The 60,948-nt window shown below is 39.4% G+C and overlaps 9 protein-coding genes and 1 pseudogene across 13 annotated transcripts in view; 6 read left to right on the forward strand and 4 right to left on the reverse strand.

The window, feature by feature from the left end:
* The window catches only part of pikfyve (phosphoinositide kinase, FYVE-type zinc finger containing), a 35,738-nt gene extending 20,791 nt beyond the window's left edge, over positions 1 to 14,947 (reverse strand). The window contains exons 1-7 of one of the 4 annotated variants that reach the window (XM_023336787.1): positions 14,806 to 14,947; positions 14,032 to 14,205; positions 13,189 to 13,388; positions 4,011 to 4,178; positions 2,042 to 2,151; positions 1,166 to 1,337; positions 809 to 1,016 (exon numbers count right to left, since the gene is read on the reverse strand). In XM_023336787.1, the coding sequence (XP_023192555.1) occupies positions 809 to 1,016; positions 1,166 to 1,337; positions 2,042 to 2,151; positions 4,011 to 4,178; positions 13,189 to 13,372 (842 nt within the window). In that variant the 5' untranslated portion in view covers positions 13,373 to 13,388; positions 14,032 to 14,205; positions 14,806 to 14,947. Of the gene's footprint in view, positions 1 to 808; positions 1,017 to 1,165; positions 1,338 to 2,041; positions 2,152 to 4,010; positions 4,179 to 13,188; positions 13,389 to 14,031; positions 14,206 to 14,252; positions 14,491 to 14,805 lie in introns of those variants that run through there. The other 3 variants (XM_023336786.1, XM_023336784.1, XM_023336785.1) reach the window with 3 other exon arrangements.
* An 8,722-nt stretch (positions 14,948 to 23,669) lies between these two features.
* LOC102220609 (gamma-crystallin M2-like) lies at positions 23,670 to 32,851 on the forward strand. 2 transcript variants are annotated; one of them, XM_023337628.1, is made up of 11 exons: positions 23,670 to 25,472; positions 25,583 to 25,652; positions 25,734 to 25,815; positions 25,899 to 25,966; positions 27,927 to 28,017; positions 28,875 to 28,952; positions 29,110 to 29,197; positions 30,377 to 30,483; positions 30,558 to 31,780; positions 31,957 to 32,199; positions 32,435 to 32,851. In XM_023337628.1, the coding sequence occupies exons 9-11, from the start codon at positions 31,769 to 31,771 to the stop codon at positions 32,708 to 32,710; spliced, it is 531 nt and encodes a 176-aa protein (XP_023193396.1). In that variant the 5' UTR covers positions 23,670 to 25,472; positions 25,583 to 25,652; positions 25,734 to 25,815; positions 25,899 to 25,966; positions 27,927 to 28,017; positions 28,875 to 28,952; positions 29,110 to 29,197; positions 30,377 to 30,483; positions 30,558 to 31,768; the 3' UTR covers positions 32,711 to 32,851. The 2 variants fall into 2 exon arrangements, with proteins under 2 accessions (XP_023193396.1, XP_005805336.1); XM_005805279.2 differs by lacking the exons at positions 23,670 to 25,472; positions 25,583 to 25,652; positions 25,734 to 25,815; ... (2 more) ...; positions 28,875 to 28,952; positions 29,110 to 29,197 and adding an exon at positions 29,659 to 29,773.
* A 2,244-nt stretch (positions 32,852 to 35,095) lies between these two features.
* On the forward strand, positions 35,096 to 36,878 carry LOC102220872 (gamma-crystallin B-like). The gene is made up of 3 exons (XM_023337351.1): positions 35,096 to 35,179; positions 35,257 to 35,499; positions 36,449 to 36,878. Exons 1-3 carry the CDS (start codon positions 35,105 to 35,107, stop codon positions 36,719 to 36,721), a joined length of 591 nt encoding a protein of 196 aa, XP_023193119.1. The 5' UTR covers positions 35,096 to 35,104; the 3' UTR covers positions 36,722 to 36,878.
* Positions 36,879 to 38,321: 1,443 nt separating this feature from the next.
* LOC102229087 (gamma-crystallin M2-like) lies at positions 38,322 to 41,160 on the forward strand. Its single transcript, XM_005805308.2, has 3 exons — positions 38,322 to 38,345; positions 38,443 to 38,685; positions 40,708 to 41,160. The coding sequence occupies exons 1-3, from the start codon at positions 38,337 to 38,339 to the stop codon at positions 40,978 to 40,980; spliced, it is 525 nt and encodes a 174-aa protein (XP_005805365.1). The 5' UTR covers positions 38,322 to 38,336; the 3' UTR covers positions 40,981 to 41,160.
* Positions 41,161 to 42,033: 873 nt separating this feature from the next.
* On the forward strand, positions 42,034 to 43,073 carry LOC102229347 (annotated as a pseudogene).
* Positions 43,074 to 44,336: 1,263 nt separating this feature from the next.
* On the forward strand, positions 44,337 to 45,222 carry LOC102221127 (gamma-crystallin M2-like). Its single transcript, XM_005805282.2, has 3 exons — positions 44,337 to 44,357; positions 44,500 to 44,742; positions 44,882 to 45,222. The coding sequence occupies exons 1-3, from the start codon at positions 44,349 to 44,351 to the stop codon at positions 45,152 to 45,154; spliced, it is 525 nt and encodes a 174-aa protein (XP_005805339.1). The 5' UTR covers positions 44,337 to 44,348; the 3' UTR covers positions 45,155 to 45,222.
* A 1,351-nt stretch (positions 45,223 to 46,573) lies between these two features.
* Positions 46,574 to 47,484, forward strand: LOC102221582 (gamma-crystallin M1). The gene is made up of 3 exons (XM_005805283.2): positions 46,574 to 46,625; positions 46,734 to 46,985; positions 47,071 to 47,484. The coding sequence occupies exons 1-3, from the start codon at positions 46,617 to 46,619 to the stop codon at positions 47,344 to 47,346; spliced, it is 537 nt and encodes a 178-aa protein (XP_005805340.1). The 5' UTR covers positions 46,574 to 46,616; the 3' UTR covers positions 47,347 to 47,484.
* Positions 47,485 to 49,994: 2,510 nt separating this feature from the next.
* Positions 49,995 to 50,828, reverse strand: LOC102221844 (gamma-crystallin M3-like). The gene is made up of 3 exons (XM_005805284.2): positions 50,770 to 50,828; positions 50,420 to 50,659; positions 49,995 to 50,324 (listed from the first exon to the last, which is right to left on the reverse strand). Exons 1-3 carry the CDS (start codon positions 50,782 to 50,784, stop codon positions 50,049 to 50,051), a joined length of 531 nt encoding a protein of 176 aa, XP_005805341.1. The 5' UTR covers positions 50,785 to 50,828; the 3' UTR covers positions 49,995 to 50,048.
* Positions 50,829 to 56,216: 5,388 nt separating this feature from the next.
* LOC102223530 (gamma-crystallin M3-like) lies at positions 56,217 to 57,537 on the reverse strand. The gene is made up of 3 exons (XM_023337329.1): positions 57,470 to 57,537; positions 57,134 to 57,376; positions 56,217 to 57,043 (listed from the first exon to the last, which is right to left on the reverse strand). Exons 1-3 carry the CDS (start codon positions 57,497 to 57,499, stop codon positions 56,768 to 56,770), a joined length of 549 nt encoding a protein of 182 aa, XP_023193097.1. The 5' UTR covers positions 57,500 to 57,537; the 3' UTR covers positions 56,217 to 56,767.
* A 2,374-nt stretch (positions 57,538 to 59,911) lies between these two features.
* Positions 59,912 to 60,732, reverse strand: LOC111609341 (gamma-crystallin M2-like). The gene is made up of 3 exons (XM_023337327.1): positions 60,643 to 60,732; positions 60,320 to 60,562; positions 59,912 to 60,236 (listed from the first exon to the last, which is right to left on the reverse strand). Exons 1-3 carry the CDS (start codon positions 60,688 to 60,690, stop codon positions 59,958 to 59,960), a joined length of 570 nt encoding a protein of 189 aa, XP_023193095.1. The 5' UTR covers positions 60,691 to 60,732; the 3' UTR covers positions 59,912 to 59,957.
* Positions 60,733 to 60,948: the final 216 nt, after the last annotated feature.

Consider the following 60,948-nt stretch of genomic DNA (forward strand, 5'->3'; position numbering starts at 1 on the left):
ATTTAACATTAACTTTAAAAACCTGGACGTTTCTCAGAAAACTCGACTGTCTTACACCAGACCAATAAACACAGGAATGTTATGGTTTTGCCTACACAATCATGGGAAAGACTGCTGACTTGACAACATCCTCAAGGAGGCAAGTCACAAAAAGACATTTTTAAACAAAGCTTGTTGTGCACTGTGTCCAAGAACTGTATAATGCATTTTTATTGAAAGTTGATTTGAAGGAAAAAGTGTTTTACAAAAGGTTTTACAATCACCAAGAACAACTACAGGACTGGTGCTGGTCCAGGGTGTTGGCACACCTGTCTACTGGGACAACCACATTGTGCTTGATTGGTCAGCAAGCTTATCTGACCTAAACAAAACAGAAAACCTAGCAAGTACTGTTAAGAGGAAAATGAGAGACACCAGAACCAACCATGAAGGTTATTCAAGCCTCTGAGCTGAGAGCATTTACATGTACAAACTTCTCAGTAGGTTAACATGTCTGTATTATTCTCTCCATTGATCTGATTCCACTAGATGTAAGCTACACCCATCAAAATCACAAGCAAAAACCCAAATTACTACATGCACTATAAATCTGTATCATATTAGTTTCACTTTATGCATTTAACTATGGGAATAAATTTACTTTTCAGTAATATTCTATCTTACTACGACGAATCCTTTAAACAACACTAAATGAGGTGTGAAGCTCAAAGTTTAGACTGAGTGAGGAACTCATGAAGAGCTTTTTCAATGTCCAGCTGAAACTCCTTGGAAATGTGTCAGATTTTTCGTGTTTTCAGAGTGGGTTCACCTTTGCCAGGTCAGGTCTTCCTCGAGGAAGATGTTCCGGCTGGCTTTGCGCCCTCCCACGGGTGTCCGAGGCTCGCTGGGCTCCAACACGCACACAGAGCAGGGAGAGTCCGACAAGGCGCTCAGGTCCTCGCCGATGGAGCAGGAGTCTGCAGAGTGAGTGTAGCTTAGCGCTAGCTTCCGACAGTACGTGCAAGCCCGCAGGTCTCCTGGAGAGGGGGAAAAAAGTTCAAACGAAATAACCAAAGACGTGAGAAAAAGTACTAACAACAATATTACGTATTCTATTGATCTATAAAAGATTATATTGATCAAATCATGTCAGGTGATATGGATTAAAGACTAAGATCTTGCTCACCTGTGTAACCCATGAACTTTCCAGGGATCTCCTGGTTACAGCAGCGGCTGCAGAAGATCTGGCCACACAGCCTGCAGTGGTGTCTGCGGCGGAAGGTGGTGAACTTCTCGTTGCAGTCGTAGCATTCCTTACACTGGCTGTCGGGCATCCAGTACTGTTTCAGATCACTGTCCTGAAGGTGAACAATGACCAGGAAAAGGCTGCTTTATTATCCTTTCAACATGAGGTGTGGCTTAGTATTCTGTCACATTAAAGACGATTTCTGCTTTTCCTCATCTGCTTAATCACAGTTAAGGGCAGGGTCAATCTAACCCTAACCTATCTGTCATGTTACTGTGAAATATCGTCTTTGCTGCACAGATATTGACCTTAGTAATATACATTACTAAGATAAGACCAGATACATTGGAAGACTGATCGCTATAGGAGATCCTTCCTGCCCACCACATCGACATCCACAATGACTCTTTGAAGATACTTTGATTACATGAGTTATGACCACATTAAATTTCTCTTGGGATAAATAAAATGTTTTTGAATTGAACTGCAATGTTTTTGACCATGTTTGTGGAAAGATTCATTCACCAACTCTGAATGTTGAGGGAACATATTTTGCCATAGATAGTAGCATAACAACCACAACTTTCATCCATAAATAAAGTTTTTCTTATTTATGGAAGAATAAGAAGTTTTATTAGAAACATGGCGCAAAAGGAAGTTTTATATATATATATATATATATATATATATATATATATATATATATATATATATATATATATATATCCTTCAAGACATCTCAAAGCAAAAGGGAGGTGAGGAAAGAAGGAAACCCTGTTTGTTTCTGAGTGTCAGCGGTTCTGTTGGGTTCGGTACCTGGCTCTTTCCCTCCATGATCTCCTTCAGCCTCTTCAGTGCGGTGCGAAGTTGTACAGCAGTGCGAGGGTCATGACTGCTGAGAGATGTATCAGGCTTCCTGCTGTCATCTGGAATCAGGCAAGAAATTACTCAGAAATCGACACAAATAAAATGAAATGCTTTCATGTAAATAGGATTTTTGCTGGTGCATTGTCAACATTTTTAATATATTTAATCTGAAATCACAATGCAGAAAATAATGAGCAAAAAAATAAATGACAATGCACTTTAACACCTGGTGATGAGCTTTCCTAAAAGTCGCAAAAGGAAACAAAATAAGAAAAGCCAGAGTTTACATAGACTGGATAAGCACATAGAGTCAAAATGTTAGCTTTAAAAATCATAACAGTACAATTAGTTCCCAGGTTAAAAAAAAAACCTTCAAGGCAAACCAAACACTAGTAGAAAGCTTTGTAGTAAGTGTAAATGTCAGACACACTCCATGCACTCAAACACACACACACAGCCTAAAAGCATCTTAGTAAATCCACAAAGTGCAGAAAAGCCTCACCTGCCCAATCCACTGCAATTAAAAAAAAAACAAAAAACAAAACAAAAAACAAAGACATGAGACATTACAGCCTGGACCGCCATCTTTCAATACTTTTCAAAATAACCATCCTTCAGACTGCTTTAGTTGCTCTCATTAAGCGCGATGCTGTCATTGGTCATCTCTGAACTGTTGTTGATATTTTCCTACTGCTGAGCTTCTGGCTCGGTTCCACAAACAGGCAACCGGCCAGCAGGGTCAGTCTCTAGGTGGGCCAAGCTTCCAGGTCCATGACAGAAGAGGCAGGTAGGACTCACATTCACAGAAATATAACAGTCAACTTGTGTTTGACACAATGGAGCAGGAGCTGGAAATTGTTGAAAGAGCCTTTACAAAAGCAGTAGGAAGACTGCAAAAGCAATTTAGAGATTAAAAAGGAACTGGAAAGGAACGGAGAAATTAGAAACATGGCGCAAAAGGAAAAAAATCTTTAAAATGGAAAGAGCAATGGCAATACAAGCACTATGCAACGTGTGTTTGTCATGTCATCTGCTCATCTACAAAGACATCACCTCAGTGTGTCAGTTCTGACAGGGTAGAGAAGATATTTATGTAGGAAAAGGATGGATTCTATGTCCTGCAAACACACACACCTCCAAATTGCACCCAGGTTTTTCCTGAGCTGTTAATTAGTCATCAATTGAAATCAGCTGGACTGAAGCAAGGAAATACCTAAAACATGCAAGGCAGTGTGTCCTGAGGACCAGGGTTGGGAAACACTGGTTTAGAGGTCAGATATATTTGGACTTTTTATTTTCTCTGCCCCTATTTTGAAACTCTGGTTAACATAGTCTCTATGTTTCTGTCGTCTAAGTTTAGGACCAGAGCAGAATGTTCTTAGACTGTATTTTAGCATCAAGACGACATACTCTTTAGTTAAGATTAGAACCATTGTGTTCTGAGAAAGACTAAAGCAAACTGAAACATTTTAGCCACCGTCTTCCTGCTTGCTGTCTAAACATCCCAGCTACATTAACCACAGACTTAAATGAATGTGCGTTAAATGTCAAACTGACTCTTCCTTCCAGTTTTTACCTGACAACACTCATCTTTTTTTCAACTAATGATTTAAAAATTAGAAATGATTTATTAATTAAAAATTAGAAACCTGCTCAAAACTGTGACTCTGAAGGTGCATATTAAGACCTCATACAAAAACCAGGAACCTGAACAACTAACATGTACATTCTCTATGAAAGAGTATATAGAAAATGGCAAACTTTCACATTTTCTGACATGTCAGAAACCAAAGATATGTGGGGTTAAGAAAAAGAACTCACAAAATCTTTTCAAAAAATTTTCTGCTGCAGGAAAAAAAGAAACAACAAAACAAACAATTAAAAATAACCTAATCTCTGATTTGTGTGTGTGTTTTACTTGAGGCAGTAGAAGCGCGTCTGAGGATATCAGGATGCTGCTTCCGGTGTGTCCTCGAGTTGTGGACAGAGTGGGAAGGACTGGAGGACAAGCTCCGTCTCTCTGCCTGCCGCCGAGGAGGCGGGTCGTCCGGCTTCTCGGAAACTGTGACCGCAGGACGGCCTTCTTCTGCACACAGACAACACATACACACACAACTTCACATGAAAACTAGAAGACAGGCAGAGAAAAAGTGTTTTACCCTCCTGTACCATCACAAGTTTGTGGACCAGGTGAGAGGAAGAATTTCCATCCGTTTGCATCCTGCAGGGTCCCTACGCTTTTTAAAAACATTTCAGACTTTTCTAAACCTACTCCTGGAGTTCCAAGTCATTCTTTCAAATTTAAAAACAAACAATTTCTTTTAAAAGAGAGATATTTCAGGTTTAAAATATCAATCTGCAAAACTGATGGATGGAGAGTTGCAAATTTGTGAAAATGTATTTATATTTTTTTATATTGATTCGTAATTGTGAAATGATTGCACATTTTTTGGGGGAAAAAAACAGAGTTTCACTGACTAAACTTCTACCTCCAGTTGACTGTATTTCTTACACTTGATGCACTGCTGCCAATTTAAAAAACAATCATAAAATCCAGGAGAGACTGGATAATGGATGAAGCAAATAAACTTTGTTTTACCTGAGACTCCTCCCCTTTCTCTCCCTCAGTGACTCCGACAGTCATCCATTTCAAAACATCAATATGAATTGAAATATTAACAGCACTAAAACACAAATCTAAATATTAAAACTAATAAGTCAGTTTTTCTTATTTTTCCTTTTTAATTTTATTATTCTGCACAAAAACTAATTTTTTTGTGCAGAAAAAAATTTGCACAAAACATTTGTTCTGTTCTAACAGTTCTAAACAGTTAGAACAGTTTGGTTCTAACTGTTAGAACTAAAAGACCAGTGGCAGGTCAGGGCCAACATAGTTTGATTCATAAATAAATAAAACTGACAAAAACTAAATCTTGCGTCTACATGTTGCTGACTTGATGAAATGTAGTTCAGATGTTTTTTGGAGGGGGAGTCACTCTGAGCTTCCATTCCAAGTCAAGTCAAATGTATTTGTATATCACGTTTTCAGCAACAAGGCAGTTCAAAGTGCTTTACATCATAAAGACATCATACAGTCACCAAATGTGAAACAATAAACATTACATTTTGTCAACCGCCATCAACAAAGGCAGCTCTAAGCAGGTGGGTTTTCAGCTTTGATTTAAAGAAACTCAGTCTTTCAGCTGTTTTGCAGTTTTCTGAAAGTTTGGTCCAGATTTGGAGTGAATAGAAACTGAGCATGATGCAGACTTCAGACTACAAACATAAGTCATGTGGTGTTCAGATCTCCTGGATTCAGATGCAAAGACACATCACGACTCACATGACATCCAGTGAGTTCGTTACAACACGTGATGTAGAGTGAGGGAACATAGAAATTTTACAGAACATTTAAATCACTCACGTTTAACAAATACAACCATCGTGTGGCTTAAAGGACGATGTTCTCACTTCCTTCAGTGACACTTAAAGGTCAAAGTGCATTTTCGAAGCCAAATTTAAACAAAAATTAGGCTTTCAATCTATAATGTAAATGTAAACAATTAATTTAATTCAACTGTGTCAAAAAGTAGAAGCTTGCCCACCATATGTTTTGCACATGGGCCTCAGCAGCAGCACTGAATAACAGGAAACCTGGCAGTGACTCACTGAGAATGACATGACCAAAGGGTTAGCCAGTAACACAAACCCTTTTAACTTGTTTCCATGGTGAACAGTTGTTCACCATGGAAACGAGTTCTTGTAGCAAGAAGGTTCCAACTAACCAGCAACTCTGGTTTCCTCCAACAACCTAAATATATACATGTTAGGTTAACTGGCCTGCAATGGCACCGTAGGGGTGTGTGTGTGTGTGTTCTGTTCTGTGATTCCCTCTCTTCATCCATGACTGAATTAAGACTGAGCCAGAAAAGAAAACCTGCGTATGGAAACCACATACTCTGTTATTTACATACGCAGAGTATGTAAATCACTTTACATACTGTGTGTATGTACTTACTGTGTGTACATAAAGTGACATACACAGAGTAACAGCTATTGCTGTGCACTGCCAGTCACCTGCCTCAAATAATGATACTTGTCAACAGGAAAAGAATTTGGCTGTTCAAAATATATCCATCACAAAAAACACCATCATAATGTTGGAACACACTGTATCTGATGAGCGGCTAATTACAGGTTAGCTACCTGAGCATTCACTCTCAAACAAGTTGTTATTATAAAATGTTTGATGTGCCATACATTTGTGATAACTGCTCCTACATTTTTCTGTTTGTGAATTCTACTTAAGTCTACTTTTTTTTAAACATTCTTTATTTGAGAAAATTATGAATCCAACATATATGCATATATATATTTATACATGCACTTACATAACTGTGCTGCCTTTTGTAAGTTAAGCTGGACCAGCAAGGTTGAAAACCGCAATAGATCGCCCCCTGGTGGATATTTTGTTTTGTTTTGATGACGCTAAAAAAGAATATAAATCCAAGATGGTGGAACGCGTCACCGAACAGCTCACGATTTAAGTTGATTATCATCCTAATACGTCGTGTTTCAGACAAGATTTGTTCGTAAGTGTTGGTTAATTGTAAAAGCAATAATTGTCTCTTTGTTTTATGTAACTGGCGTAAATAATTGTACGCTGGAATCAGTTAGGAAAAGTTTTTATTTTTAGCTAGCAGCTAGAATAGCTAATTTGCTATGTTCGTTGGCTAATACTCAGTTTGTATGTTTCAGTTTATGATGGCCAAAGTGATGGCAGTGGTCAGAGGCCACTCTTCAATAAACAAGTCGAAAAGAAACAAGTTTGGTTATTGGAGCGTCGTTGTCTGGCTGTCTAGCTGCTGAAAACTGGAAACCTCAGGGCGAGGACAGCACAATAACAAAAAAAAAGTCTACACATTTTAAGTATTAAAATAAATGCTGTTGACAATGTTATTATAATTGAAAAAAAACATGTTATTTTAGCAGCAGTAAGAATAAGTGTTTTCTCAACAACTCTTCTCAACAAAAGCATTTAGAATAAAACTAATCATGCAACATTAGGTAGCTTTTTATATAAACATTTATGGAATTTATATTGAGGATAAATTCAAACAGTTGGATAGACTGAATACGAGCTGAAATATTAAAGCTTAGAGAGAAGGTTGGCGGCATTATTTAATGTGTTCTCTTATATAAAGCTGCCTCTTTTCTAAATGTAGGTTAATTACAATCAACATAATAATGGAAAATTTTCGCAACATTATCGCAATCACATATTTTTCCTGATTTCAGGCATCATGTTATAGCTTTTTGTATAATTCAAAGAAAATGCAGTATGTTTCCCATATTGACCCCAGGTCCAGGGGTCAGCCTTAAGACCCTCTACCACAGCTCTTAATAACTTTGGCTAAAAATGATAAAGAACTACTAAACAAGTTTAAAATGGCCTAACTACTAAACAAGTTTAAAATGGCCTAACTAATAAACAAGTTTTAAATGACCTACAAACTAAACAAGTATAAAATGACCTAACTACTGAACAAGTATAAAATGACCTAACTACTGAACAAGTATAAAATGGCCTAACTACTAAACAAGTTTTAAATGACCTACAAACTAAACAAGTATAAAATGACCTAAAAACTAAACAAGTATGAAATGACCTAACTACTGAACAAGTATAAAATGACCTAACTACTGAACAAGTATAAAATGACCTAACTACTGAACAAGTATAAAATGACCTAACTACTGAACAAGTATAAAATGACCTAACTACCGAACAAGTATAAAATGACCTAACTACCGAACAAGTATAAAATGACCTAACTACCGAACAAGTATAAAATGACCTAACTACTGAACAAGTTTAAAATGACCTAAAAACTAAAAATGAACAAGTAATGTTTGTTGGGCAAATATTACTGATAGTGGAAATTACTAATAAGAAGTTTTGAATTTGTACAGTCAGACCTCCTCCCCACTCTTACGATACTTTACTCCCCCTCTGGCTTTACTTGTGGCTGTAATTCCTTTACAGCCACAAGTAAAGCCTATGTTGGTTTTCCCGTAGGTTCTGTACCGCTTCCTTGAACGCCATTTTAATTGAACTAAATGTCTTCCACCGAGGCTGAACCTGGTTTTCCATCGTTGTCAAGATATTTCTCTCCATAATTGGCGCCCCTGCCTCCAGGAGAAGGAGGATGTTTTCTGCCTTTTTGCACTCCTTCAGAAGGTTCTTGAAGATCGCCTCGCCCTGGCGTCTAATCTTGTCCGGGCTCATATTGAAGACTCTTGGTCTGGTTTCAGACCAGAGTTTTTCAGAGAGTCGATCACAGATGTCATTATATACTTCTTCAGGGTAGTATCTCTGTCCTGACTTGTAAATAAGTCTCTGGATAACATCTCTGACCAGACTTCTCATGGCCTTTTTTCTCATCTTTATCTCTTCAGACTCGACATCCTTTGGCTCGCTGATTGACTCCAATTCTGGTTTCTCCTGTTGCAGCTCAGCAGAAATCATGCCGTCACAGATTTCGGATGAAGGTTTTAAATTTGGAACTGGATGGGAAACCTGCTCCTCTCCAGAACAAACCTGAGACTCTGTTATCCCCTCATTTCCTTCATAATCCAGCACTGAGGACACTGATGTCCGACTGTCCCACAGATCTTCCTTCCCAGGTGTGAAGGCAGATGAGGAACCATCAGAGCTATCGTCAGAGCTGGACTCCGGTTCTGATTCACTCTCCAGTAGATTTTCAGTCAACAAGATCTCTGGCTGACAGAAGGCTACCACGGGTGATATTTCATCCAACTTTGGTTTCCATTCTAGTACCTGTAAATCTTTAGTTGACTGAGACTCTGGGAAAGATGTTTCTGGTTGTTCTTGGACGATGAGTGGAGCCACCTTTGATGAATATTTACCGGTGACATTTCTAAAAAATCTCTTTATCTTCCCCATCAGGCCATTAATCTTGGATTTCGGCTCACAAGATTCCCCATCGGCTGGTTTCGTAAAATCCTGACCAGATGCGCGCAATTTATCCGAAAGGTCCTTCAAAATCAAACTGGTTTCATCAACCATTTGTCCGATTATTGCCATACAAGGTGCTTGTTCAACACGATCTCTTGTACTTGAGTCCAAGCTGTTATTAACTTTAGCCAGCAGATACTGTACAATGAGCCTGTTTAAATTTCGTGTGTTCTCAGTACTGATGTCTTCGTTGATCTCCAGGACTTTGGCAAAGGCTTCGGGAACTTTGTTCCCCACGGCCACCTTCAAATCTTTCATAGTGCACTTTTCCTTATGGACACTATGCAGAACCATGCATGAAAACAGCTCCAAGATGTCTTCCAAAGTCTTCTGCAGAGCACAGGTGGTGCTGGGTTCTGGGTTCCCGTTTGCGAGTTTCAACCACTCCTTCGGGGTGATGCTTTTTAAAAACGGGTCGATTGTAGCCATCAGGGCTTCCATGGTGACAGTCTGGGTCTCTATGGATGGTGAAGTCTGTCCACTTAGCATGACTATATCTCAGGTTTGAAGATAAGATTGATGCGAGGAATGAGTGCGAAGTGAGGGTTAGGGAAAAAGAACGAGCAAATAAAGACCCTGACTTATGACGTCCGTCCACACGTCATAGGCATCAAACCCGCCCGCACAGTACCCTTATGTCGTCACGTAAGAAGTCACGTTGCGTCAGCAGCCACTTTACTGCGCATGCCAAACCATCTATTTAACTATTTAAATTATTTACAGTTCGGATAATTAAATAATTTACAAGCGGCAGCCACCGCAGATCGCCTCTCTTCGCCCGGCGCAACTCCCGCAGCTTTGCGGCGTCTGCAGCCGTTGGGTTTTATTTTTAGCACATCGTGTGTGAAGCTCACGCTGCCTCAACCCGCTGCTTTTTATTGCATTATTTCTGTTTCTGAAGGCTTAGACTGTCAAATGCCGTGATGAAGGAAGCTTCATCACGGCATTTCCTCTGGTTGTGACCAGAATAGGGAGAAATGATTTTATTTGTGCTTTGCGCGCTAAATTTGAATTGTGCGGTATTTAGTTTTTTCATGAAAACGGAACTCGGTTTATCTCATTGAGAGTTGATGATGTTACCGTCAACAAAATGGCTTTAATATCGCTAGTTAATAGCTAATATCCGACGTTTGGAGCATTTTCTCTCTCATTTATAGACTCGCCTGCATTTAATGCTTACGGCTCATTAAGACAGTAGCGAGATGACGCGAGTTAGAATAACTTACTTTGTTACGCTGTGATAAACACTGACTGACAACATGCTAGCTAATGCTAACTTGTTCGTTCAGCAGTGTAAATACAAACATCTGTGTGAGTGTGTGATGATCCAGTCCTGCTTCTCTCAATGATCAGTTTTAGGGAAAAACAATCAACATTCAAATGTTACAGAGTTAATAATGTGTGTGTTGGTTCTCTGTTCCTATGTTATGGACGGGGACAGATTATTTCTGGAAGCTGAAATGTTTGGTTCCCCCCCAAGTAACTTTGGCAAATAATGAGCAAATGTTTTCAAACTTACAGGATTTGTTGTTCATCAGTAAAGGAATAAACAAAGTTAAAGGATCCAGGAATGAGAAGCAGACGGGGTTCTATGGGTGGCGGGGCGTTCTAGATTCTGATTGGACAGCGCCTTCAGGGAGTGGGCGGGACTTATCTGTCTGGTTTAACGCCTGGATGGTGTGATGAAGCTGCAGCTGGAGGAGGAGAAGAAGAAGTTCTTGTTCTGCAGTTCGGTCGGGGATGAGATGATGACCTCAGTGTAGCTGGAGGACTGGTTCCGGTTTGGTGGAAATGTCTCTCTGGGCGGTGAAATGGACACTTTGTCTCCTCGGCTTGGTGACCAGGAGCGCCGTTTCACCTTTGATATTTATATACCGTGGTTCCCAACCCCTGGGCTGCGGACCGGTACCGGTTCGTGGACCAATTGGTACAGCTAGAAATAATTAAATATTTCCGTTGTATGTATTATGAGTCTGGAGGATCTTTTATGTTGAAAATCCTTTAACCGGATTCTCTCGGTTACATCTTGCCCGACAAGCAGCAAAATGAGTAAGGAGTAAACAAATGTCTTTGGAAAGTTTCTTTGGGAAGAAAAAAGGCCCAGAGAAGAGACAGTAGAACGGATTTATTCTGGTAGGTTATTCCCACATTCCAAGCTCTGCATGATATGGTGACTGGCTTGTTAATGAGGTAATGAAGCCTTCAAACTACTTCGCCACGTAGAGACCAAACACCCTGTGCATAAGCAACACTTCTGGTGTCATCATCTCTCTTCAGTCCCAGATGGATCGTCTGGTTGTAGAGAAACAAGCTCAGGGCTCCATTAGTCGTTATCGTGAGTTAAAATTTCCACGAAAGTAAAATGTTCGTTTTTGTGGCGCATCTGTATCTTATTTTGAAGGGATATGTAAATGTTACCATAGCGACCAGAGTCAGAGAAAGTTAGGGCAGTGGTTGAGACAAGAGGTGTGGAGCTTGCGAGTGTTAGGTTTGGTTCACGGCACGATTTAAGGATTGTCGGCCGATTTTCCAAACTTCTGTGACCACAGAGCCGATAAAAATCCAACAGGTTCGGTCGGTTCGTGAGTCCAGACACACGGCAGCAGCAACACAGCACAGAACCGATTCCACTCACAAACATCCTGATTCCAGAAGAAAATCCAGTAAAACCCCCAACATACCAAACGTGAATTTGGAATAATCAAACATGGATGACGGTGTAGAAGCAGCAGTGATAGTTTGTGGCTCATTTAAGCGATAAAAGATGGAACAAAAAGAAAAGGCGTTTGATAAAAGACGGTGGGAGCAGCCGCTCTATTTGCTGCACTATGATTTGGAGGTGAGTTATGTTTTTTCATAGTTAACATTTTTAACTGACTAAACATAACCAGATATAATAAACGTATATAAAAATGGCCTTTACATGTAGTAATAAACATTTCCACATATCACCTCCGATGTCCACCGGCCATGTCACCGCGCTTTCTGATTGGCTACCTGTCACATTCAACAGGCCGCGTTCTCGCTCCCAGTCAGGGAAAAAACCCACAGGCTGCGAAAATCAAGCCAAGACAATGTTGAATATGCCCGAACTAAAATCGGGCATATTCAACACACCACACACTGCAAGACGTTGTAAGATTGTCGTAAAGGGAAAATTGGGGCAAAAAAAAAAAAGATTTAAAAAAAGGCTTTAGCTGGAACTCGAACATGCAGAAGCATTATCTGACGGTTCCAGGCCGCAGCAAAATTGCCAAGTCTTGACCGGTCCGCTGTAATAAAAAGGTTGGGGACCACTGAGTTCACTGATGTGTGTGTGTGTAAGAAATACAGATTTTGCCATTTTCAGTTTTTTAATAAATTTTCCACAACTAAATTACATTAATCTTACCAGTAGGATTTAGTAGATCCAATATTCATGTCATTAGGTTGGAAACTATTTGGAGTTTTTTAGATGTTGAGATGCTTCATCAACTTGTTGCAAATGTTTTATGTTTTTCTCTCTTTTAAAACCCCAAAATAGAAATAAAATAGTGATGCTGTCCTAAGGACAACAAATTTGCGATAGTAGATATTTATAAGTCTTTTTTTTTTTAAAAAAAAAAAAAGGTCATGTAACAGAGCTGGCTCTAAACAAGTTGCATTGCACTGGACTGAAGGGAAAAATGGTAAAGGTTGCAGACCCCTGTTCACAAGGCCATGATCCACGAGTCTTCACCTTACTGTGCATGCAGATCAGTTCACACCCTCCTGCTGATGATGCTGAACAGCTGCACTGGTAGCAACAGCATTCTGTAGAGCAGAGACATTCCAGGGCCTTGTGGACAAAAAGGTCCAGTTTGCCCTTTTCCATCCAAGAGTTCAGATGTATCATTATTGAAGTGTTTGGTGAAAACAGTGAAAACTCCCTAGAAGGCGTGTTTCTACAGTTCATTGCACAGATTGAGCACTTTGCTTTTTAACTCCAAATCGACTGTATACATTTTCTAAAGTTAACAGAGCTGCAAAGTGAATCCAAAAACACTTTCTGAGCTTCTGCTTTGGGACCAAACTCTACCTTTATTGCTGAAACGAAACAGGTTGACGAATGAGCTGTAGGCGGAGCGGAGCGGAGGCTCATCCTGCTCCGGAGTCAGCGGTTTGAAGTGGGTCAGGTGTGAGGGGCTGGTGGGAGAGGAGGCCGGCGGCTCGATGTTCCACTCCGTCGAGGAAGACGATGAGGATTTGTCATCTGCAGCCATGACGCTGCTACCCCGGCTGCAGAGGAAACACACGGGTACACAGCTGTGAAGTACGGTAGTTCAAACTTTTGCTCTGCACTGCTAGGAAAGAAATGTGACTTTAACATATACCAAGACATCGAAAATACCGAAATCAGATTCCCGACTTTTCCAGAAGCAGAGGAAGCCAGAGCTATAGTCAGAATATTGAAGTGTGTTAATTTGCAACAACAGTAATAAGAAACCTTTAAAAACAAGAAGCATAAAAGCATTTGGTACTGCTCTTACCTGCACAATCTGAGCAAAGGTTCAGCTGTTTATTTATTTATTGTCATTTTTTTATATTTGAATAGGGCATTAACACCAGCAGGAGCTACAGACAGTAGCGCTGTCTCACTATTAAGAAGTAGTGAGACAGAATTAGATCTCCTGGCATTGGCAGGACCAATGAGTTTCAGCTTCACATGAATCACTGACCAAGTTCATCCTCTACAGGACACCCCTGCTGGGAAACTCCGTTTTGCTTCCAGATCACAGAAATATCTGGTATTAACCAGAACAGAAAATGTTTCAGTTCAGCAGGAAATCACTTTGCCCAGACTGAGCTCTGTTTTGATATTGAGCTCTGTTTTCTACTTCCTTAAAACAATTTCCTCAAAGAGAAACGAGTGAATAGTTACAGCTTTACAGTTTTCCATCCAGCTCGCCCTCACATCCATCCTTTAATTCCCCCCTTCCCTCTTTTTGTTCCATAGACGATCTGAACTCGTGACAGGAACTGGTGGCCCTCTTCATTAGGGGTCGGCTGACACCGCCAACTGGGACGCTGATGCCCCTGCTCTCTGTGTGTTCGACTGAAACAAAAAGGAAAAGCGTGTCCTGGAGATTCTGCGGTGCTTACCTTCTGAAAAAGGCAATAGAGCTGGAGTTGGAAATGCATGCCATCTTGGATTATAGCGAAGAGAAAGCCGATGTAAATGGCATCACACTCCGCTCACCTTATCATGTGATAAAAACAGACGGAAGCTTTATAGCAAAGTCCCAGACCCGGAAAACAGAAAGCACCGCCCTGACCCGGCGCCGTCGGTCTAAGAGTCACCGGGGGAGCTGATAGAGAACCCGCTCATACTCTTTGGTTTTTAACAGACACTAAAGCGACACTGGGCACATTCAGCTAGATTTGTTATGAGTAAATTAAAGTGTCAGTACATTTGTTACATAACGGGTTGCTTTTATTAACAACTTAAAGATAATGTTATGACTTAGAGGCTTATCATTCGCAGGAGAAGCAAAACAAAGCTTAACAATCAATCTAAGCTGAGGGATAGCTAATGTTAGCAGCAGCTGATGCCTATCAGGCTGTATGTGGTTAGCTTAGAGTGCTAACCAGCCGGGACGCTGCATCTGCGTTGGTCGGTGAAGAGTAAAAGCGAAATGTAAAACAAGCAGGTTACCTATTAACTTTATGAAGCTGACATAACTGAGAGCAGAGGAGGACTCCAATTCCTGAAGAGGCTGCAGCTGTCAAACATTTGGTAGAAGACGCCGACTCCCTTAAAACAACAAGCAGCAAGCACAGCCCTGACTAATCAAGCACCGAGCGTCATCAGACGATAGCCCGAAAACAGACAGCTTCAGCTGCATTCAGAGACATCAATCGAACCCTAAAACTGTGCACTACTCAGTTCACTCAAAAAAGTATTCAGTGATTTATCAGAAACATTACTATATATATAAAAAAAAAAATTCCCTTCTCACCCACCGCGGGTGGTTCTTATCCTCTGAGCTCGGGTCCTCTACCAGAGGCCTGGGAGCTTGAGGGTTCTGCGCAGTATCTTGGCTGTGCCAAGGACTGCACATTTCTGGACTGAGATGTCTGATGTTGTTCCTGGGATCTGTTGTAGCCATTGGTCCAGTTTGGGGGTGACTGCCCCGAGGGCCCCGATGACCACAGGCACCACTGTGGTCTTCACCTTCCAGGCCCTCTCCAGTTCCTCCCTGAGGCCCTGGTATTTCTCTAGTTTCTCGTGCTCCTTTTTCCTGATGTTGCAGTCGCTTGGTATTGCTACATCTATCACAACGGCTTTCCTCTGTTGTTTATCCACTACGACAATGTCTGGTTGGTTCGCCATTACCATTTTGTCTGTCTGGATCTGGAAGTCCCACAGGATCTTAGCTCTGGCGTTCTCCGCCACCTTTGGGGGTGTTTCCCACTTTGATCCCGGGGTTTCCAGTCCATATTCTGCACAGATGTTTCTGTACACTATGCCTGCAACTTGGTTATGTCGTTCCATGTACGCTTTCCCTGCCAGTATCTTGCACCCTGCTGTTATGTGCTGGACTGTCTCAGGGGCCTCCTTGCACAACCTACACCTTGGGTCTTGTCTGGTGTGGTATATCTGGGCCTCTATTGCTCTAGGCCCATATATATATATATATATATATATATATATATATATATATATATATATATATATATATATATATATATATATACTGCTCAAAAAAATAAAGGGAACACTTAAACAGGTGTTTAACACTTAAAGTGTTCCCTTTATTTTTTTGAGCAGTATATATTGTTTCGCAGGTTGTTCACGTTAGTGCAAGTAGTTGCCACTAAAGTTATAAAAGTCTGAATGTAAAAGTATAGTTTGGGGAGGTGGGGGGAAAGTAAGTTATGGAAAGTAAAGTGGGATAATGAAATAAATGGAAGACATTTACAAAGGTTTCAGATGATGTAATAAGAATCAGAGGAATAAACAGAAGGGAGGAGATAATTAAAATGAATAAAAACAGATCATAGTTTTTTGAATGGCGCTATTTTTAAAATGAAGAAGCATCTTGATTTATATAATTGGTGTAATACTACAAAACGATGGAACATATTTTTATTACTTGGATATATGTGAATCAAATAAGTTTATTGAATATGGAAGTTTGAATAGGGAATAATGTAGTTGCTCAGTTAAATAGTAATGAAGGAAAAAGAAAATTATTTCATTTTTTTAATGGTCTCATTAGGAGAGGTTGGGGAAAATAAATATTAAAATCTAAATATTTTTAGATTTTAAAATTATCTTCTTGTCTGCAAGAAGAAGATGACGAAGAAGTTCACGTTAGTGCGCATGCTCACCAGCTCGGCGGATTTTTTGTTTGTTTTTGAAAAAAGTTTTCAGTCTTGAATTACAGGCGTGTAAAGCTGATACATTCTTGAATACAGTAACTTGTGTCGTTCCCTTCTATGGTTTTTCTTTTTTTTTTTTAGAAGATAAGCCCTCCAACTCGAGGACTTTAATAGACGGTAAGGCTGGACAACGTTAGGACAGAAACTACCTGCTAGCTAATTCGTGAGTAGCCATGGTGGAGTGTTCATTTAGGGACCTTTCCTGGTTAAAACGTTGGCATTTGTGCTTCTGGGTTTATCTTTGACAGTTGTTTTAACGCGATACTTCAAAATGTGCATAAAAAAGCATTTAGTGCTGAATATTAAATGCTAAATGGAGACATAAGAGAAGAAAAATTAGTCTGGTGGTTTTAACATGTCTTGTATCTTTTTGTTTCATTACGGATAAAAAAGCTAAAGCTTCTGCCTTCCATCAGGTTTCTGGCTTCATAGATTTCGAGTTGGACCTTTGATTTTTCTTTTTCTAATCCATCAGTCTGATGGTGCCTCCCAGGAAAACGATGACACCGTCGAAGCAGACATCAGCTGTGGCTTCACAGATCAAAAACAAAATTATCAGTGGGTTTATTTATTTAATTTCTTTTTGCGATCAATAAATTGAAATTGAATTGAATTGGGTTATTCTCCATCTCATTTGTGTTGCGGCCGTCACAGACTCTGAGCAGTGTTAACATCGTATTTCTTCCACACCAGACACCTCCTCCTTCTTCAAGGTCTCCCTGAAGACCAACAACAAGGCCCTGGCTCTAGCTCTGCAGGCCCAAAAGGAGAAGAGCAGGCAGCTTGAGATGGAGGTGGTGCTCCTGCAAAAACAAGTCAAGGATCTCTGCTTCCAGCTGGCCACCAAGAAACACAACCAAAGGAAACTGGTGAGTGTGATGTATCAGCTGACGTGGAGTTTAGTTTGACCATTAGCTGGTTCACTACTTGTTGTTGTTCTGCTCCTACAGATGCTCATCGTGAAAAATCTCCATAATAACACTCTGCAGCAGCTGGACATGATGGCAGAACTTGTCTCTGATAAGGTAAAACATACAGTATAGAGTCACCTATCAGATTCTATTTTTACCATAAGATTATGTTTTTCTTGCTTAAATGTGACTTTCATCAGATGACATATGATTTTGACTGAATCATGATGTATATGACATGCAAGGGTTTTTTTTCTTTTTTTGCTTTTTACACTGAAGTTGTGACTATTATGATTTATTCCAACTCTCAGACTCAGCCCTTCTTTTCTTTTACTAGCATTTATTCCACAATTGTCTGTTAACCTCAATGTAAATGCAGGAAAATAATTGAGATTAATGAAGACAAAGTCTGATGAGGCACTGACTAAAGACATCTCAAAGCCCATAGATAAATCTTAGGAACTTGAAGTTGCTTCTAAATGCTCAGAATGGATTGGCCTGGCTTCCAAAGCTTCACCCGACCATGCTTTTTCCTCTTTGTTATTTTCTAAAGTCATGGTAAAAAGTTTAAGTAAAAAAAGTTAAACGTTTTTAAGTTTTTTGTAGTGAGAATGAACTCATTTTATAGTCTAGAACTACTTAGGAAAAACCTCCAGTATGGAAAAGCACAAAAAATCCCTGTCATTTTTCACTATTGGCTGATTATGTAACATGTAGATATAGTTGAAAACACAAGTTTACATACACTGAATAAAATTACACATACACATTTTCTTCTTCCTGTCTGAAGGGAAGTCAGACAGGAATTTAACTTCCGTGTTTGAACTTTTTTTTTTTTAAAGATCTTTTGTAATTTTAAGTAATGGCCAGATGTATGTAAGTTTACATACATCTGGCCATTATCAGTGATAATTATCTTTTAAGCTGTATGATTTGGGTCAAATGTTTGGTCTCAATATATTCAGTACCATATAAGGTAAAATATCAATGAGGAGTCTATTTATTTCCCCTGCAGTGGGACTCAAACCTCGACTTCTAATCAACAAAACCTCAATAAAGACAAATATGTTGATGCATCTGAACTGCTGGAGCTGAAAAATGTGTTTTCCCTCAGGATTCTCCAAGGCTGTCAGAGGGCTGCCACTACCCAACAGATAAAAACAAAGAGAACGATGCAGCAGCGCGGTCAGAAGTTCCTGCTTTTGCTTTTGTTGTGTCCTTGTAGGCGTTGTAGTTTCAGTGGACGTAAATGATATCTGACGGTTGTATTTCTGTATTTCTATTTTATACACACAGTAGGCCTGAAATGTTAAAGAATCCTTTCTGCCACAACAAAAACTTGGAAGCAACACTAGGTCTGCCTGAAGGAAACCCTCATCTGGATGTTTTAAGTGTCCTAACCAGATGCAGCAACCCCTCTGATATTTTTCATGGTGGGTAATTTGGCATCATTCAGTGCAGTGTTTCAAATATGTGCTGCCTCTATTAATGAATGTCTTTTCCCAGAAAACGCTGAGGAAAAGCGTTTGAGTCAACGTGTTCAACCCACTCAGACAGGATCGTGTTGTCCTCCACGCAGCAGCCTGAGGAGTGAAGTGGAGCGCCTGTCCAGAGCCTTGTCCCAGTCCAGCTCTGAAATAAACTCTGTCCTCTGTCCTCAGAACAATCAAACGCATGAAAACTCCACGACATCCCTTTCCAGTGACATAAACGCTCCAAGTGTGTCTGCCTCAGAAACTGAGCCTCAGTTAGCAAAAGCTGACAATACAGTGCTTCTCAATTCGTCGATGGAGATTACGTTGAGTAACGCAGTTGAAATTGTCACCGTGGAAACCAAAGCCAAGAAGAAAGGTCCTTCCTGTGAGACGAAAGGCACAAAGAGTCAACAGGTGGGTCGCAGTCCAGATGTCCAGAATGGTTTCAACCACAGACCAAATAAGGAACCTGTGGCAATTTCTACTCAAAAAAATAAACCAGAAGATAAAGACTCAGGAGTTCTTGAGGTACAGTTACCCAAAAAACGCGCCAACAATATGAAAACATCTCGCATCCCCAAGCTTGTCAGTCATCAGAAGACATCCAAGAGTGATACCGACTGCTGTGACACTGTCTCACAGGATTTGGATGATTATTTATCCAACTCTAAAGTTAGCTTGTTGAAGGCTGGAGGCAGTGAACCTGAAGAAGGTTCTAAAATCACCTACAGACGGTCCAGAACTAAAGTAAGGAGGCGCTCTATGGTCATTCAAAAGACCCCGTCAGTCTGTCTGTCTCATGATGACGAGAGCCAACAGTCCATACCGGAGAAGGTCCACGATGAAGAGGAAGCAGAAAACACAGAGCCACCCCCACCACAGGAATACGTATTCCATCCAGTGGAAGTGGCAGGTCTTGGGTCAGAGGAGAATCACCCTCCTGTATCCAGGAGGAAAACGCAGACCAGACCGAGATGCAGAGGAACTTTTGTCATCTCTGTTTCTAGGAACAGTAACTCCCTGGGTCTGGACAGTGACATGATGTTTCCTGGAGAACCACACTGTTCAGCTGAGGAGCTGTTGAAGGATCTGGCTCAGAGTTCTGGACATTTCCATGCAGTTCAGCAAACAGCAACCCGCAGCGCTTCAAAGCGCCCTCTGGTGGAAACATCAGAGCATAACATGGAAGTCCTGCCAGCAGATGAATGTGATCGTTCAGAGAACCCCACACGTAAAAAATCCAGACTAGACAAAGCAGGAGGCTCCAGGAACAGGATGACGTCATCACTGGAGAAATGTGCTGATGGTTACGACTCCAGGCAAAAGAGAAAAACAAGCAAAAGCAGCAAAAAGGTTTTATCTGAAGATGAATCTGGTCTGCATCCTGTCTGCAGTGATCAGCTTCTTCTCTGCAGCCCTTACAGTCTGGAGGTCAGGAAGGGAGGTGAAGAGGATTCTCAGATGCTCCTCAGCCATGATCATTATGACATTGGTGAAAATCCGCCTGATCTTAAAGTCTCCAAAGGCAGGAATGCTGCAAAACCACAAAGGAAGACAAAGCTGCATACAGCAGCCGAAACCAGGAACCTAAGGGAAACGTTTGTCATCCACAGACCGACATCTCAGGACAAAAGCAAGAGTATTTCTGTCAATAACACAAAGACATCCTTTGCTAATGATGAGACGGCTCATCTGGATGTCGGCTTTCTGCTAATGGATGTGCAGCCACCATGGCTGCTTGGAGAGCTCAATACTGTGGACCCAGAGTCCAATTCTATACGCAGCTCTCCAAACAGGAGCCCATCATGCAGGCTGGCGGTGACTGAGGGGTCAGCTAGAGCCTCACCAGGTTGGTGTCCCCCTCTACTGTCAATGGACGTTCTGTCCGTATCAGAGTTTACCTATGAACTCTGGGTAGACTCACCCCAAACAGGGGAAGACTATAAACACAAAATTTAACCTAGTCTGACTTTGGTTTAGCTTTCAGCTAATGTTTTGCTGTGCATTGCAGCAGGAAGAGCTCTAACATCGGTTACCAACACCTTTCCAGACCCATATGATGAAAACAAAGGAAGAAGCAGGAGAAGGAACTGTGGGGTCAGCTATAAGGAGCCACCACTGAACAGGTGAGAACGTCGGGACGCACTGAAAGGAACTCAGAGAGCAATGCAGGCTATGTGACCAGTGCTACAATGACGCTGGTTACTCAAAGGTCCGTCTATGTTTCTGACTTTTGCTTCAGGGGACCACAGGTCTGGTTAAACCTTCTACATATTCTGTATTGCCCCTTCAACCCAGATCTAGAGACTTCTTTGGCCAGGTCTCGCTGCAAATTCCAGTTGGCTTTATGTCAGGACTTTGACTGGACCGTTCTCACAACTGAGCACTAAACCATGGTAGTTAGGAGTGCACTGATAAATCAGCCGGCTGATAAATTGACCCTGATTTAATCAATTTTAACTTGATGAATTTTGAACGTTTTTGTAATTTGTTTTCTAAAATTAGGTTTTATTTGTATCAATAAGTTAGCTCCTGATCCATTAAGTTCATTTACACAAAGGCAAAACAGTTACAGAGTCACTGCAGGACAGTTAGGACAGAACTGTAGAACGCCCCATGCAGAATCTTCTTTGATCACACCATGTTTTCATATAAAAGTGCAAGAATATTTTTATAAATTTGGAGGTTGTTTATGAGTATGTAGGCAGGAAAATGTGTGTATTTTTTTTCTACTTTGATTTATAAACTATATGTATTTTATTGTATAGTTCTCATTATATGAATGTGGAGTTTGGGAGACTGTTTACATGAATATGTGATTAGCCAGAAAACTACAATCGATGCACCGCTGATGATGCATATGCAACACTTTTATAACTTACAAACGTAAAAATTCTCGCCGCTCGCCCAGCATAATGTGCACTAAAGCTAACACATCAAGTGGAAGCTGTCTTCTTTGCATCTCAACCTTTATCTAACTTACAGAACTTTTCAGCAAGGTAAAGCAGTTTTTAAAGTCAATAATTCCTTAATATTGATGATGAAGCAATAATAATAAATGATGATAATAAATTTTATTTGTAGTCACCTTTCTTGACATTCAAGGTCACCTTACATAATTTGACATTAAAACACACAAAACTGAAATGCATAGTAAAATTAACTACAAAATAAGATTTAAAAAGCCACCATGACACCCAGACTCCAGACCTGAGATAAGAGGGAAAAGTGGAGGAGTTATCAAGGAAGCTGTGAAGCTTCCGAGGCCACCTGGGGGCCCCCAAGAGCAATTTCTTTTATTGCCCATATGAACAATGATTTCTACATACTCAAATATATATTATTGTAAAAAAAAAAATCACAACTTCACACTGAAATTTGGTGTTTTTGTTAATATAGTCACATAAAGTAATCTTTACTTTAAAAAAATCAGACCCACAAAGGGGACCCGCTTCTGGCCCTGGGGCCCTAAGCAGCCGTTTAGTTTGTTTAAGCATTGGGCTGGCCCTGATTGACAGCTGGGTTAGCAGACGGAGCCAGGCAGGCCAACACACTGTGCTCAGCGTGGTGACCGGTGTTCCTCGGTGGACGACACACAGTAGACCAGGTAGATTTAATGGAGTTGGTTCGTCACAGCAGAAGATCCGACGAGAGCCACGATGAGTGCATTTCTGAGAGGGCAGGTTGAAAATATCATGGTGTAGCAGCACAGCTGATGGTGGTGACCCAGGCAGATGGAGCAGATCTTAAAAAGCTCTGTACTGGAGCAGTGCTGTCGTTGGATGATGGACTAAACACAGGACAATGGAGGATAGCATAAGCTTCAGAGAGCAGGTCAAATAGTTGCCGGAGACATGTCAGCAGGTAGACTGATGAACTTCATCCAAACAAAACAAAGAGGGGTGTTGGGTAGTTTACTGAATAAGTCTGAATTAATAAGCCATCAGATAACAAAAGCAAAGTCTTCAAACAATAAAATGACTAAAAGACCTTAGGAGCTGAGAGCAGTGGCTGCAAAAACCCACCAGCATTCCCTGCCACTGGGAACACTGGTGGGTTTATTCCATTGGCAGATTATTTCACTTCTAGGAAAAATATCTTACAAGTAAAATATCTTCTAGTGCAACTACTACTTCATCAATTTTAAGGAATTATTTAATTAAGCGAGCTAATACATCTAACTAAAAAAATGACTTGTGATAGGATGGTGTGAGATATATAATCTATGAAAAAAATCAAGCTTGAAATAAGACATGTTAGCTTTGTCTTATTTCAAGTGTACCAAGATATTTGCACTAGAAACTTATTCAAAATTATTTGGTAAGACTTGGTGTTTTTACAGAGTACTGTCTCCTCTGTTTTAGAGGAACAGTTTTTTTGTCTGTGCCAAACATGTTGTGACTCCAGTTTCAGATTTCTCTATTGGTTGCTTATGTTCTCTGTTCTCTAAGACGTAGAGTAGAGTGAGTGGCATTTATCCGGGTTACTAGTGAGCCCTCTATGTAGGTTTCAACAACCGACGTCGCAATTACTAGAACTAGTGCTATCATTGGTCAGATCATCCAGACTTGTCTTTGTCTTTAAAAAAAGAAAGAGAGAGAAAATGGAAAGCAGTGCTGAATTTCTGTGTTTTTTTCCCTCCCCCAACAGGAAACTTAGGCGTGGAGATGATTTTACAGACACCACATTCCTGAGTTCTCCGGTGTTTAAAGACCGGAAGAAGAAGAACAAGAACAAGAAGACGAAGCAGTAGCAGAAACCAGTGGGGTGGGCTGTGGACAAACAACAACAAATACTTTTTCCTTGTGATAAATCCAATGTTCTAGTTTCCTGCAGCTTTTCAAAATGTTCTCAGAACGTTTGTTGTTTTAACTCGGCATGTGTTCAAATTTGTAGTGTTAAGACTTTTTAGATTTTTTACGTTGTTGTCATTGGGGATGTAACAGCTGTTTGCTCCTGATGGGAGGCCAGCTGTAAATAATTGAGTGGAAGCTGATAACCTGATACTCCCTGTGATGTTCAGCTGCACAGGATAAAGTCTCAGTGTAGCCAACCATTTTTAGGATTTGCTGTGTGAGCATGTCAAGTGAAGATCTCCAAGCTCCACTTTCTGCTCCATCAGCTTGTGTTGTGAGTATAAATTTTAACATTTTAGATCTGTTGAAGTTTGTATGATTTTTTTAAATTATTATTAAACGTGTTTATCAGAAAACTTAAACTTGAGTTAGTTGCTGTTTTTGGTAATTCTGTCTGTCTGAGATCAAGTCTCCTACCTGTTAAACTCAGAACTCCATTTGCCTTCAGGAAGTATTCATACCCTTTCACTTTTCTTGCTCATATTTAATGAGCAGTGGCTAGAAATGTTGCAGTTTATTTTTGTTGTAAATATTTCAGTTATAAAGTGTCTTTTTAGCTTTGTAGAATTTCCTCTGACAGCAATTACAACATTTTATCTTTGAGCCTCAGCACCAGTTAGATCCTGGCAGTCTCTGATTCGGTCTATATGTTTACTATTATTGCAGGTAAAATAAGCACTAAATTGCAAAAGATGTTTGTGTCTTTGTCCCTATTCCTCTTCCATTTTGAACACATCACTATTTCTTTCAGGAAATATTATAGTTGTACCATTTACCTGGAATTCTCACCAGATGTTGGTAACAACCCAGTAAGTCCACACATTCAATTAAATAAAACTAACTATAAATGTTGTGTAGTAAAACAAAATGACACATGGAACACAAAGACAGGAAGCCATTCAGTCTACATTGGCCACGCTTCAGAATAATAAATTAACAGCCGCTTTGTTCTGCTCGGCACTTCTCTCTGCACAGTGAAGGATGGTTGTTTAATCTCCAGGCAACTTCTGACAAACTTTACAGTATGTAATTGGTGCATTACATATGTCACTGTTGAATGTTAGCAACTGAGTGAAATTTGAAACTTCAACGGAGTCCAGACCTCCAGGAAGCAATTGTTTCTCAGTAGCTGAGAACCTGGGCCCTCTGGACGAAGCAAAGTGTAGTACAAGGGGCTTGGTTTCAGTCAAGATAGCAAAAATGTTCTACAGTATATTTAAAATTTAGAACTGAAAATCTCCTTTTGCTTTCTTGTAACGATGGGTGCTTTCAGCGAAGTACAGTTTATGCTTATAAAACCCATTGGGCTTGAATCACCATGTAATTACAATGAATCTTTTCTAAGCTGTTTATGGTTCTAACTCTTACAAAGCAAACACTGAAATTTTTGAGCCCATGTGAATGAGTGCAGGGGAGGGCTTTGGTCGATCCTTCTCTATACCCACTTATTCCTTCCAAGGGTTTATGGGGGTGAAGCCATTCTTCAGTGGTCTATGAATTCATTTAGCTCCCATCATAGGACCAACACATTGGACAAACAAGACAACCAAAGATTCACATGCCCTCACACTTCAGGGCAATTTATACAGTCAGCCTATCCCCATCCTGTGTTTCTGGGCTGGGGGAGGATTCAGACAAAACCTACACACACCAACAGGGAGAACAAGCAAACTCAACAAAGAAAGGTCCAATCTGGTATGTAAACCCAGGACATTCTTCCTTTAAAATGCTCCATCATCTTAATATCAGGGAATTATAATCACTCACTTTGCTTAAAAATAGTTTTCATTTCACTGTGTCTGCAGGACTGATGCATAAACATTTCACTCTGAAAATGGAGACAAAGCGACTGAAGAGAGACGTTCAATTACTCATGTAAGTTGATCGCAAAACTCCATATTGTTTCAGGAACATTAAAAATGGCAACAGGTGAATGTTTTTCTGCCATCCAAACAGAAGTAATTATGTTGGTCAGAAGATCCTGGAGAACTCATTTGATCCGAGTGGGAGGGGACGCACAATGGTGCTTGATGACTTGGTAATAATTCTCAGTGCTACTCCACTGAAGGACATTCTCCATGATGAACCACACTGGTATCTACAGTATATGTATTGTTACAGGTTCAGTATGATCTTGATGCCTTGTGGTTGAGCAGAGACAGTCGACATGTGCTTGATGCAGACATAATGTACGTACCAGAACAAAAACGTCTAATACAACACTTACACAATATTTTCATCGTCAGTGTCTGAGGGAACATAACCATGAACTTTAGTTTGTTTAGAAGTGTCATCATAGATTATATTTTCATAAATATACCCACTGCAAGGGTTAAGGGGTAGGATTAGGTTTTTTACACTGTGATATCAGGAGATAAGTCGACAAGATCTGTCCTCTTCCCACTTCACGGTTTCATAATGTTTATCATTTTGAGTGATATAGAACCAAGATTAATTGCTGATCAAGGAACAGCCACCCCTCTAATTTCTCGCAGTTATGGCAAAACTCTGAAATTAGCCATCTATGCTCTGGTGTTAGCGGTAGCTTACACAAGAGGCAATGAAACAATAGTTTGGATAATGCTAGTCATTGAGACAGTAATGACTCAAGTGTAGTAAAGTCTCCCTAACAAGTCACAAGTTTTGTTAAGGCAGAGCATGACATACAATATGACAGCACTCATTTTATGGAGTGTTTGTTGGGCAACTTCCACCTTCATCACATGGCTGATTCCCTCAATGCTTGTTTCCTTCCCATCATCTGCAAAGCAAGCTGTGTCTGGTGTTTGTCACCTCCTGTTGTCACCGGCTGACTGTCACATGCTCTAGCAACTGCCTGATAACCCATCACTCCACTCGTGATTCTACAGTACTTCTGATCCCAACACTCGATGTTCCAATTCCCATCAAACATGAGTCATGTTCAGTTAAGACCAAAACTTCTCATCTCAACAGCAAATTAGTATTGAAACTGTTTTCATTCAACCAGGAGGTTTCCGGTTGAATAAAAACCAGAAAAGAGACAGGTATCTCTCAGATACGGAAGAGGATTAGGGCCACCGGAAAAAAGAATTCTGACTTTAATCTCAGAATTCTTTTTTTTTTTTCTCGGTGGCCCTAATTTTCTTCCGTACTCAGAAGACTGTAAAAGAACGCAAAAGGAACACGTCATCAAGTAGAGAACTGGAGGAGGCAGGCTAGTAAAACTCAGATAGTTTACTTTAAAATAAAGAAAATACATGAACTAAAATTCAGGGATAAATTCAAAATAATTTATTTTTGAATAAATTATTTTCCCTGACCTTTTTCCCCCAGCAGTTAGAGAAAAAGGCTGGTGGCCTAACAGTATGCTAACATGAAGATCTGACCAAGAGCTACAGTATCTTACTAAAAGATACTGATGGGCAACTGGGTGTAATAAAAAATATAAATAATACCATATTAAGCACATGCTACACTCAACAATAAATGAAATTATATTTATTGCAATTGCAGCAATCAAACCCTTCTTATAAATTTCTGATCAGGTTTTTGCACATTACTTTCATTTTGTCTCCCAACATATTTCGTAATGGTTTTGGACATCCCTAACATGGCTCTCCACTCAGAGTGGTGTGGATGGGGGGACATATTAACATAAAAATCTAATCATGTTTATTGCACCAAGAAAACAAATATTCTTTTGGTAACTACATGTTTTAAAAGTCTAAGACAATATTACAATCTCTAGATTAAAATTCTCAAAACTACATTTACGGTCCATGGACTGCTAATGTAGAACGGATTGACAAAACATTTGTGATATGAATGAGTGATAGGATGAGTAACTTAATGTCTGTAATAAATAAGCTTCTGAGCTGAAGAGCTGATTTTCTTTTAATGTGAATGAGGAGGAGATATAAGTTCATACTTCTTTCTGCTTCTTTCATTCATGATTTCTTTTAGTTGTTACATGAACTATTCATATTTATTATTGAGAGAGTAAAATTAAATGAAGGAAATATTTTACTAATAAAACAATACAATATTAACATTTTTAAAATGGTGATCTCTGGCTGTTATTGGTGGAGACGGGAGAATTCAGGCAAAAGTCGCCTCTGAATATGTTTGAGTTTTTAAACACAACATCTCCTTTCCTTCCCACCATAGTGGAGCCATTTGCAGCTTAGGAAGTCCTCAGCATCCGAATCGCTTACAGCGAGAAGCAATGATCCTCTCATGTTTCGCTGGAATTATTATGGTAAGTAAGTTTGTATAATTCAAACTTTTTCTTAGCCAAAATATATTAGCACCTTACATCCTACTTTGAATAAACATCAAATGAACTCCCATCTGACAAGTACAGAATTTATTAACTTAACAAAATGACCCATCAGGGTAATTGATGTGAACATCTGCTTGAAAATTGAAATAATCTTCTACAGACTTAAAAAGATGTAAATGACCCTTTTCTTCTACTTACCGATCGTAAAAAGTTGCAAAGTGGGGCTTGATGATTAGCTTGCACATGAAAATGTTAGGACCTTAGCGGTGAGCTTGGTATTAGTACATAGCTTTTACATATGAATACATTTTATTTATATGCCTTCAGCCTTCAGCTGCTGGCCATAAAGCCAGTTGATTGCTTAGAGAGAATGCCTATTGCTTTAGTAAGGTTCATTGCAGTAGTGACACATAGAGGTATATATTGTGAACTGTATCATATCTAGAAGCTGCAAACATACCGCAGTATAAGCAAGTAAGAGATCAAACCAGTGACAGGAAACGAAGCATCGGGAATTAAAAATTAAACGGTAGAACCAAACAGTTTGCTGAATTGGATCTTTGGGACTTTTCACAGACTGTTTTGTTGGGACAGTGCTGAATAAGAATTCATGTTTGAGTTCTAACTTTTTAGGTTTGCCTTCAGTTACTGTTGATATGAATTTCGTATCTGCCATCATCGGTCTATAATAAATTTCATCAGCAGTAGAACATGAATTCACAGCAGTGTGCAGTGAAGCTGGCAGGCAGCAAAGAAACAAACAGTAGAAATAAATGTTTGAGAACAGCAGCAAAAGGTCATAGTTCATGTTGAGAGGACTGTGTGTGTTTCAGAGCAGACTGCCAGTGGAGAAAATCCTGGCTCTGTACAGATGTAAGCCAGTTGTTTCTTTACCCAGCCATCAGTCAAAGGTACTAAATATGTTCTGGATCATTTTTACATTCACACTGATGTTACTAAAACATTTATACAGTCTGCAAACTGCAAGAAGTGTAAATTGGAAAGCTTTATTTTTCCTTTAGTAAAAAAACTTTATCCTTGGTCCTTATTTTTTCATTTGAACCACAGGGGTCAATTGTATGCCCCCTCACTCTGTCCTACCATCCATTTGCCATGCTCAGATCTTACAAGGCTGTACAACACGCCAAGAGACACAGTAAGTCTGAATGTTATAACTCATTTTATTTCATGTATTAACTTATTGATTCTATTAGTTTGTTGGCTAGTTTATAAATATTTGATTGAAGTTAAAGGGATTTGTTGCAACGGTCTTGTGAATCTCTATTGCCTTCAAAATATAAAGCAGAGGTCAACGACACAAGCTGGCTTAAACATGCTTGTAGAATATTCTAACTTTAAACAAGCTAGTTTCAATTTAATATTAAGAATAGTTAACCTGTGACAATGGGTTATATTAAAGTTGGGTCATATGAAAATGTTTTTTTTGTTAAAAAAAATATTTGTCACTATATCGTGGCAGGAGAGTATGAATCAGATAATGTATGAAAAAAACTGAGCAGCTCTGTTTTCTCCCAGTGCTATCTAGAAACAACCAATCAGAGCAGGAGGCGGGTCTTAGCATTGTCAATCATGTTCGTGTGCGCACCGCACTCCCTCTCACCAACTTGTACTCTGCTACTACAGATTCTGCCTGTCAGCAGAGTCTGTTGTGAATTATAAAGCTAGTTTGCATTATCACTGATGATGGCAGATAAAAGCTTTTCCTCTAACGGTGAGTCGCTTCTCCGCCATTAGCACACTTAGCATTGACGGCTCTAAGAGGTGGAGGAGATCTATCTTTCACAGATTATCTGTCTCATAGTATAATGTAATGACATTAATGTCATGACATGGTAATGCCATGACATTACCATATATTTTTTAAAAGTTACATACTGTAGCTTTAATACAGCTCCTTGTAAAAGTATTCATAGCCCACCACTTCTTCTGGAGCTACTTCATATTCTTGATTAGATTTTGCTTGACACTCGTCTGCACTGATAACTGCACCGCTGTTGCTGGTGCACCAAACCCATCCAAGCTTTATGATCTCAGCTGCACAATGGAAAATAACAGTGAGAAACAAATAGATGCTTCTGATTACTGAGAGCCTTTACTGCTTGGCAGGATGACTTTTCTTAGGAACAGTAATACAGAGTAGATCAAGAAAAATACATTTTCAAAATCTGTCAGTAGTAAAACAATTATTACAACTTCCCTTGGATATTAGAGAAACAAGAAAAAAAGACTTCCGTTCATGAGAACTTTATGTTGATTTTATATTCTCTAACTGACCTAATAAATTTGTTACAAAATCTCTTTTTAAATCTTGCAGATCAGAAGCTGAGAAGATGGCTGTCTGAGCAGGCAAAAGCGAGAGCCCCAAAGAGACCCGTTCCTCCACCATCCTCATCTCCGTCTTTGCCCGAGTCCTTTCTCAGCGTGAGTACATCACAGTTCAGTCCTCTGCTGCCCTCTGCTGGTGTAAACAGTCCTTTCTGCTTTCTACCCCACAGGAAAGCAGTGGTTGTCATCAGGAAGCAGCTGAGCACTATGAGGGTTCACAAGAGTCTTTGCAGGACTGAAGCTGCCATCCAGCTGTGTGACTTTGGTTGAATGTTCCTCACAATGGTTTTCTGTAATTCTGGCCCATTCCTCCCAACAGCACTGAACTGATGTAACTGAGTCAGACATGTAGAACCACTTCACTTACACACACATGTTCAGCTTTGCTCACATTTTTTTCTATGGGACTATGTTTAAGGTTTTATGGTCACTAAGAAACATTTACTTTCTTGTCCTTAAGCCAGAATGTAACTAATGCAGATAAATATTTGGCGTCATCAGTTTCCATCCAAGTTTTAACATCTTGGCTAATGTCTTTAGATCTTGTTTTCTCCATACCGTTGTTTTCTCATGACCCCGTCTACTATATGAAGAGCACCAGTCCCTCCACAACATCATGCTACCACTTCATACTTTAAATTTCAGTTGTTCTTGCAAATTTCCCCCAATTATTTCATCATATGTAAAAAGTGTTTATGGTCAAACACTCTAATTTTAGATTTGTTCAATGAGAGGACAAACCCTAAAAGAATTAGGATCTTTGACGTGCATTTAGCTTTGATATTTTAGTCTATAAGAAGCATACGAAGCCATGACGTCAACATTTTGTCTTTCCCCAAAGCTGTTTAGTCAGATTCAGTGTTAATCAACAAGAAAAATGTCTGTACTTGTAAAATATATTGGAGCCAAACTTACATCTACCGTGTGGTCCAATGGAAGGTTAACATAACATGTTTAAACTTATTCTATGTAGAGCAATGAACAAACAGAGTTGTATAAATCTGATATCATGTCACCAAAGTCACATTTTCTGTTGGACTCCACCAGCTGCACAGTTACTGTTGACCTCTGGCATGTTCCCCAACAAAGATTAAACTCCTCTGTGTTGAATGGGTGGATAAAATGTGTTCCTGATGTTGATATCAATAAAGAGGGCAGAGATGGTCAGTAATTCGCCTGCTAGGACTTTTGTCCTGATGATTCAGGGATTTTGGTTCTATGGCCAGGATCAAGATTTTTGGCAGTGGTACCAGCTTGTTAAATCCCAGCTCACTGAAAAAAACAGCTAAAGCGGGATCTGAGGTTTATATATCAGGGCTCTGCTCCTGCTTTGTGAGACCACCATATTCAGCTGGTGACCAGCTCCAGCACTCTTTTCAGGATGAGCAGTAAGGTAAGAGCTTCCCATTCATTTCTTGTTTTTTCCTGTTTGCCGTAGATCTATGTCACATAGAAGAAGTAATTTGGTGTTTTGAGTGTAGAATGAAAGAAAACTGAATATGGAAAAAACAGATATTCAGGACATTGGAGCTGAATATTTCTTCTTCCCATTCCTCTTGTTGGACTCAGATTATATTCTACGAGGACCGGAACTTTCAGGGCCGCTCATATGAGTGTGATTCTGACTGCCCTGACATGAACCCACACTTTACCCGCTGCAACTCCATCAAGGTGGAGAGTGGCTGCTGGGTGCTCTACGAGAAGCCCAACTACACCGGCTACCAGTACGTCCTGACCAGAGGAGAGTACCCTGACAAGCAGCGCTGGATGGGCTACAACGACACCATCCGCTCCTGCCGTACCTTCTCCTATGTGAGGTTACTTTGAGAGCTCAATCGGATGAATGTTTTCATGCTGTTAAGAGTCAAAATAGGTTGTTTTTCCTGTTTTCACCTATTGAATTTAAAAAGCAAAAACAATATTATTTATTCTTCCAACATTTCAAACCAATGTGTATTTAGCTGGATAGGTAACTGATAGATAAACATTGGCTGATGACTAAGCATGACCCAGAAGGCTCCTTTCATTTTCTATCTTCCACCTGCAGACCGGCGAGGGGCCCTACTGCATCCGTATCTACGAGCGGCCCAACTTCCAAGGTCAGATGATGGAGTTCAGCGAGGACTGCGAGTCGGTGCAGGAGCACTTCCGCAGCCGAGACATCTACTCCTGCAAAGTCTTGGACGGCTACTGGACCCTCTACGAACACCCAAGCTTCCGTGGCCGGCAGTACTTCATGAGTCCTGGCGAGTATCGCAAGTTCAATGACTGGGGGGCCACCTGCGCCACCACCGGCTCTTTCCGCAGGATCACAGAGTTTTAATCCTTTCAGTTACTGATATGAACAACAGAATGCGCCAAGAGCTGACCTGACGAAGCTGCTGGATGCTGTTAGAAAAAAATTAATAAAATGAGCTGCTGTAAATGATTTTCTTGTCGATGGTGAATAAATGTCTCAATATTATCTGATTTACTAAATGTGTGACTAAGAGGAATTTTGTGTACTTCCAGCATTTATTTTGATCACAACGCAACAAAGTTCTGTTTCCCTAAACATGTTTGATTTACTGTAATTCTGAGAAGTCTTCATACCTGCACAACAAGAGGCTTGTGCTGATACGTTCTGTTAGGAATTCCTCTAAAGGATTGCTTTCCTATACTGCTATGAAATCTAGAGAAGTTTTTGAACGGATCAAAAGTTAATCAAAAGATATATGACTGCTTTGGTCTCAACTGTAAATGTTTCAGGTAAAAATGCAGATACACAAGAAAACACAGGAGACCATCCACAGCCAGCATGGAGATCAAAGATCACTTTTTCATTTGCTGTCAAAATTAAAAGGATATTGTTGCTAGTGTTTATTTTGTATTAACATTATTTAACTTACATCAGTTGCATATTTGTATAGATCAAATTTTACAGTTTTACAATCTTTTAATAACTTCAGTTATAAAAGTCAATGATTCAAGATAAGGGATAAAATGGGTTCAAATTTTCCAAAAAAAAAATAATATAATTATTTCTCAAGCTTATGTATTCAAATATGACAAATAATGTTTTGGAAATGTAAAGATACCAAGGTGCAGGTTCCCATTTGATTTTTTTTTTTTTAAATAAAATTTTTAATGGACTTGACCCAGAACTTTATCGACACCATCTGATAAAAATAAATATAAAATTAGTTTTTTAATGACCCTATTAGCAATATTTCTACTCAGTTTCACAGACAAATGCTTCTCAGGAATAAAAAAAAATTATTTAAAGCAAAACACAACATAAAGTCCATCTGACGGAGTTGACGCAGAACTGAAGGTGGTGACAAACTACTGAGTAAAAAGAAATACTTGATACATGTGAAGTAATGCCATTTATGTAAAATACATTAAAATGAATTAACTGAAAACTTAAGTGAGATTTGTCAACACTAACACTGAAAGACTCACACTGTCAGTTAAAACCTCTGACGTAGTTGACAAAATGCCAAATTACCTCAATTTATATGGTTATTCTAAAGGAGGCCATATTGTAGCTCATCAGGTCCATGGAATCTTTACAATATACAAAATGAAGTATTTATGTCAGAAATTTCATCAAAATTTTGTAAATTGTCAGTTATGATCTTCACACAATATGGTTGTGACAAACAACTTGGGAATAAAAAGAAAGAAAAAGCTAAAAAAAATAACATAAACTCAGCAGAGCTGCCTAGCCCTCCTAGCAAAGGGAGAAACAGGAAGAGGTCATGGGGTCCTCAGAGTTTATGGTGCCCCCCAATATGCCTGATTTTTTAAAAATTTTGTACGTCTGAGTCTTGACAACAACCTTGGACACTATTTCAATTGAGTTGGAAAATATGTAAAAATTATTTTTAGTTCAATTTATTGATACTTTTATAATTATTTATTTGAACACTTATATTTAGTTGTCATAATACATTATTTTAGTATTCCTTTAATTGTTTTAAACTACTATAATGTACTACTAATACTTCAGGACAAGGGCTTTTACATTCACCTACTACAGTTTAAAATAAAAAAAATATTCAGCAAACACCATGAAAACATACTTTATTTTATTTTTTGTGTATATTTTATTCAAATGCTGTACTTTATCCAGAGGACATGTTTTATCCCTCTTCCAAAGAATCACTGAGAGAGCGTCTTTTAAATGTCTCAGAATCATCAATTATTGATTTCTGGAAACTGTTCCAACAACATTCCTCCAGCCAGATGTTTTTAAAGTTCTAAGGAATGCCTTGTCAGCTCAGTACCTGGAATTCTCTGCAAATTATAATTTTTTTTTTTTCACTTCTACATCCTTAATGTTTGTGGCTGAAACTAGAATAACCAGGACCCGGTGAAAAAAGTAGCTGCACCAACCTGCTGGACTTGGTGGCTGGGACTGCACCGGCATGTATTTAATGATACATAAATCCAGCCAAATCCAAGCAAAAAACTTGAGCAAAACAACAACAAAAAAAGGAGAAGGTGCTTTGTGAATTCCTTCCACAGTTCTTTTTTAACTTGTGATGGAGACAATGCATTCAAAGCAAACACAGGCTGTGTAAACAATCTGCAGTGACTGTTCCAGTGCATGTCCATGCTGTGGCTGTTGCTAGAAGCTGCTTTCTGCTGCATACAGGAGCAGAAAGACTCCTGTAGTCTGCTGACAGCAGGTCTGCTTTGAATCATAACATGCAGCTGAACATCCTTCCCCATGGATATAAAGTTGGACACTTCATGGTATAAAAAGATATTTGTTTGGGTTTGGACAGTAGCCATCATGGGAAAGGTCTGTGTTCAGTTTGAAGTCTCACTTTTCGACATGCTGTGATTATACTGACAGGATGATTCCTTCTGCTCCATCAGATCATCTTCTATGAGGACAGAAACTTTGGAGGCCATCACTATGAGTGCATGAACGACTGTGCTGACCTGCACTCAATGTTTGACCACTGCCGCTCCATACGCGTGGAGAGCGGCATGTTCATGATCTACGACCGACCGGGTTTCATGGGGAACCAGTACTTCATGAGAACGGGAGAGTATTCCGACTACATGGGCATGACCGGCATGAATGACTGTGTCCGGTCATGCCTCATGATCCCCTTTGTAAGTTGTCTTTTAAACCAGCAAGGTTGTAGATTTATATAGCACAGGCTGGCTTTGACATCACGTTATAATGATTACTTATTTTCTGCGGTGAAGAATATTGAGAAAGTTTCCCTTTTCAACTCCAATTGAGATGATGCAAAGTGGTGCCAGTACAGCTATCCAATCAGAGCAACCGGCTATTTTACTCCTGTTTTTATAGACAATTAACAAATATTAGAATTTCACCAGAAATCCAATTTTCTCAAGAATTCTTAACAACTTTTGGCATATTTAGTTAGACAGCAAGAAAGTATGTATGTGGGTAAAAATGGTCACTTTGTTTAAAAATATATAATAGAACAAATCTAGTTTTTTTTTTCCTAGAAAGAAATTTGTTTTCTAAATGAAGTAGTATCTCCCTTCAGATGCAGGAGCAGCTCCTTCCATAACTGTTGAAGCCACAGTAACTTTAGGGCTGGACAGTGATCTGTATGACTGTTTTACCCAACATCTCTCCCACAGTCTGCACCCAGAGCAGGCTTGATATCTACAAACAAAAATCAAGATGAATCATAATTATAATGATGTATTGTAACTGACCTTTTCAAGTTAATTTTAACGTGTTTCAGAATCCCTATCTTAGTGGAGGTACCAGATTATTTTATCTGACGGAACCTTTAGTCAAATAAAGTTTATTTGTGCAGCACATTTCAGCAATAAGGCAGTTCATCACTACAGGTTTCACCCAGATGAGTTTACTATTCGAAGCAGATGACACATAATGATCTGAAAAATATCCACCTTTCGGGTTCAAATGGAATAAAAAATCAGTTCTATTAACAGCTCTAATGGTCTCTACAGAAACAGTGAAGACCTCTAACCTTCAGATATATCTAGGTCATTTGTTTCCAGGCTTAATGTGAGCATGAATGTGTTTTTAATGGCTCCATCCGACATGCTACTCCAGCACAGAGGCAGCTTCAGGATGCAGCTGTACCAGCACTTCGACATGGATGGTGAGATGATGGAGTTAACGGATGACTGCCCAAACCTCATGGGTCGCTTTCACCTGGCCAACTTCAACTCCTGCAACATCCTGGACGGCCACTGGCTGGTGTACGAGCAACCCAACTACAGGGGGCGCCACTACTACTTGAGGCCCGGCCAGTACAAGAGCTTTAGTGAATGGAAAGGTGCAAACTCCAGGATTGGCTCCATCAGACGTCTGATGGATCTCTAAGAAAGGGTTCTCATAAAACGCCTGCTCTTTTCCATGTTTCACACGCTGATGAAAATGGCGTCAGTGCTCAAGTGGATTCAATTTTGCTCTTGCTCTTTTCATTTGAAGGTCAACTTCTTCCAGGAAGATGTAACATGCTTGGATATTCTGACTCTGACCAGAGGAATAAATAAAATACTTCCAGCATTGACTCATGTCATGTTCTGAAGCATTACCTATTGTAGACATTCAGTATCTTCAGCAGAAAAACTTTATTGCCAGACTCCTTTTACTGAGACAGATGGATGACTGAAAAATCCAAATCAAGATGGAGGCTTTTCCTTGTTCTTAACTCCACTTTATGATAAAAATATATATTTAGGAGAGTTTGCTTTACCTGATCTTACAGCGAGATCCTGACCAACAGGACTTCAACCTAAGATCACTTATCATTAAGAATAACAGACAAAGCACATTTTGAACTCCTTCCAAATATAGATTTGCAGAGACACATCCTTTAACACAACTTGTAGAATGAGTTACACTCAAAGCATAGTGAAAATATAAACAGTTCTACATTTAATATTTCTGAAAAAGTTAATTTGGCTATTAATATGAGAAAAAGTTTTCTGTCTGTAATGTAAACTCAGTATGAATCCAGCCATTCTTCACCACAACACTTCTTTCAGTGTTGTGGTGTGGCCACCATTCAGAAGAGAGCGCTGCTGGTCATCAAGCAGAGCCAGTTGGTACAGAAATAAAGATGGTGGCCCTTCCCACAACAGGAAAGAGAAGCTGACCAAAGTGAGTCTTGGGGTATTTGAGAGGCTCACTGTGCATATGTGCAAAGAATAATTTAATACAATTTGGAATAAGGCAGTAACATAACAAAAATGCAGAAAAAGTGAAGCGCTGTGAATACTTTCCATATACACTGTACTAATTTATGTACACTGTATTGCTTAGTGCCTGTCTTAATTTCTGTTTGAAACATGTTCCTGTTGAAAATTACATTTACTTGTACAAGTAATGATGCTGTTTGACCTGTGGAAACAAGGGATCACTTAAATCAAACAACATGAAGTGTGCAAACAGATATATTCTATGCTCCAATCTAAGTCCAAGCAGTGATTAAATTATGATTTCTGCTCTCTTGGAAAAAAGATGTCTGTCCATCTGTTTGTGGCCTTCATGTATGCAGCAGGACAAAACAGTGCACTTGTTTGTACTTTGGTTTCCTTGTGGGAGTTTAAGTTTTGGTTGATGTTCTGAAATTCAGAAGGGTGCAAAAAAGGAAATCAGAATAAACATGCAGATATTGTGCATATGCAGCACTTTATGATTATCTGGTGATAAAAGTTTGAAGCATGAGCTCCACAACCCAACACATGTTATTGAGTAACTTAGTTGGGGGCACAAATTAATATAATACATATTTCATACATATACATATTATTTTAGCATATTCCAAAACATATGATTAGGACAACAGGGATACACAAACACCAGTGATTCCTGGCTGGAACAATATGAACTCCACATGCAGACTCTGCATTTCCCATTCAGGCTGTAGTCCTCAAAGGCTGGCATAGATCACATGAGGCTCGGTGCAGGCAGGGCAGGTGAGGCAAGCAGCATGGAAAAGGTAGAGGACTTCAATATTACCTGCATTTTACTTGTTTGAAGTTTTTCTCTCTTTTTTTGCGGGGTGGTGTGAGTCATCCCGTTTTCTCCACATGCAGATTATCTTCTATGAGAACAGGGAATTTTCTGGGCGCCATTTTGAGTGCTCCAAGGACTGTGCAGATCTGCTGAGGAGTCTGAGCCGGTGCGGCTCCATCAGGGTGGAGAGTGGCAGCTTCATGATTTATGAAAAAGCCAACTACACTGGGAACCAGTACTACCTGAGCAAAGGAGAGTATCCTGACATCCACCACTGGACGGGTGTCAGCGACTCTGTCGGCTCTTGTCGCCACATCCACACGGTGAGCTGCTGTTTGAGGGCAAAGTCAACACAACATGCTGCACAGACACCAGATACCAGCTAAAATGATGATGCACTCACAACTGATATATGTGTCACTGTGAGAAACTAGCTTCCTGATTTAGTAACTAGTATTTAGTTTGTGACTATTTTCCTAAACAAAAACTAGGTGGGATAGAAAGTGACTTTTTATTACGATGTGAATAGTAGAAAAAACATAATCAAAACTTTAGCAGATGTAAATAGATCTGTTGACCTTAAAGTTCACCTTAAACAGATAATTCTGAAAATATTGTCCTTAAATGTTTAAAAACATTTATTTAAAAACGATTAAAGATGAACCTGAGATTTAAATCTCTAGAGCTTTTTGCTGGGAGGTAACACTGCTAACAAATGCTCCACCATGCAGCCTTAAGTGATAAAACTATAAAAACAACAAGCGTAAATGTTCTCATAAGACAAATACTGATAGTCAACGTTTACTTTGTACCTGATATGGAGGTAAAATTAATATGCGGATGTCCCATAACTTTTCCAACTGAACAGAACCAAAACTGAAGTTATCTTTGGACCTGTCAGCACACAGCTTCAGTTACTACAGTGAGAAATTAGAGATCAGGTCCAAAGCCTAGGTGTAGTGATGAACCTTCATAGACATATAAATATATTTACAAAGTCGGCCTTCCATCACCTGAAGAATATTTTTATTGTTTCACTGGTTACTGCAACAGTGATTTCACAGGACTGCATAAAACTCAGACAGCTGCAGCTGATCCAGAACACTGCTGCTCACATTCTGACCAATACTAGGAAGATGGAGTACATCACCCAGTTTTAAAGTCCTTCCACTGACTCACTGTAGCTCAGAGAATAGGCTTTGAAATACGTTTCAGTTTAAAAACCACGGAACTGTTTGACATCAAAAGACTTCCTGGAAAGAGCCACCCTTTCAATATGAGATCTGCTGTTGTTCAGACAACCTCTAAGGTCGTCTGATTCTGGTCCACTCTGCATCCCCAGAACCAGAACCAAACATGGAGAAGCAGCATTCAGCTTCTATGCAATCTGGAACAAACTTCCAGAAAATTACAAACCAGCCGAAACACTGAGTTCCTTTAAATCGAGGCTAAAAACCCATTTGTTTTGAGTTGCATTTGATTTACAATAACTGGAACAATGATCAATATATTTGATGTGTGATGATCATTTTGTTGATGGCATTTGACAAAATCTAAGGTTTATTGCTTGTTCCAAAATTGATTACTGTATGACGTTTTTATGGTGTAAAGCACTTTGAACTGCCTGAATTCTGCTGTACAAAGAAACGTGACCTGACTCACATTGTCCAGTTTTCTTCAGAGTTGAAGCTGATGACTATTGTCAGGATGGATCTCCTCTAGCAGTCTGTATTACAGCAATCCAAAGAAGCCTCTGACGGAAAACAGTCTTTTGTTGTTTCACCGTCTCATGAAGAAGATGTTCAGGATTCTCTGTAATTTCCTTGATGTTATAAATAATTCAACTTTGCATTACAATAATAATAATAGTAATAATAACAATAATAGCAATAATAATAATAATAATAATAATAATAATAATAATAACAACAGCAATACTACTACTACTACTTCTACTACTACTACTACTAATAGTAATAATAATAATAATAATATTCTGATGTTCCACAGAGCAGAAAGAGCCTTTGTTTTTGTTTTTTCGTTTAGTTTAGTGTTTTTTATTTTGCTTAGTCTTTTAAGTCCCAGCTTTTGATGCTGCTACCCCAACAGACGATGGCAGAATATATTACAGTCTTCATATACGCAGCATCTTGCTGTAAATCTTGAAGGCTCTAAGCTTCCTCAAAAAGTACAGTCTGCTCTGTCCCTAAGCAACAGAGCTACTACAACATGGTGCCACCTTGAGTGGTGCAATCGATTTAAAGCAACATTTGGTTACTTGCTGTTTGATTATGACATATCTGATGACATGATGTAATATATCATTTCACTCCCTTCCATCCTAGGAGCCTGGGTCATTCAAAATGTGCTTGTATGAGAGGATTGAGTTTGGTGGCCAGATGATGGACCTGATGGACGACTGTCCCAGTCTAGTGGACCGCTTCAACATTCACAATATCTTCTCTTGCAATGTTAGAACGGGGAACTGGCTCTTCTATGATCACCCTCAGTATCGAGGCAAGATGTACCTGATTCGACCAGGAGAGTATAAAAGGTTCAGTGAGTGGGGCGGCAGGAGTGCCAGGGTCGGCTCCATCAGACGCATTATAGACTATTGACCTACTGTAGGGGAATATAGATAGCACAGAAGACAGTTGTTTTTTGTTGTTGTCATATTTATATTCATTTTAGCCTTAATTTCCAGAAAAACCTTTGCTAGTATAATGCAGAACATTGTCTGTTTGAATTGAGAAAAACTTCAACAAAAGCAACAAATAACAATAAATCTGTTCACCTCATCATCATACATTCTCTCACTTCTAATGAAGCAGTTACAAAAAGGAGTCTAAAATGTTCTGTAGGTTGTAGGCAGCACCAGCACAATGAAGCGGGAATACTAAAGAAAAACACATAGTTGTTAAACATCTCATCCGTTTCATTTTTACTAATAATCCTATCATAATGTTGATATCTGCCTTGTTTATTAATAGTGTTGTAAGACAGCGTTAGAACAATGACACTCCACCGTCACCAATATCAGATACTGTATTACAAACAGTTTGATTGCTACTTAAGCCAGGCTGCCATGGAATTGATCACGTACAATCGACAGTACATATACCCCATTGAATTAAAATTTATAGAGAGGCTCATGCATGAGCCAATTCTAACATAAATCTCATGTCACATTGTGCATGTGTTCTATCTGCACTGATCAAATTAATAAAGATAACTGTTATTCAACTACTTAGGGGCAACACAAGACTGTGTGAAGGGAAATCATTGATTCCAGAATGTTAATTGTGGAAGGAAAAAACAAAATTAGTCTGTGACCACCCAGTATTGAAAGAATAGAACTGAAAATTTGCAAAACTGACACACATGATTCTTTACAATTCTCATCTCGGCCCACGTGAGGCACATATTTCTTTGTAACGCCTAACATTTTGTGACTGAGGCTCAAGGAAGACTACATGTTTTCTCTTTCGTTTGTAAAGATTTCATGTGGTGGACTTGATCTGAGTAAGACTTTCTATCCAGATCATGATGGCCCACATCAGCAGGTAGATGGTACAGAACATTACCTCGGCCCGAATGAATGTCAGTTTCCTCTCTCTGATGCTCCTGCAAATACTTTCTGGTGAACAATGTTATGTTCAGTAAAAATAGTGATGAACAAGAGACAAAGTACAATAATGCGGTACTCACCAACAGAATTCTCCCATCCATGCAACCACATCCCAGATCCATCATCACTCTGTGGGAAATATTTGCATGACAATAGTTAATGCTGTGCAATCACACAGCTTCCCAGTTTTTTATAAAGCACCATGACTTGACTTAGGGACAGCAGTGAACAGTAGTATACCCTGTTGTAAAGACCATGGAAAAGGTAATGGAAACCAAATATTAAGGTTTTTTTTAAAAAAAATCTTCATCTATGTATTTCTTACTTGAGTGAAACATTATTTGTGTTTGCTTTCATAGATCATATTTTCCGAGGCCACCCTCATGAGTACCTCAGTGATGCTGATATGCTCACACCTTCACACGTTCTTCAAAAGGTGCAACTCCATCATGGTGGTGACTGGCTGCTTTATGGTCAATGGGCAACCAGTACTACCATATGGGAGGAGACTACTCTGACAATCAAAGTGGTTGGGATTAGTGACTGTATCAGAGTTTGGCTTTTGATGCCTCAGGTAGGTCATAAATGAGACTAAATGAGGAATTTGTTCAAAGATGTTTAAAGCTGAAGTATTATATTGAGTGAGTGGTTTCAATGAATGAGGCAGTGAGTCTTTCTACATGACAGCGTCATGGCTCCTGCAAGCTGAGGCTTTACAAGCTTTTTGCTATGTATGACCAAATGCATGAGCTGGTGGCTGACTGTTCAAATGTCCAGCAGAAGCTCAGCAGGTCTGAATTCAGCTTCTGCCATGTTATGGATGACCACTGGCTGCTGTATGATCAGCCAAACTATAAAGGCAGAGTTTACTACCTGAAACCTGGAGAGTACCACAGATGAGACGACGGGGGAGGCATCAGTCTGAAGGTTGGCTCAATTAGGAGAATAACAGATTTAACTGAAGTCAATAAACTTGAATTGCTGAATAAGACCTTTAACTTGTCCTGTTTATGTTTTGTATCTTCTCATTTGTTTTTACCCAAAACATCACTGTATTGTCTCAAGAAAGGGACTCCCAAATAGAAAAAAAGTGGAGATTACAAAAAATAAATGAGCACTGTCTAGAAGCCATAGTCTAAACATAGAATCTGCAATAGCTTCTGGCATAGTTTCATCTTCATTTTGCATTTGGATACCATACCAGACAATGCCAGTGCTGCCCTCTCCCAGTCTGGTGGGATTAAATGGTGTCTGTGGTTTAAGACATGATCTGGATCACTGGTACAGCTAACGGTATGGAGAGAAACTGGACAGGATGGGTCCAGATTCTGAATGGACCAAATATCATAGAGTATGATGTAAATTTAAAGAGTAGAACTCACATGGAAAACATTCATATTTTATCCCACAACATGACAATTTTTTGCCCACCTAAATGTGCTATTACCATCATGACCCTGGTGTGCTTAAAGGACAGGCTTTACACTTTAGCCAAATATATTTAATATAAAACAATGGCATGAAACAGTGACAATCATAAGCATCATAAAGCTATCACTATTAAATATTTAAACACATATGTATATACATACAAAGCAATTGCTTTCTCTTTAAACATCTACTGATGGCCTTATTAGAGGTAATTTAGGGTTCTGTGACAAACCTAAGGACATGCCATTTAAAACTTTGTCATACATTTGATTCTTCCATTTACTTTTGACATCAAGATTTAACAGGGCCCCATTAAATCTGGGCCCCGTGAAATCTGACTGTCTTGTCTATACAAGTATCGTCAGTGACTTGTGTTGAAATTAGAACAGAACAAATTAAAGTGAATTCTGTAAAGAAGAGCCTCACACGATGTAAAATCAAAGTCAGAGTGTATCATACATCCCCACACACACAGAATTTAAATGCACGTCCTACTGTACAAGTTCTAATAGAGTCTTTACATCTAGAGTACCAACCAGCTCATGGACACGCATTTCTTTCCCCACAGTGGGGCTGCTCAGGTAAAGTAGCATATAGAGTGAATGGCTTCCTGCTTCGTTAGACAACATATTTAATGTAAAAGAGCTGTTCCATATTGTTCTGTAGCCATTGTTCACTGGATGTGTGGATACCATACTAGTCCTTTCCTTTGTCCATGCAAGTCAAAACACCAAACCAGTTAATTATTTATCCTTTTTCAAATACAAATCCATATTTCTGACCCAATGTTTTTGCTCCAACAAAAAGCTAAACATGTGCCGGTAGCCTTTAGTTATAACTCTGAGAGAATTTGAATAACAATACTTTGTTTGTCAAGAGGTGGTATAAAAAGCCCTGAAAACATGGGGAATCTCTCCAACGGAGACCATGGGCAAGGTGAGTGCTGTTTATCTACTCTGCTTATAATGACTATAAATTAAACAAAACATGTTTTGACAGTTTTTTGTGAACTTGTTTTATTTCAACACTGAAACAAAGCAAAGTTGACTCTTGCTGATCCAATGTCTTCCTACTCCAGATTATTTTTTACGAGGACAAGAACTTCCAGGGTCGGAGCTATGAGTGCAGCAACGACTGCACAGACCTTCACTTGCACTTCAGCCGCTGCAACTCCATTCGAGTGGAGAGTGGCTGCTTCATGATTTATGAGCGACCCAACTTCATGGGCCACCAGTACTACATGAGGAGGGGAGAGTACCCTGACTATCAGAGATGGATGGGCTTCAGTAGCAGCATTCGCTCATGCCGGATGATTCCAGCGGTAGGACACCAACCTAATACATAAATTTCACATCTCCACACATTCTTAGAGACTTCTTTTGTTGACGTTTAGGCAGATCTGTGCCAGATCCGCTTCGTGTAAACCTTCTGATCATTTGTTGTCTTCCTACGCCACACAGTATCGAGGCTCTTACAGAATGCGCCTGTATGAGAAGCCCGACTTCACCGGTCACATGATGGAGTTCATGGACGACTGTCCTTGTGTGTCTGACCGTTTTCATCACCGCCATGTCTACTCGTGCAATGTTATGAATGGCTACTGGATCTTCTATGAGTACCCTAACTACCGAGGCAGACAGTACTTCCTGAAACCTGGGGAATATAGGAGGTACCGAGACTGGTGTGCCACCTGCGCCATCGTCGGATCCTTCAGGAGGGTCACCGAATTTTAGCCATCAAGAAAAGCCTTGCTGTAAATATCAAACACTTTGTTTATTAAAGGTACTGAATTTTTAACCAACAATGTGAAGGAGTTTTTATTGATGTATAACTGTAAATGATATCAGTTGCTTTGATTATCTTGTACTTGTACATGTAATGTTCCCATTATCAACTGTAACACCAGCAATGGTGAAATTCTTAAGTTAATTTACTAATAAAGTACGATACTAATAAAATATGTATTGTACCATCTGAACTGTGCACTTACAGGCACAACTGTACATTCTTCATAATTTGCATATTTACTAATGTCTCCATCATAATTTCCTCATCAAAGGCATTATTGAACTAACTAAAGATTAATTTAAGAATAGATACCAAAGCATTCAATACATTCAGTGCTAAAATACCTTAAACAAACTCTAAAACAGTGGAGTATCCATTATTATTAGTGATTTCCTTTTAGTGTTAGTCCAGCAAACTTGATTTAAAATCTTTTAGTTATTTCTTCAGTTTCATATTTCTCTTATGGATCTACCTCAGGCAGTTGGCCTGTGGAAGGCAGTGAATGTTGAAAGAGACGTTTGTTTGGCAGCTTCCATGATGGAACTGCTGTGCATACCTGCTTTCAAAATGAAGAGAAATCTGAATCTGAATATCACATCCCTTGATAATCCTTGATAAAGTTTACATTTTTAGAAATTCAGTTTTGCAAAGAAACAAGAAAAAACATGCTGATACTTCAGAGGGATGCTGTTCAACTCAGTTACAGTAAATATCATAAAAAGTATTTATGATACTCAGATGGAAGGAAATTCTCTGGCTTTTGTTTGGATCACTTTAAGTTTTGGCATTTTAGATTTTTGCATGATTATTTCGCCAATTTTTTAAGCTTTTATGCATTTATTGAAAAAGGACTTCTTTAAATATAAATATGGTTAGAAGAAAGAGAAGGAGTGAGTGATTTGTCCAAATTAATAACTTATGTGGGATGTTTAATGTACAATGCAGGGGCCTGCAGACCTGGGATTTACTTTAAATCTCTTGTAGATAGAAAGTGAAACATTTAAAAACCATACTTTAGCATTATGAGATGCAAACATATATCTGTTGTTCTTTAAGGTCTTAAGTCTCTCATGGCTTTGTCTGAGATGTTATCTTATGTGAAGTTTTTCCTAACTCTGATGATCTGACCTTACTGTATATGGAGAACCTTCTCACTACGCATGGCATACACACAAAGCTTATGCTTAAAATGAACAATGCAGATGACTGCTGCCAGAAATGTATGGATGGGGAACTATTGTCACACTTTTATAGCCCCTGTTCAGCAAAAGTCATACTGCTAATTCATCAGCTTTGCACATTTGAATAACAACACATCATGGCCCCTCGGATTTTGTATAAAAAGGGCCTGAAATCATTGAGTTGGCAGATCAAGTTGAAACATCCCCTGGGAACTAAGACTCCATCATGGGCAAGGTAAACATATCCAAAGCATGCAATTACAGATTATTAAAGCAAAGATCCATTGACTTTTTCTTCACAAACGTAATTTGTGATTTTGATCTTTCTCTTGCATTGTTTCAGATCATCTTCTACGAGGAGAGAAACTTCCAGGGTCGCTCCTATGAGTGCCTCAGCGACTGCTCTGACATTTCCTCCTACCTGGGCAGGTGCCAGTCTTGCAGGGTGGAGAGCGGCTGCTTCATGATCTATGAACGTCCCAACTACATGGGCATGCAGTTCTTCCTGAGGAGAGGAGAATACCATGACATGCAGCGCATGATGAGCATGGGTATGATGTTCGACTCCATCAGATCCTGCAGAATGATCCCCCATGTAAGCACACTGGAAAAAGCTCTAATGTGATTCATTTAGCGTTTAAAGGTGCTTACTGACAGCCATTATTACACTTTTATTACAGCACAGAGGATCATTCAGGATGAGGATCTACGAAAGGGAGAACTTCGGTGGTCAGATGAATGAGCTGATGGATGACTGTGACTCCATCATGGATCGCTACCGCATGTCTGACTGCATGTCCTGCCATGTGATGGATGGCCACTGGCTGATGTACGAGCACCCCCACTACAGAGGCAGGATGATGTACATGAGGCCTGGAGAGTACAGGAGCTTCATGAACATGGGCATGAGTGGAATGAGGTTCATGAGCATGAGGAGAATCACTGATATTTGTTAGACTTCTATTGTCACCTGAGCAAATAAAAATAATGTAATTCACTGCCACACATTCAGTTTCTGTTTGTCTACTGCTTATAGACAAACAGATATACTTTTTAAATATTCTAAAATAAAATGAACTGATGAAATATGTAAACATATGATGAGCCCAATAATTGTTGTCGTGCTACGATCATTTGAAACATTTCTGTTTTATCTAAGTATCAGAAAATTACAATATATTTGTTGTACTTTCTAGGTACTTTTTATGGACTTAGCAGAATGAGGTAATTTGATAGAGCTGGCAGGCTCAAACTTTCATGACAGCATACATGAGGGTCCATTAATATAATATCCAACATTAGCCTGGCGAAGCTGGGTCTCTGTGCATCTTCCAAGACAGAATTTGCAGGACAACAATCATTCCTGAAAAGTCCTGCCATTACCAAGCAGTTTGCCTCTGGGTGTATTGTAGGACATTTAAAAACATCATTAAAAATGAATACTTCATAAAATATCAAAATATGTGCAGAAAGCTATGTGTATGTCCTGAACAATGTAAACCTGTTTCAGTGCTAATACATCAAAGGTTATTTCAATTAAAGGAGACATAGCATACAAGATCTACATTTTTAGCTAAAGTAATTTTTTTGTGTACTGTGAATATCTATGTGCATCAATTTTTTATTTAGTTTTTTCCCAGTGGTGCGTAGATATCTTTACATTCTTCTAGGGTTATATTTTTCAGTCTGTTCATACTTTTCTATTCTCTACTACACTTTCTTGTCTTTAATGTCACTGCATTGCTGTGGAAATGCTAAACAAGGCCATGACTTACAGCTAATCAGCTTCGTGAATCCAACTTTTTTTCTCTCCTTATTGTCTAAGTTCAGTAAAGCCAAAGTTTTAAGTAGTCAAGTCAAACTGTTCAGCTCCAGTGTGTATTAAACCACACAATTCCTTATACCATCCCCTGGAACCAGAGCCTCTTCGAAGTGTCTGGTTACATTTGATCTTTCTCAGGAATGTGATGGATCAGTGGGGAAAGTCTGTTTGCATGGAGCGCTTTAGTAACCTTTCGGAAAGACTAAGAAATGCTTAATGTGAGTATTTCATATCAACTAAGAAACATCAACCAAGTTTCAACAATCAAACTACAACTAATTCAGGCTGAATGAGTCTTAAAAAATGCATTTGTTATTTTTAGACCATAAAAATGAGTTGCATCATGAGAAGACTTTGTCATTTAGGGCTTAAAATTAGAAAAAAAAAAAAAATTAATGAGTAAGATCAGAACTGATACTCGTTTAAATTATTGTTATTATTATTTTTTTAAAAACTTAAAATTTGTAAGACTTAGAACCTAAGACTTAAAAAAAGGTAGAATACTCTATAGCTTGAGATTCTGTCATTTTTGTACAAACTAAATGTATGCATTTTTTATAATGTGACACAACAAAAAAATTCAAACCATTAAAACTAATTAAACGTTAAGTAACCTAGTTTGTCTGAATACACTGAAAATAAATAATGCTTTTTTTTATCTGCAGTAAAATCAGTTGAACATTTAAAAAAAACCTCACTAAGCTGTGATATACAGTATATCTCTCCCTCTCCCCCTCTCCCCCTCTCCCCCTCTATCTATCTATCTATCTATCTATCTATCTATCTATCTATCTATCTATCTATCTATCTATCTATCTATCTATCTATCTATCTATCTATCTATCTATCTATCTATCTATCTATCTATCTATCTATCTATCTATCTATCTATCTATCTATCTATCTATCTATCTATCTATCTATCTATCTATCTATCTATCTATCTATCTATCTATCTATCTATCTATCTATCTATCTATCTATCTATCTCATTGAAATACATTACATTCCTAGTCAAATGCATGAACAAACGTAGCAGCTGATTATGTAACAGTGACTGAATCAGCTATTAGGAGAAAAGGTGTTTAGTGTTTTTGCAGTATTTTTACAAGGACAGCATGGAAAAGTCTTGTGGCTCCCACAAAATGGCATTTGTTCTATTTACTGAATTTGAACAACAAAGACTTCCAACAAAACAGAACACTCTACTATACATACTGTATAGCACAATAGCATGGGCAGGAAAGGCTCTTTTATATATTCCTACAATACATTTCCTCTGTCATTCCTTTCAGTTTTAGTATTGTCTCATGACTCATTTGTAAAATATTGTGATATGAAAATTTCGATTTAAATCAAGCAAATGCTTCAATATAATTTTAGATATGAATTTACTGTTGAGTATCCAATCTATTTTGCACTGATAAGAAATACTCTTGTTATTCTCACTGCATATTAATGGTACTTATTTTTTCTGTACAGTTCAGTGTCTATGTTGAACTTAGTCTACTTCATGTTACATATGAGGATTAAGATCTATAAAGGAAGGTTTTGTATTAACCTTTCATCCATCAAAATTTTAACAATAAATTGCTTATAAGTCATAGAAGTAGATACATTAGCATTCAATAATTTCAATAGAAGGTAATTTACTTTATGTTTCTTCATATCAAAATAACACTATACTTCAGTATTTCTGAGCAAACAAATAGAATGGTGAAATAAAAAATTGCAGTTGGATGAAAGCTTCAGATAAGTTTCAATGGAAGAAAAAAAACTACATTTAAAGAGAACTTATATGCTTTATTTGACAGCTTGTGTTTTAACGGTGAGGGTCTAGCAGGAATCCATGATCCTCCTCATGCTCATGAATCTTGTGCCTCCATATCCCATCTCCCTGAAGCTCCTGTACTCTCCAGGTCTGAGGTACATCATCCTGCCTCTGAATTGAGGCTGCTCGTACATCAGCCAGTGGCCATCCATCACATGGCAGGACATGCAGTCAGACATACGGTAGCGATCCATGATGGAGTCACAGTCCTCCATGCACTCATGCATCTGACCACCGAAGTCTTCCCTCTCATAAATCCTGATCCTGAACTGGCCTCTATGCTGCAAATTAAAAATAAATACAAATACATGACGGCAATCTGTTTTCAAACATCTCATCACTTCAAATGCTTTCTTGTGTATTTAGGCTTCCATACCATGGGAATCATGCGGCAAGACCTAATGCAGTCACTCATGCCCATGCGCTGATAGTCAGAGTATTCCCCCCTCCTCACAAAGTACTGGTTTCCCATGAAGTTTGTGCGGTCATAGACCATGAAGCAGCCGCTCTCCACCCTGCAGGAGTGACACCTGCTCAGGTGGGAGGACATGTCGGCACAGTCGCTGCTGGTCTCATAGGAGCGACCCTGGAAATTTCTTTCCTCGTAGAAGATGATCTGAGAAAACAAAGAAGAGTTTTTATGGCATCACAGCGCAGCGCACTAATCCACAGTTACTTTCAGCATCTAAACAAACTAAAGATTAAATGCAGATGTGTAGAGAGCACCTTGCCCATGGTCATGGCTGCACTGGCAACTGTTTTGGATCCAAAGGACTGCCACAGTTTTATCCATGTCCTCCAGCTGCTTTTATACCTAACCTTGCATCCAAAAGGATATATGACCCCTTTGTTCAAATTCCTGACAGAGCAATATGGAGCAGCAGCCCCCCCCAGCCCCCCAGGCCGTGTCCGGTTCAGTTCAAAGAGACCTTTAATCGATTGTGATTTGCGGTGGTTGCATTTGTTAGTTGAGGCCCCATTTTGTATTGTCCTTGCTACTGAATGATAGTGTGTTTTCTACAGAAGCATCTTTATTTAAATATTTCAAATATTACATATTACATATAATTAAAACAATGAACCAGAAATATTTATGCTTTTTCTTAAAAATGTTCCACATCCTCTACATATGCCCAGCTTGCTAAAAGAGGAGGCATCAGTGACTTTAGTTCACTCTAAAGACCTTAATATCACTTTTTGCTATGAACTGATAAGAAAAATGAACAGCTGGATTTTTTTTCTCGATAAAAAATAATCCACATGCCAGATGCAGTTTTGCAACACCTCACTGGCAAAACAACAGATAGCAGAACTGAAAATGTAAACATTTTTAGGTCTATTTATTCAGGAGGAATTAGCAGCAATAGAATAGAATAGAATAGAATAGAATTACTTTATTCATCCCAGCAGGGAAATTATTTCGCAGTTACAGCAGCATAGAGACAAGACACACAACAACCACCACTGAGTAGCAATTGTAGACAAAATAAAAATAAAAATAAAATATAACATGCTGTCAATATAAAAAGCAGCTTAGAGCAGTCCTTGCAAAGATTCAAAAAATGCAGATACAGTATGTATATGTAAATATATGTACAGCAAGTGTGCCACAGTGCAGTTGTGCAAAATTGGACTGATTAGTGCAGAACAATGATTTAGCTTTTATTGTACAGTGAGATAGCATGTGGCAGGAAGGATTTCCTGTATCTGTCCCTGCGACAGCGGAGCTGGAGCAGCCTATGTGAGAAGGTGCTCCGCTGTCTGTCCACTATGTGGTGGAGAGGGGGCTGTTTATTGTCCATAATAGACAGAACCTTTTTCAGTGTCCTCCTCTCCACCACAGTTTCCAGGGACTCCAGCCTTAGTCCCAGTACAGAGCCAGCTTTCCTGATGATTTTGTCTAGTCTATTAGAGTCGCTGGCTCTGATGCTGCTTCCCCAACTGTTACGACCCGTCTAGGGGTGGCCAGATCATAACATGAAAGGTCCCTCCTCGTCCCATCCCAAACAGCCAACACATACAAAGTTAAACATTTTACAATAATATTTATTAAAAAATATATGTTTGATTTAAATATAACAAAAATGGAGCATATAACTTCAGAATGAGCCAGTGCCAAAACAACAAACAAAAGGAACTATCTAAATAATAATCAACTTACCTAACCGAAAATAAATAAACCAAATGACAAAACTTACCTCCCTAACTAAAAAAACAGGAAAGAACTAAGACAACATAAATGGCAGCTCACTCCTACAAACTCCAAACCAAGAAGTTTAACAAACAAAACAAACAGTGTGGCCGGTTGAGATGAGCAGAGAAGGGATCTCCCAGGAAGTCCACGTCAGCCGCTTTTATACTCCTCACATCCGGGAAGCCACCAATCGGACGTCCCCCGTCGTCCTCCAGGCACCAATCAAAAACAAGTACCTGCACACTCATTTACATAATCACATTTAACGACTCCAGTCGTAACACCAACACACAGCAGCAAAGAAGATGGCACCGGCAACAACACTGTGATAAAAGGTCTCCAACATCTTGCTGCACACATTGAAGGATCTCAGCTTCCTTAAAAAATAGAGTCTGCTCATCCCCTTCTTGCACACAGCGTCAGTGTTAGATGCCCAGTCCAGTCTGTTGCCGATTACAACTCCCAGGTATTTGTAATCCTCCACCTCCTCCACCACTTCCCCTTTGATCTTCAGTGGCCGTGAAGGTATAGTCTTCCTTGTAGCAACAACTACAATATGTCATAAGTTATTCCACATTGCTGCTGAAACTTTAAAGGAAAAACTGGGGAAAGAAATGTCTTTAAATAATGCAAATGGAGGAGTTAGCATCCGTATTCTGGATCTAGTTTCATAAAGATTTATAAGGTTTATCAGTGCATGGTGGTGTAGGCATTCACATTGCTGCCTCCCAGTAAAAAAACAAAATCCAGTTCAGTTCTTGGATGGGTCCTCCTGTGCTGGTTATTCTTTGCTCTTGCTATTTTGGAATGATTTTTTGGAAACTCTCATGGTTTTAAGCACCACTGTTTAAAATCCCTGGGTCTTTCCGAAGGGCTAACTTCTGACAGCCCATGTTACTGTCTGTCACGGCTCAGAATGATTGACAGGCGTCTAGCCACGCCCCCTCGGGGGCTAATTTAGGTCAGCCCAAGGCCAGCCCGTGGCCACAGAATTCATCCAATCAGGATGGACTTGCCTCGAGTGTGTGTGGCCGTAGACTGAGTAGGTGCGATGGCGAGCAATATTAGCATAAACGAGGTGGATTATTTAACCTTTTTGCGTCCCAGAAAGTCGTCAGAGTGAGCTTCTCTTTAAATAAGTTGGGCCTCTTTTAAAAACATATTGTATCTTCTTTCATTTTATCAGTGTGATTGTACGGAAGTGCATTGCTATCACACAGAACAAATATATATATATATATATATATATATATATATATATATACCAGCCCACCCTTCAAATATCACCACCAGCCGCCACCAAACTTAATTTAAAATGATCACAGAAATGAGTTTTTTCTTCAGTGTATCTTTAAAGGGACAGTAATATGTGTTCCCCAGCCACATAGTATAATTTTGTAGCACAATCAAGTAATTATGTCACCTTATGTTGATATAAAAATGTGGTATACATGTATATGAAATGGGACTTAAAAGAAATTTGACTTAGCAATTGAATGCCTTGAAATAGTCTCTTTAAGAAGCTCCTACTCTTTCCTTCAGCATGTCATCACAACAACATTCCTGTATTAAGCTTTCACAAATATTCATTGGAGGACTGTACTGAGAAATAGTTCACATAATGGATTGCAGATGTGCAGTTCCACCAGGTGTTTGCTAATTGCTGCCACTGCTAGTTTGAAGGAGTTGAGTGGGTGAGGAGTTGGGAAGGACTTCCTGTGATGTGGAAACTCAGCTTGACAGCTAAAGTTCCTAGGAGGAGCTGTGAGTGTTTGGTTCCCCCAAACATTTTACAAACCCGAATAACTGACATGGAAAATTGAAGGATTTCTCAAACATGCATGAAAGAATCAAGGCAACACTCTGTGAATGTTTTTGATGAGGGAATAACATGATGTAAAGCTCAAAAATGTCAAATTTACATTATACTGCTACTTTAATGGACAGTCAGTTGGTGTACTCAGATAGATTGATGGGGTTGGTGTAGTCTGTCCCAGCATTCACCATCTCCACACACAAGATTTAATGAATAACATCCATGTAGCGTACAGTGAGTCTCAGCCTTTTGTGATGTAAAAAATGAGACAATGAGAAATTATTGAAGACTTGTTCCATGCATAGTGCAACATTTACCCAGCACAATTCAACTAGACACATAAATATGTTCAAATTAAATAAATAATGTGCCATAACTTGATTGGTGTATGAACCCTTAAACTGATACTATATTAATTTACATTTTGATCCAATTTCACAATTTAATCTTCTTTGATAGGAGTCATATTTGCCAGCTCTGTTCTATTTTCCATATTTTTGAGATTATGGGAACTTCTCTTGCCGACAGCCATCTGCAGGTGTTCCAAAAGATTTTCAGTCAAGTTTAAGATCTGGACTCTGGCTAAGCTACACCAGAACATTAATTTCTCACTGATGAAGTCCTTCAAAATGGATTTGTATGTACGCTTGGACTAGTGTTGTAGACCGGTCTTGTTCTCGAGACTTGACCACATTTGGTCTCGGACGCTAAAGACTCAGGATTTTATTTCAACAGCATGTTGTGGAAATTTTTCTTTAACAAAGAGTGAGGGAAAATTGTTTCAAAACCCAAAGAAGCAGAGAAAGAATATATTCTTAATCAGTATTTATTCGAAGGCTTTATAGCGTTTAAAGTCTCTGCTCACTAATCGCAGTCAGGAGGAAGAGCATCAAGCAGAACACAGCTTACAGTTTAATGGGGAGGGTTTCATTCCATTCACAGTTTGATAATCTACCTGGTTACAGACCATATAGTGTTGGATTTACTTCATTGTAACGTCAAGGCCAATGACTTCATTGTAATGCTAAGACCAGAGAACCTGCTTTAAAAGCCTTTCTCATGAGCTCATGCATCACACAAGAATCACAATATTGTTACGCATTGATTCAGCTAATAATCATAGTTACCTTAAGATTTTCCACTACAACCACAACTGTGGAAATATCATTAAATTGTCAGCATATTGTCCAGTTCTTTTGTCAACATTCTTGTTTTCACTGGATGCAAAACATATCGATTAAAATCTAAGCAATAACGCGATTTACTGATGATGTGTTTCTGGTACCGCTGCCAATCATCTCCTCCCCCTTTAGTGCGCGCGCAGCCCTCTGAGCCAGTGCGCAGTTTGTCTCGGAGGAGAAGATGATTTCTAATCATTGGTAATAAATGTACCTACATAAATCATAAGAAAGCATATGACGACATGTGAATTCAGCAGCGCTTCGCTTTCAGAGACGGTGGGAAGTACGTCCAACTTTTAGCGTCACTTTGAGGAAGCTCAAACAAAGGTAAGCTAAGTGGAAGTGATGTTAGCAAAGCTAGCTGTGCAGTGACAAAATGTTGCGTTATAATAAAGCTATCACTTACTGCGCTTATTCTACGGAGGTGTTGACTGGCTTGTTGCACATGTGCGACAACGCTGTGACCAAAGTCTTCAATACAGTGATGTGACATTCACTGAGGAGCCGATGGCTCTTTACTATGAACATAGGACTGGAGTCTCACTGAGGACCGTTCTTTGTTTTTTTTAATGCTTTGCGGACACTGCAGCAGCTGTTATTATTTTATTTTAAATATATGTTTTTTTTTTAATCATCAAATAAATAAAATACAAGAATGCAAGATAACACAGCGCATGCTCATTGCTCTTTGATTATTTTCGTCACCTGTCATCTGCTTCCTGGCTTCATGCAGCGGGAGAGAGCGAGAAGAGTCACGCTGCTCCTTTAGCCTGACTATTTCTTGGTTGTTGCTGGACAGTATTCAGAGTTGACTGTTTACCGTTAGTGCATTGTCATGATTGCTATGTTTAATGGTGCAGACAGTGGTGGTTTCTGACATAGGCAATATGAGCAACCACCCAGGGCGTTATCTTGTTAGGGGCGATGTGAGAACTCTGCAGATTGTGGCCCAGAGATGGAAGTAAAGCAGAACAAAGAAGAGTTTGAATTGGTAATTATAATTTATTTAAGCTCTAAGCATTTCATATCTCGGTGGTTTTAGGAGAATGTGGATCTTTCAGATCAATTTGAGAAGCAGTTTTATCATATTTCAAATTTTTTTGTATCGTGTAGCGCGGGGCGCTGGTCTTAGTCTCTGACCCTAAAAGTCTTAGTCTTGTCTTGTTCTCGATACACTCTGGTCTTGGTTTTGACTTGGTCTCGGGTTAGGTGGTACACTGGCTTGGACTCACTATGATGCTTCATCATCAGCCTTCTAGCACACTTGAAGGATTTCGGTGGAAACTGACTAATATTAGCATCTGTTCACAATTTCCTCCGCCGTGTATGACTTGCATGAAACATATTGTTTCTACAGTGGTTATCTAAACCATGTGAATTATAGTCCCACCACCATGTTTAATAATTATATAAAATAAATAATCTCACAAACTCCTACACTTTGTGAGATTCTTTCATTCACTTGGCTGACAAAGCCACAGTTTTGTTTTTGTTTCATCTTTATTTGATATAATTTTTTCAAAATAAACATTTCTAGCACATGTCCATGATCCTCCTCATGCTCATGAACCTCATTCCACTCATTCCCATCTCTCTGAAGCTCCTGTACTCTCCAGGCCTCATGTACATCATCCTGCCTCTGTAGTGGGGGTGCTCGTACATCAGCCAATGGCCATCCATCACATGGCAGGACATGCAGTCAGACATGCGGTAACGATCCATGATGGAGTCACAGTCATCCATCAGCTCATACATCTGACCACCAAAGTTCTCCCTCTCGTAGATCCTCATCCTGTAGGATCCCCTGTGCTGTTTGGAGACATTATGACATAATGGATGCAGCGTTTTATTATTGGACAAGCCTCATCATCATTATCAAAACATTCTCTTATAACCCACCATGGGGATCATACGGCAAGACCTGATTCCACCACTCCAGCCCATCATGCTCATGTAGTCAGCGTACTCGCCCCTCCTCATGAAGTACTGGTTTCCCATGTAGTTGGGACGGTCATAGACCATGAAGCAGCCGCTCTCCACCCTGCAAGAGTGACACCTGCTCAGGTAGGAGGACATGTCAGCACAGTCGCTCATGCACTCATAGGAGCGACCCTGGAAGTTTCTGTCCTCATAGAAGATGATCTGTGAAAAAGAGGCGTAATTGTTATAAGCTGAAAAAAAACACTTTAAACCATCTATGACGTTATAAATACTTAAGGGTATTGTGAAGCTTACTTTGCCCATGCTCATGTCAGTGGTGGACATACTTCTAAGTGAGATGCTGATGTTGGTTCTGCTAGCACTGCACTACCGTTCTGTTCGGTTTAACCCTCGGTTTTATACCTGACCATACCCTACAGAGTCAGTGGGGCCCCATTGTTTAAATCCCTGACCCAGCAGCATGGTATAGAGCCATTTACTGGACTGTGGTCCTGTACTGTAATCACATGACTGGGCCCTCGAAGACTTCAAATATAAATCCTTTGTCAAGCTAAAACAAAGCCCCTTTTTGAAATCCTAAGTTTGGCCTCCCAGTTGGACTGAAGGCTGTTCAGAGAAAATATGTAAAAGTCCTATGATTCCAAAATCAACAGTCAGTTATTTCACTGTTGAGGATTTCACCATGGTCAGAAAGAATCCTATAAAAACACAACAGAGATTTGCTCAAGAGCAATGAGGACTGATTTCATATGATCAATGAGACATTTTTTAGAATTTGGTTAAAATCAAACTACCAAAAAAACACAACAAACATATCTTGAAACCAGAAGTTTTCATACACATCTTTTTTCCTCACTGACAGATGTTAAATCAGGCCAAACCTCTTATGTTAGGTCAGTTTGAATTACAAAAATTATTTAGTTTTTCTAATGCCACACTGTTGAAAGTAAGACTTTGTCAAATAATTAGTTATTAATGTCCTCAAAGTCAAGAGTTTACATACATTTCAGATCTGCCCACAAAGCAGAGGTCCCACATGATGGTCCTCAGGGCCCACTGTCCTGATTGTATTATTTGTTTCCCTACTGCTGCACACTTGGCTTGAATAAAGATTAAGAGGCTACTGGAACAAGTAGAGGCATGCAAAGAAGGTAATACAATCATTTGAATCAGCTGTGCTAGAATGGGGAAACATAAACATGCAGGGCCTCAGGACCAGGTATGGAATCACTGATCTGTAGGATTGAGATAAGGGCTTTGTGATTGTCACGCCAAAACATTGACTGCGTTGACTCATTCAAAAGTGGATCTTTATGGTAGTTTTTCCAAGCAAAACACTCAACAACATTGCAACATGCATTAAATTCAGTATCGAACAGGTAAAAGTGAACATTGACTAACTACATTCATTAACCAAAATGTGGCTAGAATTTGGCATCACAATTCACTTATCCATAGATCTATTGTTTTCCTCTTATCCAAGACCAGGCCATTATGGGACACGGAGGGAAATCCAGACATCCCTCTCTTCAGCATCAGTCTTCAGTTCATTCTCTGGATTCCATGGTGTCCCCAATCTAGAAGTGAAATGCAGTCCCTCCAGTTTCTTCTGGGTCTCCCCAGTTGTGTCCTTAACTCAGTTGTTGCGATGCAGAGGCTCATCAAGTCTATTCTGAGCTCTAAGGTAACTTATAAACATTACTTCTAGTCTCAGGTTATTCTTCACTATAAGAGACAAGAGCACTGCCAAGAATATTGTACACAATGCCCTAAAATTGTCAAAGTGTCTTCATGTTCATACCATCACTTGCGAACATGCCACAGAGAAACTTAAACTCCTAAGGTTGAGTCAGAAACTTGGGCCTCATTATGAGGAAGCAGTCCAGTTTAAGGCTCATGGTCTTAGCCTTAGAGAAGAAGCCTCACATCTTCTTTGCTTCACACTTGACTGTAAGCTGCTCTAAGTCATGGTGAAAGTTGTGAATAGAATTTGGTTTTCCTTCTGTGGTTTTAGCTTAACACTCAGGAAGAGCATGGAAGATGTCACGGTTGGAAAGCAGGGCAGTTGGGGGGTTTGTAACGTCAGACTGTCAGATTCGAAAACCACACACAAAAAAACTGCTTAAAAGTGCACATGGGTTCAGTGAAACCCGCTGGGCTGCGAACAAAGTAAAAAACCTGTGGGGTCTAAATGACCCTGTCTCTTAAGACCGGGGGAAGGTTAAGAGACAATCAGGCATAAATGCCTTCCTCTTCAGTTTGACAGCCTCCTATAGTTACCATCTGGACTGACACAGAGGACCTTTCAATCACAGCTCCTGAAAGCAACATTTGCAACGACAGCCATAAACTCAACTGTATATGAGGATAAACCTACAACTGAACCACCTCTAAGCAAATCTATAAAACCCTTAATCCTGCTTTTACTCTAAATATAATTTATTTCACTTCACCAAAAAAGCAACAAAGTGCTCACTCATTATTAAAGTGTCTTCTCCCCTTTGGTTTTGTGCCTTTTTTGTTTGAACTTTTTATATTGGACATTTTAGAAAAATCCCATACATTTTTTTTCTTATTTAAAGCCTTTAACATTTTTACATTCTTGGAAATAAGTCTTTAACTGACAATTTTTATTACATTTCAATATAAATCCAGGCCATGCATGATGCTTCATATGTTTATGTATCTCTTTGACCAGGTGTCATAGCCTTAGAAATAGTAAACCATCATGAAAGATCTCAGTTCAAAATACTTTTATTCACCAGCATTAAACATGACATATTTAATACCAGGAATCCATGATCCTCCTCATGCTCATGAACCTCATGCCTCCATATCCCATCTCCCTGAAGCTCCTGTACTCTCCAGGCCTCATGTACATCATCCTGCCTCTGTAGTGGGGGTGCTCGTACATCAGCCAGTGGCCATCCATCACATGGCAGGACATGCAGTCAGACATGCGGTAGCGATCCATGATGGAGTCACAGTCATCCATCATCTCATACATCTGACCACCAAAGTTCTCCCTCTCATAGATCCTCATCCTGTAGGATCCCCTGTACTGTAAAAGAAACATAAAACAAATGTAAAGGTAATGAATACGCTGCTGTTAGTTCAGATTAGCAGAAAGATTCACCAACCCACCATGGGGATCATACGGCAAGACCTGATGCTGTCTCTCCACCCCATCATACTCATGTAGTCACCGTATTCTCCCCTCCTGAAGAAGTACTGGTTTCCCATGTAGTTGGGGCGGTCGTAGACCATGAAGCAGCCGCTCTCCACCCTGCAGGAGTGACACCTGCTCATGTAGGAATGCATGTCGGCACAGTCACTCATGCACTCATAGTGGCGACCCATAAAGTTCCTATCCTCATAGAAGATGATCTGGAAAAGAGAAAACCATCTTTTGAGATCAGTTGCTATGTGACAAAATAAGTATTTTTCAATCCCTAAAGATTACCTACCTTGCCCCTCATGTTCATGTCAGTTTTGCTTGTCTCAGTGGTGCTCATGTTGGCTGCAGATGAGTGGTTGCTCTTGCTCCTGTTCTGCCTTTGTACCTGGTTTAACCCATTCCTTTTATACCTGAGTGAATGTAAAGAACAACTGACCTTCCCTTCATAGAACTACTAACTAAGCAAGTTACTATAGAGCTTCACAGAATGCAAAGGTTACGTTCTGTTTTTTTTCTTTGTCTTCAGTCTTTAGAAAGGTCTTTCAGATTTATTAGCAGCATTTTAACAGTGCTTGTTACAATAGACAGAGCCGTG

Source organism: Xiphophorus maculatus, chromosome 7 (assembly GCF_002775205.1).
Source record: "Xiphophorus maculatus strain JP 163 A chromosome 7, X_maculatus-5.0-male, whole genome shotgun sequence".
NCBI classification, from domain to species: Eukaryota; Metazoa; Chordata; class Actinopteri; order Cyprinodontiformes; family Poeciliidae; genus Xiphophorus; species Xiphophorus maculatus.

Excerpts from the sequence above, each read along its gene's own strand:
- LOC102220609 (XM_023337628.1), top strand. Across the intron at positions 32,200-32,434 it reads CCTGCCGTACCTTCTCCTAT|ACCGGCGAGGGGCCCTACTG; the intron begins GTGAGGTTACTT and ends TTCCACCTGCAG.
- LOC102220872 (XM_023337351.1), top strand. The coding sequence starts at position 35,105 with ATGGATATAAAGTTGGACACTTCATGGTATAAAAAGATATTTGTTTGG. Across the intron at positions 35,180-35,256 it reads CAGTAGCCATCATGGGAAAG|ATCATCTTCTATGAGGACAG; the intron begins GTCTGTGTTCAG and ends CTGCTCCATCAG. Across the intron at positions 35,500-36,448 it reads CATGCCTCATGATCCCCTTT|CACAGAGGCAGCTTCAGGAT; the intron begins GTAAGTTGTCTT and ends ATGCTACTCCAG.
- LOC102229087 (XM_005805308.2), top strand. Across the intron at positions 38,686-40,707 it reads CTTGTCGCCACATCCACACG|GAGCCTGGGTCATTCAAAAT; the intron begins GTGAGCTGCTGT and ends CTTCCATCCTAG.
- LOC102221127 (XM_005805282.2), top strand. Across the intron at positions 44,743-44,881 it reads CATGCCGGATGATTCCAGCG|TATCGAGGCTCTTACAGAAT; the intron begins GTAGGACACCAA and ends TACGCCACACAG.
- LOC102221582 (XM_005805283.2), top strand. Across the intron at positions 46,986-47,070 it reads CCTGCAGAATGATCCCCCAT|CACAGAGGATCATTCAGGAT; the intron begins GTAAGCACACTG and ends CTTTTATTACAG.
- LOC102221844 (XM_005805284.2), bottom strand. Across the intron at positions 50,325-50,419 it reads CTTGCCGCATGATTCCCATG|CATAGAGGCCAGTTCAGGAT; the intron begins GTATGGAAGCCT and ends TTTAATTTGCAG.
- LOC102223530 (XM_023337329.1), bottom strand. The coding sequence starts at position 57,499 with ATGTCCACCACTGACATGAGCATGGGCAAA. Across the intron at positions 57,377-57,469 it reads CTGACATGAGCATGGGCAAA|ATCATCTTCTATGAGGACAG; the intron begins GTAAGCTTCACA and ends TCTTTTTCACAG. Across the intron at positions 57,044-57,133 it reads CTTGCCGTATGATCCCCATG|CACAGGGGATCCTACAGGAT; the intron begins GTGGGTTATAAG and ends GTCTCCAAACAG.
- LOC111609341 (XM_023337327.1), bottom strand. The coding sequence starts at position 60,690 with ATGAGCACCACTGAGACAAGCAAAACTGACATGAACATGAGGGGCAAG. Across the intron at positions 60,563-60,642 it reads ACATGAACATGAGGGGCAAG|ATCATCTTCTATGAGGATAG; the intron begins GTAGGTAATCTT and ends TCTCTTTTCCAG. Across the intron at positions 60,237-60,319 it reads CTTGCCGTATGATCCCCATG|TACAGGGGATCCTACAGGAT; the intron begins GTGGGTTGGTGA and ends TTTCTTTTACAG.